The following is a 61457-nucleotide window of genomic DNA, read 5'->3' as shown; positions in this document are numbered from 1 at the left end:
ACTGTGCGTGACTATAATCTTTTTAAACACTATAGGAGTAGGCAACACTAGTTATTTTTAAAATTCCTTTCTATATAATAATTAGTGTAACTTTTTTGGCTTTTAAATTTTAAATTTTCTGGTTTGTGGTAGTTAATATATAGAAAGGGTATGAAAACGGTGACATATTGAGGACAGGGACACATTGTTGACTTGCTATCAACTCACTCAGTTGCTGGACTTGAGGCACAAAATCCAAACTACAGGTACCCCTTAGCTGCAGCCTCAGTTGACAAAACTGCTACTGTGCCTGAAGGCATTCATTCTGGGCTACAACCCACCTGCCACTGCTCCTGTGAGTGAAATATGACTCAAGAATCTGCACTCCCTACATCTGCAGTCACACTCAGCCTGGATTCAGCCCTAGTTGTCACTAGGCCTGCGTGTGTCTTAATGTTACTCACAGCTGGTACAACCCCAAGGGCTTGCACTCTGTACTGCATTCTCCCCACAGCCATAGTCAGCCCAGAGACCACCCAAGCTACAGCTAGGCCTCCCACCACTACCATGAGGAGACTCATGGACCATGCTTCTGCTCAGCAAGACATGCATGTTTCATGTCTGTTGTCATCACTGCTCAGAAAAAAAATGTGTTTTCAGTGCCACCAGTCCCTTTGCTGGAGTGATCAGGTACCCTACCACCACTACTATGTTTACTACACCCATATAAGCCACTGGAGTATCCCCATCCCAGTGGCTCTTAGAGTGAGAAAGGGACTACAACATCACCACCACACTTAACCCAAAACCTTTGATTAAAGCTGAAGAATTGTGGAACAGTGGATTAAGCCACAGCCCAGGTACTGGTATCCATATAGGTTCCAGTTTGAACCCTGGCTGCACCACTTCCCATCCAGTTCCTTGCTAATAGGCTGGGAGAAGCAACAGCAGATGGCCCACGTGTTTGGACCCTTAACACCCATGTGGAAGACCCAGCTGAAGCTCCTGGCTCTTGGTTTCAGCCTAGCATAGTGCTGGCCATTGTGGCCATCTGGGGACTCAACCAGCAGATGGAAGATCTCTCTCCCTCTCTCTCTATAACTCTAAATTTCAAATAAATAGATAAACCTTTAAAAGGGACCAGATACTGGAAGTAAAGAATTCAGTAAGTCAAAAAATATTGCTGATAAACCTCTCCCTTTTGTTTAAGAGATTTACTAAGCTATCACAAAAGAGGTACTCTTGCCTGTATCTTTGCAAACTTGGATTCCTAAGAAGGTACTTGCTTTTTTAAAAAAAGATTTATTTCTTTATTTGAAAGTCACAGTTACGCAGAGAGAGAATTAGAGGCAGAAAGAGAGAGAGGAGAGAGAAAGGTCTTCCATCCGTTGGTTCATTCTCCAACTGACCACTATGGCTGGACCTGCCCTGGTCTGAAGCCAGGAGATAGGAGCTTCTTCCAGGTCTCCTACGCGGGTGTAGGGGCTCAGGGACTTGGGCCATCTTCTGCTGCTTTCCCAGGCCATGGTGAAGAGCTGGATTGAAGATGGGGCAGCCAGGACTTGAACTGGTGCCCATGTGGGATGCCAGCACTGCAGGCGGTGGCTTTACCTGCTGCACCACAGTGCTGGCCTCAAGGGACTTGCTTTCTTAAACAATCTAGGCCTCACCTTGGACTTGCTGAGTAGTGCCACACATATGCAGTTCATGTCAGGATGTCCAGTGTGTTTACTGAGTGAGGTGACACCAGCATGTATTAGCTCCTCTTGGTTTTTCATAATTCCTGAAAAATTAACACCATGTAACTCCAATGATGGCATATTTCTAGAGGCATATATACTTAAGTGCATTGAACCACTCCACCAAATAAACAAGGAAAAGTGTGAAATAGGATGATGTATGGGGGGAATGATCACGTTTAATCAAACATTTGTAATGGGAGGGACAGAGAGCCAGAATTGAGCAGAAACATTGAAGGATCAGATTCCTTCAATTAACTTTGTGAAAAGTTATATAGCAAGCACCACATTTATAATTCTGCAGAATTATTTTAGGAGCTGCTGCCAATAGCATTGTATCTTATAATATAGAGGCAATATATTAAGAAAATATACTCACACATTGTGAGTTTCTACCATTAAAAGCCAGAAGAGAGAAAGAGAGGGAGAGAAGGAAGAAGAAAGGTATCATTCTTAGAGTTGTATCTAGAAATTACATTGAATCTGTTCTCTTTGTTTAATACCACATTAACATGAGGATTATGTTGTAGTGTTATCATGCATTTGCTATGACTCTGAGGTCTAATATGTTAATAAATTCCTTTAAAAATTTTTTTTAAATTGCTGAAAGCCTTAGTAATGATTGATTAGATCAAGCAGAAGAAAGGATACCTGAACTTGAAGACAGATCTTTTGAAATATTACAGACAAAAAAGGAAACAAATAATCATGAAGATAGACTCTGAGACATTTGGGACATCATTACAGAACACATATTTGAGTTTTGGGGATCCCTGAATATGAGGAAAAGGAGAAAAGAATGGAAAGTTTATTCAATGAAATAACAGCTGAAACTATTCCTAATCCTAGAAAACATTACATTCAAGTAAAGAAGGCCCACAAGACCCCAAATGACATGACTAGAAAAGGCCCTTACCACAGAATATTATAATCAAAACATGAAAGTCACAACCCATGGAGAGAATTGTAAAAATATCAAAAGAAAAGGAATAAGAAATTAGCCTCCAATAGACTATCAGCAATTTCTCAGCAGAAACCTTATTGCCCAGAGAGACATCTCTGAAAGAAAGTAACTGCTAACCAAAAATATTATACCCAGCAATGTGTCCTTCAACAATAGAGAAAGACTTTCTAAGACAAGCAAAAACAGGAATTTATCACCACCAGACCAACCTTACAAAGGATGTTTCAGGAAGTCAGGTATAGAAGCAAAAGAAAATTAACAAAAGTCATGAAAACTTATGAAAGTACAAAATCCAGTGGCTGAACAAATGCACAAAATAAAGTTAGAACATAGCCAACTCTTACCAGTACAGTAAACTGCCAAATCAACAAAAGAGAACAAGAGTAAAAATACCACAAAAGGTATTCAAAACAAGCAGAAGAAACTTCACAAATGATAGGAGTGTGTCTTTACTTGTCAATAATAAGCTCAAATGTAAATTAACTAAGTTATCCAATGAAAATACACAGAATAGTTGAATGGACTAAAAAAAAAATCAAGACCCAACAATACACTGCATACAAAAAGCTTACTTCATCAACAAAGACACACACAGCCTGAAAGTGAACGCATGGAAAAAGGATGTTCCATGTAAATGGAAACCAAAGTGAGCAGGAGTAGCTCTATTTTTATCAACAAAATGGACGGTAAGACAAAAAAAGAAGAGAGACCAAGAAGGTCACTATACAATAATAGAGTGATCAATAACAAGAGGAAATAATAATTATAAACACATTCACCTAATCCTGGAGCACCAATTTTACAACACAAATTTAATTAGATCTAAAAGGAGATTCAGGCTTCTATACAAGAATTGTGGGTGAATTCAACACCCCACCTTCTTTAATGGACAGGTCATCCACACAAGAAATCAACAAAAAATACACCATAGAACCTAAAAAACATTCACAGATCATTTCATCCAGTTGCTGCAGATTGTACATTTACTTAGCACATGGAGCATACTCTAGAACAGACATGTATTAGCTTACAAAACAAAGCTCAACAGATTAAAAAAAAATCAAAATCGTAGCATTTTTCTGACCACAATGGAATTAAACTAGAAATCAACAACAAAGAAATATCAGGAATTATACAAATATACATAAACTCCAAAACTTGCAATTGAATGAACAGTGAATCAATATAAAATAAAAAGGAAAATTAAAAATATCCTTGAAATAAATGAAAGCATAAATGATACAACAAAAGCAGCACGAAGAGCTAAGTTTACTGCCTAAATCAAGAAAAAAGGGAGAAAGAAAGATCTCATATAAACAACCTAACAGTACATTATAAGAAACTAAAAAAGCAAGAAGAAAGAAAACCCAAAAGTAGTGAAGCAAAGTAAATGACAATAATCAGAGTATAAATAAATGAAAGATAGACATGAAGAGCAATACAAAGATCTGTGAAATGAAGAGTTCGTTTTTTGAAAAGGTTTTTTTTAAATCAATAAAATTTATGCTAGACAAATCAACATAAAGAAAACCCATTGGAGTAACTAACCAGAGAAAGAGAGAGAGAGAAAGAGAGAGAGAGAGAGAGAGAGAGAGAGAGAGAGAGAGAGAGAGAGGGAGAGGGAGAAGACTCAAAGTAATAAAATCAAAGGTGAAAAAGGGAATGTAACAAGCGATACCACAGAAATAAAAAGAATCACCAGAAATTACTACAAAGCGCTGTATGCCAACAAATTGGAAAACCTAGAATTGGGTAGATTCCTAGAAACAATCTAAAAAAACTGAGTCATGAGGATGTAGAAAAGCCCAGGTCAGGCAGCTTCACCTCTGAATTCTACCAAACACTTAAAGAACTAATTCCAATTCTTCTCAAGCTATTCAAAACAATTGAAAAGGAGGGAATTCTCTCAAACTCCTTCTATTAAGCTCGCATCACCTTAATACCTAAACCTGAGAAAATGCAACAAAGAGAACTATAGCAATATTATAGTATATATATATAGATATATATATCTATAGTATATAGAATATATAACAATATTCCTGATGAACATAGATGCAAAAATTTTCAAAAAATATTAGCTAATCGAATCCAATGCCACATCAGAAAGATTATCCACCCAGACCAAGGGGGATTTATTCCCAGTATGCAGGGATGGTTCAACATTTGCAAATAAATCAATATTGATACATCACATTAATAAACTGAAGAACAAAACCATATGGATATCCCAATAGATGCAGAGAAAGCATTTGATAAAATACATCATTTCACAATGAAAACCTTAAGCAAATTGGGAATAGAAGGAGCATTTGTTAATACAACCAAGGTAATATATGACAAACTCACAGCCAGCATCTTATCGAATGAGGAAAAGCTGCAAACATTCCCTCTAAGATCTGGAACCAGACAAGGATGCCCACTTTCACCATTGCTATTTAATATAGTCCTAGAAGTTTTAGCCAGAGCCATTAGGCAAAAAAAGAAAACAAAGGAATACAAATAGGAAAGTAGGAAATTAAACTATCCCTATTTAAAGATGACATGATCCTATATATAGGGAATCCAAAAGACTCCACTGAGAAACTATTAGAACTCATAAAACTGTTTGGTAAGTGGCAGAATATAAAATCAACACAGAAAAATCAGTAGCTTTGTATAGAAAGACAATGTCATGGCTGAGAAGAGCTTTTAAGATCAATCCCATTCATAATAGCTACAAAAAGAATCAAGTACCTTGGAAAAAATTTAACCAAAGATGTCAAAGACCTCTACATTGAAAATTACAAATTACTAGAGAAAGAAATAGAAGAAGACATTTAAAAATGAAAAAATTTTCCACGTTCATGGATTAGAAGAATCAATATCATCAAAATGTCCATTCTTCTGAAAGCAATTTACAGATTCAATGGAATACCAATCAAAATACCATGACATTCTTCACAGATCTAGAAAAAAAAAATGATGCTTAAATTCATATGGAAACACAAGAGACCCTGAATAGCTAAAGTAATCTTATGCAGCTGGCGCTGCGGCTCAATAGGCTAATCCTCCACCTGAGGCGCCAGCACACCAGGTTCTAGTCCCGGTCGGGGTGCCAGAATCTGAACCAGTTGCCCCTCTTTCATGCCAGCTCTCTGCTGTGGCCCGGGAGTGCAGTGGAGGATGGCCCAAGTACTTGGGCTCTGCATCCCATGGGAGACCAGGATAAGCACCTGTCTCCCACCTTCAGATCAGTGCGGTGCGCCGGTCGCAGCATGCTGGCTGCAGTGGCCATTGGAGGGTGAACCAACTGCAAAAAGGAAGACCTTTCTCTTTGTCTCTCTCTCACTGTCCACTCTGCCTGTCAAAAAAAATTTTTTTTAATTTAAAAACTTAAAAAATAAAAAAAAAATCTTATGCAACAAAAACAAAACTGGAGCCATCACAATACCAGATTTCAAGGCATGCTATTCAAGGCAGTTTCATCAAAACAGCCGGGTACTGGTACAAAAACAAACTTGTAGACCAATGGAACCGAATAGAAACTCCAGAAATCAATCCACACATCTACAACCAACTTATCTTTGATAAAAGAGGTAAAATCAATCCCTGGAACAAGGACTGTCTCTTTAACAAATGCTGTTGGGGAAACTGGATCTCCATGTGCAGAAATATGGAACTAGACCCCTACCATAGGCTTATACAAAATATCACTCAAAATGGATCAAAGACATAAATCTATGACCTAATAGCATCAAATCACTAGAGAACATTAGGTAAACTCTACAAGACAATGGCATAGGCAAAGACTTCCCAGAAGAGACCCCTGAAGCGCAGGCAATCAAAGCCAAAATTGACAAATGGAATTACATCAAGCTGAGAAGCTTCTGTACTGTAAAAGAAACACTTAGCAAAATGAAAAAGCAAGCAACAGAATGGGAGAAGATATTTTCAGACTAAACACTACACAACTGATAAAGAGTTAACATCCAGAATCTATAAAGAGCACAAGAAATTCAACAACAACAAAACAAATAATCCAGTTGAAAAATGGGCAAAGGACTTGAACAAGAGAGAAAATTCAAGTGGCCAACAGACACTTGAGAAAATGCTCAAGATCACTAGTCATCGGAAACAGTATTTTGTTTTGTTTTGTTTTTCTTCATACTATTTTTTGAACTTTTTTTGCTTAGAGTAGGATTAATTGTAAGATCATTAAGTACACTGAAAATAGATCACTGTAAAAATTAAGAGTGGGGGCCGGTGCCGTGGCTCACTAGGCTAATCCTCCATCTTGTGGCCCTGGCACACCGGGTTCTAGTCCTGGTTGGGGCACCGGATTCTGTCTCGGTTGCCCCTCTTCCAGGCCAGCTCTCTGCTATGGCCCAGGAGTGCAGTGGCGGATGGCCCAAGTCCTTGGGCCCTGCACCTGCATGGGAGACCAGCATAAGCACCTGGCTCCTGGCTTCGGATCAGCATGATGCGCCAGCCGCAGCGCGCCAGCCATGGCGGCCATTAGAGGGTGAACCAACAGCAAAAGGAAGACCTTTCTGTCTCTCTCTCACTGTCCACTCTGCCTGTCAAAAATTAAGAGTGGGGATCCAAGGTAGAGGAAGGGTTGGAGTGAGGGTATAAGCTTGAGGGGGTGCCACTATATTACTAAATCTGTATATATGAAATATATAAAACTTGTATAACTTAAATATTAAAAAAAGAAAAAGGGGGCCGGTGCCATGGCTCACTTGGTTAATCCTCCACCTGCAGCGCCAGCATCCCATATGGGCACTGGGATCTATTCCCGGTTACTCCTCTTCCAGTCCAGCTCTCTGCTGTGGCCCAGGAAGGCGGTGGAGGGTGGCCCAAGTGTTTGGGCACCTGCACCCGCGTGGGAGACCAGGATAAAGCACCTGGCTCCTGGCTTCAAGTCGGCATAGCTCTGGCCACAGTGGCCATTTGCGGGGGGGTGAACCAACGGAAGGAAGTCCTTTCTCTCTGTCTCTCTCCCTCACTGTCTATCTGTCAAAAAAAAAAAAAAAGACTCAAATAACTAAATCAGAGGTGAAAAAGGAGACATTACAATTGATATAATAGAAATAAAAAGGGATCTTTGGTGACTACTATGAACAACAATATCCTCAACAAGTTGGAAAACCAAGAAAAAATGGATACATTTCTGTACAAATATAACCTTCCACAATTGAACCATGAAGAAATAGAAAACCTGAACTGATCAATGAGATTGAAGCAGTAAGTCTCTCCCATCAAAGAAAAATCTGAGATCGCGTGATTCACTGTGAATTCTACCAAACTTTTAAGAAAGAATTAATACCAATATTTCTCAAACTATTCCAAAAATATTGAAGGGAAGGGAACTCTTCCAAATTATTCCACAAGGCCAATATTACCCTGATACCAAAAGTGGGCAAGAATACGACAGAAAAAGAAAAGTGTAAATAAATTTCTCTGGTGAACATAGAAGCAAAAAAAAATTCCACAAAATAATACAAGAACATCAAAATAATAATTCATCATAATCAAGTAGGATTTATCTCAGCAATGCAAGGCTGTTCCAATATATGCATTCAATAAACATAGTATGCCATGTCAAAAGATGAAAGACAAAACTCAAAAAATTATCTCAAAAGAGGCTAAAAAGGCATTTGATAGAATTCAGTTTCTATTCATACCAAAAGAAAAACCTGGGCAGAAGCTTCTGGTGCAGTCTCTGAGTATTTTTGGGTAGGACTGGCCCATCTGCTACTGGGACTGAGCTCTCCTCATCCCTCAAGAGCTCTCCCTCCCTGTCTCCCTCTCTTCAGGGAAGCTCCACCTGGGTGGAATTGTGTTTGTTCTGAACAGTATCAACCTCAGATTTTTTTTTCCCCCACAGGAAACCACGAACATGACAGCTCTGTTGATTTTCTGACTTGGGTGCCTGGTAGATGTGATAGATTGAAAATGATTCAAACAGGAGAGAGAGAGACACACACAGAGAGAGAGAGAGAGAGAGAGAGAGAAATAAAATAAAAGTGAAAACCTCAATGAAATCTATATCATCCTAGTTACATGGCTATTATCAAAAAGACAAAAAAAAAAAACAACAAATACTGGTGAGAATTTGGAGAAAAATGGAACTCTCATACACTAGTGATAGCAATGCAAATTAGTACAGTAATTAAGGAGAGCAATGTGGATGTTTCTCAAAAAAATTAAAAACAGATCTGTATATCCAGCTATCCCACTTCTTTGTATATAATCAAAGGAAATGAAATCAGCATATCAAAGAGATAATGCATTCTTATTTTTTTTTATCTTTTATTTAATGAATATAAATTTCCAAAGTATGTCTCATGGGTTACAATGGCTTTCCCCCCCATACCGTCCCTCCCACCCACCACCCTCCCCTTTCCCACTCCCTCTCCCCTTCCATTCACATCAAGATTCATTTTCGATTATCTTAGTATACAGAAGATCAGCTTAGTATACCTTAAGTAAGGATTTCAACAGTTTGTTCCCACACAGAAACATAAAGTGAAAAATAATAGATGATTTTTTTTTAAATGATGATGAAATCAGATCAGACCTATTGTCATGTTTAATCCCAGTGAGAGTCAAGTTGGGAATTGATAGTTTCTTTTTTTTTTTTTTTTTAACAGAAGATCAGTTTAGTGTACATTAAGTAAAGATTTCAATCGTTTGCACCCCCATAGAAAAACAAAGTGAAATATACTGTTTGAGTACTCGTTATAGCATTAAGCCTCAGTGTACAGCACATTAAGGACAGAGATCCTACATGAGGAGTAAGTGCACAGTGACTCCTGTTGTTGACTTTACAAATTGACACTCCTGTTTATGGCATCAGTAATCTCCCTATGCACCAGTCATGAGTTTCCAAGGCTATGGAAGCCCCTTGAGTTCTCCGACTCTTATCTTGTTTAGACAAGGTCATAGTCAAAGTGGAGGTTCTCTCCTCCCTTCAGAGAAAGGCACCTCCCTCTTTGAAGACCTGTTCTTTCCACTGGGATCTCACTCACAGAGATCTTTTTGCCAGAGTGTCTTGGCTTTCCATGCCTGAAATACTCTCATGGGCTTTTCAGCCAGATCCGAATGCCTTTAGGGCTGATTCTGAGGCCAGAGTGCTATTTAGGACATCCGCCATTCTATGAGTCTGCTGAGTATCTCACTTCCCATGTTGGATCACTCTCCCCTTTATTTATTCTATCGGTTAGTGTTAGCAGATACTAGACTTGTTTATGTGCTCCCTTTGACTCTTAGTCCTTTCATTATGATCAATTGTGAACTGAAATTGATCACTTGGACTAGTGAGATGGCATTGGCACATGCCACCTTGATGGGATTGAATTGGAATCCCCTAGTATGTTTCCAACTCTACCAATTGGGGCAAGTCAGCCCGAGCATGCCCCAAATTATACATCTCTTCCCTCTCTTATTCCCACTTTTATGTTTAACAGGGATCACATTTCAGTTAATTTTCAACACTTAAGAATAACTGTGTGATAATTACAGAATTAAACCAGTCATATTAAGTAGAACAGACAAAAAAAAAATACTATGAGGGATAATGTATTAAGTTGTCCATTAGCAGTCAGGGCTATGCTGATCAAGTCACCATTTCTCATAGTGTCCATTTCACTTCAGGAGGTTTCCTTTTTGGTGTTCAGTCAGTTGTCACCGATCAGGGAGAACATATGGTATTTGTCCCTTTGGGACTGGCTTACTTCACTCAGCATGATGTGTTCCAGATTCCTCCATTTTGTTGCAAATGACTGGATTTCGTTGTTTCTTACTGCGGTATAGTATTCTAAAGAATACATATCCCATAATTTCTTTATCCAGTCTACCATTGATGGGCATTTAGGTTGGTTCCAGGTCTTGGCTATTGTGAATTGAGCTGCAATAAACATTAGGGTGCAGACCGCTTTTTTCTTTATCAATTTAAACTCCTTTGGGTAAATTCCAAGGAGTGGGATGGCTGGGTCGAACGGTAGGGTTATCTTCAGGTTTCTGAGGAATCTCCAGACTGATTTCCATAGTGGCTTGACCAGTTTGCATTCCCACCAACAGTGGGTTAGTGTCCCTTTTTCCCCACATCCTCGCCAGCATCTGTTGTTGGTAGATTTCTGTATGTGAGCCATTCTAACCGGGGTGAGGTGAAACCTCATTGTGGTTTTGATTTGCATTTCCCTGATTGCTAGTGACCTTGAACATTTTTTCATGTGCCTGTTGGCCATTTGGATTTCCTCTTTTGAAAAATGTCTATTGAAGTCCTTGGCCCATCTCTTAAGTGGGTTGTTGGTTTTGTTTTTGTGGAGTTTCTTGATCTCTTTGTAGATTCTGGTTATTAACCCTTTATCTGTTGCATAGTTTGCAAATATTTTTTCCCATTCTGTTGGTTGTCTCTTCACTCTCCTGACTGTTTCTTTTGCAGTACAGAAACTTCTCAATTTGATGCAATCCCAATAGTTGATTTTGGCTTTGACTGTCTGTGCCTCCCGGGTCTTTTCCAGAAATTCTTTGCCTGTGCCAATATCTTGAAGGGTTTCTCCAATGTTCTCTAATAATTTAATGGTGTCAGGACGTAGATTTAGGTCTTTAATCCACGTTGAGTGGATTTTTGTGTAAGGTGTAAGGTAGGGGTCTTGCTTCATGCTTCTGCACGTGGAAATCCAGTTTTCCCAGCACCATTTATTGAATAGACTCTCCTTGCTCCAGGAATTAGTTTTAGATCCTTGATCAAATATAAGTTGGCTGTAGATGTTTGGATTGATTTCTGGTGTTTCAATTCTGTTCCATTGGTCTATCCATCTGTTTCTGTACCAGTACCATGCTGTTTTGATTACAACTGCCCTGTAGTATGTCCTGAAATCTGGTATTGTGATGCCTCCGGCTTTGTTTTTGTTGTACAAGATTGCTTTAGCTATTCGAGGTCTCTTGTGCCTCCATATGAATTTCAGCATCATTTTTTCTAGATCTGCGAAGAATGTCTTTGGTATCTTGATTGGGATTGCATTGAATCTATAAATTGCTTTTGGGAGAATGGACATTTTGATGATGTTGATTCTTCCAATCCATGAGCATGGAAGATTTTTCCATTTTTTGGTATCCTCTTCTATTTCTTTCTTTAAGGTTTTGTAATTTTCATCGTAGAGATCTTTAACGTCCTTGGTTAAGTTTATTCCAAGGTATTTGATTGTTTTTGTAGCTATTGTGAATGGGATTGATCTTAGCAGTTCTTTCTCAGTCATGGCATTACTTGTGTATACAAAGGCTGTTGATTTTTGTGCATTGATTTTATATCCTGCCACTTTGCCAAACTCCTCTATGAGTTCCAATAGTCTCTTAGTAGAGTTCTTTGGATCCTCTAAGTACAGAATCATATCGTCTGCAAAGAGGGATAGTTTGACTTCTTCCTTCTTGATTTGTATTCCTTTGATTTCTTTTTCTTGTCTGATGGCTCTGGCTAAAACTTCCAGAACTATGTTAAATAGCAGTGGTGAGAGTGGGCATCCCTGCCTGGTGCCAGATTTCAGTGGAAATGCTTCCAACTTTTCCCCATTCAATAGGATGCTGGCTGTGGGTTTTTTATAAATTGCTTTGATTATATTGAGGAATGTTCCTTCTATACCCAATTTGCTTAGAGTTTTCATCATGAAAGGGTGTTGAATTTTATCAAATGCTTTCTCTGCATCAATTGAGATAATCATATGGTTTTTCTTCTGCAGTCTGTTAATGTGGTGAATCACATTGATTGATTTGCGAATGTTGAACCATCCCTGCATACCAGGGATGAATCCCACTTGGTCTGGGTGGATGATTTTCCTGATGTGTTGTTGTATTCTATTGGCCAGAATTTTATTGAGGATTTTTGCATCTATGTTCATCAGGGATATTGGTCTATAATTTTCTTTCAGTGCTGCATCTTTCTCTGGCTTAGGGATTAAGGTGATGCTGGCTTCATAGAAAGAATTTGGGAGGATTCCCTCTTCTTCGATTGTTCTGAATAGTTTGAGAAGAAATGGGATTAGTTCTTCTTTAAATGTCTGGTAGAATTCAGCAGTGAATCCATCTGGTCCTGGGCTTTTCTTTGTTGGGAGGGCCTTTATTACTGTTTCAATTTCTGTTTCAGTTATGGGTCTATTTAGGTTTTCGATGTCTTCATGGTTCAATTTTGGTAGATTGCATGTGTCCAGGAACCTATCCATTTCTGATAGGTTTTCCTGTTTGCTGGCATACAGGTCCTTGTAGTAATTTCTGATGATTCTTTTTATTTCTGTGGTGTCTGTTGTTACGTTTCCTTTTTCATCTCTGATTTTATTGATTTGGGTCTTTTCTCTTCTTTTTTTAGTTAGTTGGGCCAATGGGGTGTCAATTTTGTTTATTTTTTCAAAAAACCAGCTTCTCGCTTGGCTGATTTTTTGTAATGTTTTTTTGGATTCAATCCTGTTAATTTCTTCTCTGGTTTTAATTATTTCTCTTCTCCTACTAGATTTGGGTTTGGTTTGCTGCAGTTTTTCTAGGTCCTTGAGGTGCGCTGAAAGCTCATTTATTTGGTATCTTTCCAATTTCTTGATATAGGCACCTATTGCTATAAATTTGCCTCTCAATACTGCTTTTGCTGTATCCCATAAGTTTTGATATGTTGTGTTGTTGTCTTCATTTACTTCCAGAAAGTTTTTGATTTCTCTTTTGATTTCTTGAATGACCCAGTGTTCATTCAGGAGCATGTTGTTCAGTCTCCAAGTGTTTGCATACTTTCTGGGGTTTCCTGAGTTGCTAATTTCCAGCTTCATCCCGCTGTGGTCTGAGAAGCTGCATGGTATGATTCTAATTCTTTTAAATTTGCTGAGACTTGCTTTATGGCCTAGTATGTGATCAATCCTAGAGAAGGTTCCATGCGCTGCTGAGAAGAATGTGAAGTCTGTAGATGTAGGGTTGAAAGTTCTGTAGATATCTGTTAGATCCATTTGGGCAATAGTGTCAATTAAATCTGCTGTTTCCTTGTTGATCTTCTGTCCGGATGATCTGTCTATTTCTGAGAGTGGAGTATTGAAGTCCCCCAGTACTATTGTATTGGAATCTAAATCTCCCTTTAAGTCCCTTAACATATCTTTTAAATAGACCGGTGCCCTGTAATTAGGTGCATATACATTTATAATAGTTACATCTTCCTGTTGAATTGAACCCTTAATCATTATATAGTGTCCCTCTTTGTCTCTCTTAACAGTTTTTGTATTAAAGTTTATTTTGTCTGATATTAATATGGCTACACCTGCTTTTTTTTGGTTTCTGTTGGCATGGAATATCTTTTTCCAACCTTTCACTTTCAGTCTGCATGCCTCTTTGTTAGAGAGATGTGTTTCTTGTAGGCAACAAATAGTTGGGTTGTGTTCTGTGAGCCAGTCAGCCAAACTGTGTCTTTTAACTGAAGAATTCAGACCATTAATGTTCAATGTGACAATTGATACGTAGTGACTTTGCCCTGCCATTTTCCCGGAAATATTTTCTAGTATATGCTTTGAGCTTCCCATGCTCTTTTACTGGTAGGTGTTCTTCCTTTCCCTTCTTTCATATTGATGGCCGTGTTTCTGTGTTTCTGAGTGTAGCACATCTTTAAGTATCTTTTGCAGGGCCGGACGAGTGGCCACAAAGTCTTTCAATTTCTGTTTGCTATGAAAGGTCTTTATTTCACCTTCATTCACAAATGAGAGCTTGGCAGGATATAATATTCTGGGCTGGCAATTTTTCTCTCTTAGCACCTGTGCTATGTCTCGCCATTCCCTCCTAGCTTGTAGGGTTTCTGATGAGAAGTCAGCTGTGAGTCTGATTGGAGATCCTCTGAGAGTAATCTGACATTTCTCTCTTGCACATTTTAGGATCTTTTCTTTATGTTTCACTGTGGTAAGTTTAATTACCACGTGTCGTGGTGAGGATCTCTTTTGGTCATGTTTATTGGGGGTTCTATGAGCTTCCTGTACTAGGATATCTCTGTCCTTCTCCAAACCTGGAAAGTTCTCTGCTAGTATCTCACTAAAAAGGCCTTCCAATCCTTTCTCTCTCTCCATGCCTTCAGGAACTCCTAGAACTCGAATGTTGGTTTTTTTAATAGTATCCTGTAGATTCCCAACAATATTTTTCAGGTTTCTAATTTCCTCTTCTTTTCTTTGGTTTGACTGTATGTTTTCCTGTGCTCTATCTTCTAAGTCCGATATTCTCTCTTCTGCTTCACCCATTCTGTTTTTAAGGCTTTCTAATGTGTTTGTCATTTGATCTATTGAGCTCTTCATTTCATTTTGATTTCTCTTCACTATAACACTTTCCTGTTCTACTAGTTTCTGAGTTTCATTTTGACTCTTCCTTAAAATTTCGTTTTCACGAGAGAGATTTTCAATCTTGTCCATTAAGGATTTCTGTAGTTCAAGGATTTGCTTTTGAAAACTTCTAAATGTTCTTATCATAAATTTTTTGAAATCCGTATCTTGCATTTCTTCTATCTCATCATCCTCATACTCTTGGCTTGGGGTGTTTTGCTTATTTGGAGGCATCATAGTGTCATCGTTGATCTTGCTCCCTCTATTTCTGTGTTTGTTACTCGGCATAGTTAATTCTTCTTGCGTCACTGTGCGCTTTTTTTTTTTCTTTTCTTTTTTTTTTATACTGTGTCCGTGTTAAGTGGACTGCCTGCTGTTGGAGGAGCCTTGGAGGCTTGAGATGGGTGCGGCCTGAGAGCTCTGCCTGGTTCTTCCTGGTTAAGGGTGTGCAAAGGTGACACCCTCAGGTTATGCGTGGTAAATCTCTCTCTTTTTATTTATTTATTTATTTTATTTATTCAGGGGGTAAGTAACACTGCAGGGCAGGGCTGTGCAGAATTGATGGTATTTAGCTTCCAGTCTTTGGCTCCTCTGGACTCCCACTGGGTTGCCTAGGCTACTGAATTGTAGTGACTCAGTTCCTTAACTCTCCCCCATTGATATGTAAATCCAAAGAGGAGGCCTGCTCTTTGTCTCTTGGGAATTCTTCAAGCCTTGCAGCCTTGTAACCTTTGCAAGGTTAGGGGGAAGAGAAACCCCGAAGCTTTTTTTTTTCCTTCTTTCCGGTAGTGAGTTTGCTGCACTTTCCGGCCCCCCTCTAGATTCTGACCCCCGTTTCCCCACCAATGTCTCGGGTTATTGAGCTCACCTCCCCTTCCAGCGCCGATGTGTGGACTCGGAGCCCTGAGCGTCCCAAGTCTCCCCGCTGTTTTCTGTGTGGCATGCACTCTCCTTGGAGCACTGTCGCGCAGACCCTGGGGCTTCTGCGGCTGGGTCCCGCGACTTGGCTTCCGCGCGGTGGGCGACCTTGTTCTCCCAGTAGGTCCTCCGATTCACGCCTGCTCCATTCAGAAGGGTTTCCCCTGCAATTTTTGTTTGGTTCTATTTTCTGCGGCTACCGTAACTCCCCTTTTATTAAACTAAATTTTCCCGGACTATCGGTGCGCGCCCTCACTATTCCGCCATCTTGGCTCCGCCCCTCGCATTCTTATATTTATAGTGGCATTATTCACAGTTGGCCAGATATGCTATCAATCTAGGTTTCTATAAATGGTTGAATAGATACATGGTATATGTACACAATAGTATGTTATTCAGCCTTAAAGATTAATGAAACCCTGATATTTGCAGCAAAATATATTTAACTGCAGGATGTTTAGTTAAATGAAATAAGCCATGCTCAGAAAGTCAAAAGTCACATGTTCTTTCCTATATGTGGAAGCCAAAAATCTATCTGAATTAAAATAAAAATTACTAAAGTTTGAGAAGGTTTTGGGGGGTGAATAGATACAATTGGAGACCACTATGCTCAGTGAAATAAGCCAGTCTCAAAAAGACAAATATCATATATTTTCCCTGACTTATGGTAACTAATATGCAGAGTACAAAAGTAATATATATGAATGAAATTAACATTTTGAGATTTGATTTTTTTTTACAGGCAGAGTGGACAGTGAGAGAGAAAGAGAGAGAAAGGTCTATGTGAAGCCAGGAGCCAGGAGCTTCTTCTGGTCTCCCATGCAGGTGCAGGGCCCCAGGACTTGGGCCATCCTCCACTGCACTCCCAGGCCACAGCAGAGAGCTAGACAGGAAGAGGGGCAACCAGGACAGAATCCGGTGCCCTGACCGGGGCTAGAACCTGGTGTGCCGGCGTCGCAGGCATAGGATTAGCCTATTGAGCCACAGCACCGGCCAGAGATTTGATTATTGTTTATAGTCTTTGTCTATACTCCTGAGGAATGATGGTTTTTCTACATCCTACTTGTTGAATTCTTTATTTAGTGGAGGACTTAGCTTATGATTATAAAGTAAATTGGAAGTATACCATTGCAAAAATCAAAAGTAAAATAATAGAGGAAGGAGGAGGAAAGATTGGAGGGAAGGAGGCTTGAGGGGGAAGTATCATTATGTTCTTAAAACTGCATTGTGAAATTTCTTGCCTTTGTTTACATTAAATAAAAAAATTATTTTATCAGCCTTATCTTAGGTATTTATCCTTAATTATGTGAAGGAGAATTTTTATTAGATTATCTTTAAATAAAATTTATTTAGAAGCATTTAATAAGATAAGTTGATTATTTTTTCCTCTGTTGTCTTAGACCATAATTCTCTTTACTTTGGCTATATTGGCATTAACCTAGGATATCTAAATTATATACTGGTCCTGCTTGGTTTATTAAAGTTAGTAAGTATAACATTATAGAGGAAATCAAAATTGCATGATCTTAGACCATTAAAAATTAAAAAGAATGGAAAAGAAAAGTGGATAACAGAGAATGGGACAATTAGTTTCTCAAGGTTAACTGTAATGATGTCATTCTAAAAGAATCTTTCAATTTCTATACAAATATCTGTGCTGTGGGTAGTTTCACTCTGCATTAACCGTCTTTAGACTCTCTATATTCAGAGTACTAAAGTTTTGCCCCCTCTGAAACTCATTGAAATTAGATTGCCATTATGGTGACATTAGAAGATGGGGCCTTTAAGAGGTGGTTAGATCATGAAGAAGGATAATCTGGATTAATTCTGGAGGGATGGGGTTACTAGCTACAAGAGCAGATTGTTACAAAGTAAGGCTGTCCCTCGCTTGTTGTCCTTTCTTCATCTGCTTGCCAGCCCTTCCTAGATTCACCTGATTTTGGATGTCCTAGTCTCCAGAATTGTGAGCCAACATATGCATCTTTCCTCTCTGTAAATTACTCAGTCTTGGGTATTCCACTAAAGCAACAGAAAATGGACTGACACAGAGGTTCACAGGAGAACTCTGCGATTTCTCCTGGATGTAATTTTTCAATTGCTTTCTCTTTTTGCTTTTTAAATTTATTTTAGTTTAATCACCTCCTTGTCTTGAACCAATAATAAGGCATATAGGAAAATTGAAGTATCCTATATCAGTTTAATTGAGAAACATGTATCCAAGGATTATTCCATTGTAGTTTAATAACTATAGTTAAAGACACAAAAGTTCACTCTCACCATGGCACAAAGGCAGTTCTTTTGTAATGCCTTTTCCCTGACACCAAATCATCTAGATCCAGGTGATGTCAGGACTGTTAAGGTAGTTAATAGGGAAAGGCATGGTTTTAGTTCATTTAAGATGCTGTAACAGAACACCTGAGATGGGACAGTTTATAAACAGCAGAAATTTATTTCTCACGGTCCAGAAGGCTGAGTCCAAGATCAAGACCCTGTCAGGTTTAGTGTTTGGTGACATCTGGTATATGCTTCCAAGATCCCACCTTGAATGTTTTGTCTTCCAGAGGCAACAAATGCTGTGTTCTCATTTGGTCAAAAAATACAAAGAGTGAAATTCCTCCATCAATCCACGTCTAATGCCATTCCTGTGTGTGGAAATCTCACAACTCAATCACCTCCTAAAGAAAAAATCTCTTAATACTGTCGCATTAGGGATTAAGAATCATTATGAATTTTGAAGGGATCAAAGACATCAAACCCCTTTGGGACTGGCTTATTTCACTCAGCATGATGTTTTCCAGATTCCTCCATTTTGTTGCAAATGACTGGATTTCGTTGTTTCTTACTGCGGTATAGTATTCTAGAGAGTACATATCCCATAATTTCTTTATCCAGTCTACCGTTGATGGGCATTTAGGTTGGTTCCAGGTCTTGGCTATTGTGAATTGTGCTGCAATAAACATTAGGGTGCAGACCGCTTTTTTGTTTGCCAATTTAATTTCCTTTGGGTAAATTCCAAGGAGTGGGATGGCTGGGTTGAACGGTAGGGTTATATTCAGGTTTCTGAGGAATCTCCAGACTGACTTCCATAGTGACTTGACCAGTTTGCATTCCCACCAACAGTGGGTTAGTGTCCCTTTTTCCCCACATCCTCGCCAGCATCTGTTGTTGGTAGATTTCTGTATGTGAGCCATTCTAACCGGGGTGAGGTGAAACCTCATTGTGGTTTTGATTTGCATTTCCCTGATTGCTAGTGACCTTGAACATTTTTTCATGTGCCTCTTGGCCCTTTGGATTTCCTGTTTTGAAAAATGTCTATTGAGGTCCTTGGCCCATCTCTTAAGTGGGTTGTTTGTTTTGATGGTGTGGAGTTTCTTTTTTTTTTTTTTTATGGTTTCAAAAGAAAACTTTTATTTAATGCATATAATTTTCCAAAGTACGACTTATGGATTACAATGGCTTCCCCCCCATACCATCCCTCCCACCCACAACCCTCCCCTTTCCCACTCCCTCTCCCCTTCCATTCACATCATGATTCATTTTCGATTATCTTAATATACAGAAGATCAGCTTAGTATACATTAAGTATGGATTTCAACAGTTTGCTCCCACACAGAAACATAAAGTGAAAAATAATAGATGATTTTTTTAAATGATGATGAAATCAGAGCAGACCTATTGTCATGTTTAATCCCAGTGAGATCTTGATCTCTTTGTAGATTCTGGTTATTAACCCTTTATCTGTTGCATAGTTTGCAAATATTTTTTCCCATTCTGTCGGTTGTCTCTTCACTCTCCTGACTGTTTCTTTTGCAGTACAGAAACTTCTCAATTTGATGCAATCCCAATAGTTGATTTTGGCTTTGACTGCGTGTGCCTCCTGGGTCTTTTCCAGAAACTCTTTGCCTGTGCCAATATCTTGAAGGGTTTCTCCAATGTTCTCTAATAACTTGATGGTGTCAGGTCATTGATTTAGGTCTTTAATCCATGTTGAGTGGATTTTTGTGTAAGGTGTAAGGTAGGGGTCTTGCTTCATGCTTCTGCACGTGGAAATCCAGTTTTCCCAGCACCATTTATTGAATAGACTGTACTTGCTCCAGGGATTGGTTTTAGATCCTTGATCAAATAAAAGTTGGCTGTAGATGTTTGGAACACATCATGCTGAGTGAAATAAGCCAGTCCCAAAGGGACAAATACCATGTGTTCTCCCTGATCGGTGACAACTGACTGAACACCAAAAAGGAAACCTGTTGAAGTGAAATCGACACTACGAGAAATGGTGACTTGATCAGCATAACCCTGACTGTTAATGAACAACTTAATACATTATCCCTCTTAGTAGTTTTTTTTTGTCTGTTCTACTTAATATGACTGGTTTAATTCTGTAATTAATACACAGTTATTCTTAAGTGTTGAAATTTAACTGAAATGTGATCCCTGTTAAACATAAGAGTAGGAACTGGCCGGCGCCATGGCTCACTAGGCTAATCCTCCACCTAGCGGCGCCGGCACACCGGGTTCTAGTCCCGGTCGGGGCGCCGGATTCTGTCCCGGTTGCCCCCCTTCCAGGCCAGCTCTCTGCTGTGGCCAGGGAGTGCAGTGGAGGATGGCCCAGGTGCTTGGGCCCTGCACCCCATGGGAGACCAAGAAAAGCACCTGGCTCCTGGCTCCTGCCATCGGATCAGCACGGTGCGCCGGCCACAGCGCGCTGGCCGTGGCGGCCATTGGAGGGTGAACCAACGGCAAAAGGAAGACCTTTCTCTCTGTCTCTCTCTCTCACTGTCCACTCTGCCTGTCACAAAAAAAATAATAAATAAATAAAAACATAAGAATAGGAATAAGAGAGGGAAGAGATGTACAATTTGGGACATGCTCAAGCTGACTTGCCCCAAATGGTAGAGTTAGAAACATACCAGGGGACTCCAATTTAATCCCATCAAGGTGGCATGTACCAATGCCATCTCACTAGTCCAAGTGATCAATTTCAGTTCACAATTGATCATAATGAAAGGACTAAGAGTCAAAGGGGGCGCATAAACAAGTCTAGTACCTGCTAATACTAACTGATAGAATAAATAAAGGGGAGAGTGATCCAACATGGGAAGCGAGATACTCAGCAGACTCATAGAATGAGTCTGAATAGGATGTCCTAAACAGCACTCTGGCCTCAGAATCAGCCCTAAAGGCATTCGGATCTGGCTGAAAAGCCCATGAGAGTATTTCAGGCATGGAAAGCCAAGACACTCTGGCAAAAAAAAAAAAAAAAAAAAAAAAAAAAACCTAAATGAAAGATCTCTGTGAGTGAGATCCCTGTGGAAAGAACAGGTCATCAAAGAGGGAGGTACCTTTCTCTGAAGGGAGGAGAGAACCTCCACTTTGACTATGACCTTGTCTAAACAAGATAAGAGTCGGAGAACTCAAGGGGCTTCCATAGCCTTGGAAACTCATGACTGGTGCATAGGGAGATTACTGATGCTATAAACAGGAGTGTCAATTTGTAAAGTCAACAACAGGAGTCACTGTGCACTTACTCCTCATGTAGGATCTCTGTCCTTAATGTGCTGTACATTGAGACTTAATGCTATAATGAGTACTCAAACAGTATATTTCACTTTGTGTTTCTATGGGGGTGCAAACTGTTGAAATCTTTACTTAATGTATACTAAACTGATCTTCTGTAAAAAAAAAAAAAGAAGAAATTAGCAATTCCCAACTTGACTCTCACTGGGATTAAACATGACAATAGGTCTGATCTGATTTCATCATCATTTAAAAAATCATCTATTATTTTTCACTTTATGTTTCTGTGTGGGAGCAAACTGTTGAAATCTTTACTTAATGTATGCTAAACTGATCTTCTGTATATAAAGAGAATCGAAAATGAATCTTGATGTGAATGGAAGGGGAGAGGGAATAGGAAAGGGGAGGGTTGCGGGTGGGAGGGACGTTATGGGGGGGAAGCCATTGTAATCCATAAGTCGTACTTTGGAAATTTATATTCATTAAATAAAAGTTAAAAAAATGCAGAAAAAAAAAGACATCAAACCCCATTAGGCATCTCATAACTATTGATGTTAGGACTGAGTATATTAGCCTTGTTATCTAAGCCAGATCAGTTTCTGTGATGGGATTTAAGTATGATTGGAAGTATTTCTATTTAATATTTAAAGGAGCTGTTGGAGAGTGGCTAATAGTATGACACTATATAACTTTCTGAAGAACAATGAAGGTCCATGAGAAAGGACAGTACTACTTTAGGCCAAGGGAGTTCACAAATCTTTGATAATTTAGTAATAACAGTTCTAATATTCTAAAATTTTGAGAAATATATAGACTCCTAAGTAACATGTGGAATTATATCAAGCTATCTAACATACTCATAATTGTAGTTCCAAAATAGAGAGGAGACATAAAACAAAACAGTAAAATTTGTCAACTTTATTTAAAATATCAAAGTACAGATCTTAGGACCCCAATTATCCCTAATAAAGATAAGACATAATACTAGAAATTTGCTAATTAAATTTATGAAAACAAAAGATAATGGAAAAAATCTTAAAATCAATCAATAGCTACAATGTAGTGAAATAGTATGCTCTGGACTGCCTCTCCCCCCAGCTTCCCAGCACAGACACATTAATTGAACAACACACAAATCAATTGCCCTGTGAGAAATCCAGAGATAAATTGAAATATTCCTGCACACCAGTTGAGGCTGAAACCTATCAAAGCCAGCAGGAAAATGCATAACACTCTCTTGTCATGACCCCTCCCCTGTTACAGTACCATATGACTGGAAGCTCCTAACTCTTGGCTTCTTCCTGGAAGGAGAAGGAGCAGTCTAGGCAACTTGTTCGATAGTCTGACCTTCTAGAGGTGGCCCAAGTGACTAGTATCCGTCTTTCTTGAATCTGAATGTTGAAGGAAAAGGGATCCAGACTAGGGGCTGCTAAGCACAAATGCAGTGGTGTGGAATAATGTGCATGTCCTGGCAATAACACCTTTCCTTGTCTTAATGTACAGTGAGCAAGCAAATCCTCCAGATTCTACTATACCCATGGTAAGGAAAGGGCTTGGAGAGTTCATTCAACATTTTGCCTTTTCATGTGGCCCACCCAATGGACTGGATTTTTTAAATTAATTTATTTTATTTGAAAGGCAGAGTTAGAGAGGCAGAGAGAAAGAGAGAGAGAGAGAGTTCTTCCATCCACCTGTTTGCTCCCCACATGGCCACAACAGCTGGAGCTGGGCTGATCCAAAGCCAGGAGCCAGGAGTTTCTTCCAGATCTCCCACATGGGTGCAGAGGCCCAAGGACTTGGCCACCATTTTTAGTGCTTTCCCAAGCCACAGCAGAAGGCTGGATCAGAAGTGGAGCAGCCAGGACTTGAACCAGCACCCATATGGGATGCCAGCACTATGGGTGGTGCAATTACCCACTATGCCATAGAGCCAGCCCCTGCCCCCCAGGACTGGATATTTTTTTCCCCTGTATCAAAGTGCTGGTGGGTCTAACAAACTCTAGATGTGTGTGGAGTAAGGGAGCTAAGAACAAAGGTGATTGCTGGGACTAGTGTACACTCAGCCACCACAGTCCCTCCACCCTGGACCAGCATGACATAATCAGGAAAACCCAAAGCTCCTGGATTCTCCCTAAAGAAAGAAGACTGAAACTCGAGTCCAAAATTTGGGCATTTGTGGAGGCTGCCTGAGATGCTGGCTTTAGTCTTTCTTGATGGCTGGGTCCTGCTGGCAAAAATAGCAATATAAGACATGGTCAGTGTGCTATTGCTCCAGAGGACCCATATAGTATGACAGATGGACAATAGAGTTAGCAGGAGATTGCAGACTACTGGGGGAAAAGATTGGCAAGTCCTTCTAATTAGGAATTTAGATGCCTAAGTCCAGATAAAATACTTACACAGAAAATATTTGGATGGCCATCAGAAAATCTAGTCAGGGTGATTGGTGAGGGTCTCCTTCTATATGAAGCCAATCCATAAACTATAAGTATGCCCCCTCCTATACTGCTGATTACAAGTGATTCCTTGTCTGTGCACATTTATCCACTCCTGTAGCAACATGCACAGCCTACCCAATACTCCTTGTGTTTGGAGCTGGCTTCACAGAGGTACACAGTTCCACTGGTTCCAATCACAGGGCATGGGCACATGATGCAGAGTGTGACTCATTTTCTGTACAATTTTGTTGGCTTTGTCTGTGTGGTTGTATAAAGGAAAGCCAAGCTTGTCCAGAGCCTCGTTCTGAATGCAGACGATGTAGGAGATGAGGCCCTGGTCTCGGTACTCAGGCACAGTGCCTCCCATCCTCAGCTCTCCAGTGTGGTCCATCAGGGACCAGGACACAGGGCTCCCCTCAGGCCCCAGCAGACAGAAGCTGGGGAAGCTCCGGATACAACGCTCTATGAATCTCTGGCTCTTCTCATTGCCACCAAAATGCCAGAATTTATTTACCAAGGCAGCATGGACAACATCCAGGGATGAACACTTAAACATCTCTTGATTACTGTGGAGAGAAAGAGAAAATGATAGCTTATCATGTCACATATACTGTGAAGGATTCAATTTGTTTTCCCAAAAATTGTTTTAAGAGGAAATGTTAACACAGATCAAAGTCTGGTCTCTGCAGCCAGGTTGTCTGGATTCAAAATCTGATTGACTATGTGATCTTGAGCAGGTAATTCAAGTCTTTTTGTCTCTACTTCCTCTTGCAAAATATGAGAATATTAGCGTCACTTTTGTCAAAAGACAGATATAAATATAAGCCATCGCACTACAAGTATCTAGGAAAATGCCACATGAACAATAATTCCATAATACTCAAGTTCCATTCTTCATATTATGATGAATCATGTAAGATGGGGCAAGTGACATCATGCTCGTTATATAGATGAGAAAAATGGTTAAAAATTAAAATATACAAATGCCCCAAAGTACATGCTAGCAAAAAGAAAAGTCAGAATCACTGTGTCAGAGTGTCCTTGGACCACTGTGTTGAAAAAATGGGAAAGTTGCGCGGCTGAGGGGGCAGTAATGTGGCGTGCAGATGAACTTAGTTAAGGGATGCTAAAGTTTGAAGCCTCCTGCAGTGGGGTAAAGGAGCAACAGGAGACATTTTGGAAAGAGTCCAGGTTGTGGAATTAGGTCTACATTCAAGGCCCAGTTGTGGCCTTAGTCATTCATAGTGATAGAGCCAATTTATCATCAGAGCACGCTTTCCAGCAGCAAAATGAGATAATATCTCTTACCCTATCTATCTCACAAGGTTGACAAGGGAATCCAATGAGATTTAATGTGCTTTACCGTCTAAATAGAAGTCTTCTAGAATTATTAAGAGACTCTAAATATTGAGCTTTCCATATAAATTCTGTCATCAGTTTTCAATTCTACTCAGTCATAGACTAAGCATCAATGGGTGAGAAGAAATTAATCATTTGTTTAAATTTTCTTTACTGGAAAATTTTTTCTCTGTGAAGTTAATTCATTAAATGAATATTTATTAAGCATTTACTATGTGCCAGACACTGTTGTAGATATTGAGGGTCTGTTTGTGAACAATATAGACAGGATCCAGTCTCTGTTGGGTTTGAAATATTGTGAAAAGTATTCAAGCAACAAATACATTATATCAACACACATTATCTGAAAACAGCATGTGAGAAGTGTAATAAAATAAATAAAAATTGGGCTTCATGTTACAGAATTATGGGGAGGGGTGGTTATAGGTAAGATGTTCTGAAAAGAACCATCAAAGGAAATGAAATATGAGAATATTCGGGGTAAAAAGAGAAAAGCATGTGGCAATGGGAGGGAAGGATATTCTATGCATACAAAGAGCAAATGCAATGGTCCAAGACTTGTGGATCTGCGAGAATCAAATGGCACAAAGTGAGCAAGGACAACATGAAGTCCAAGAAGTCCTGAGTGCAGATTTTCTGGAGCTTTCAAGGCCCCAGAGGAGCTTGGATTTTATTCTACGTGAGTGGGAAAACATTTGTGGCTTTTAAGCAGTGATTGGTATAATCCATGTAACACTCTGGAAATTGTCAGAGATTGGGAGACTCCTTTAGTAGTGAAAGAGCCGTGCATAATATATTTTATCAAACTCACATAGCCTGGGCCGGCACCGTGTTTCATTTGATTAATCCTCTGCCTATGGCGCTGGCATCCCATACGGGTGCCGGATTCTGTCCTGGTTGCTCCTCTTCCAGGCCAGCTCTCTGCTGTGGCCCAGGAAGGCAGTGGAGGATGGCCCAAGTGCTTGGGCTCCTGCACCTGCATGGGAGACCAGGAGGAAGCACCTGGCTCCTGGCTTTGGATCAGCATATCTCCGGCTGTAGCGGCCATTTGGAGGGTAATCCAATGGAAGGAAGACCTTTCTTTCTGTCTGTCTCTCTCTCACACTGTCTATTTGTCAAATAAAAAAAATAAAAATAAAAACTCACATAGCCTTGGGTCTGACAGGTTGAGGAGAGAAGTTCATCATCTCCAGCAGCAAAGGGACCAGTTTCTTTGCTGTGTTAGGCATCATATAAAGAAGACATTGTGTTCTCTTGACCTTGACAGACTTAGCAGATGCAAGATTTTGTATTACTTCATCTAGGCTGCACTGTGTACCTAGAAGGGAGTAAATTAAGGAGAGAATCACCCATTTAGTCACTACAAGTGGCCCAATGGATGTAAGCAACATTAGAGTCAGGCTATTTTGCTGCTTCTGTTGCCATCAACTGTTCGATCACGACCAAGCTGCTCCAAGTATATTTTCTCTTTGGCAAAACAAAATTGTACCAGAAATTCTAGCTATATCACTGTGAAATCCAAGAAGTGGAATTTCAAAAAAAGTAGTCAGTCTTGTCTGTGCCCACACTATATGCCTAGATATCAATCTAAGATATCTCTTAATCCTTACATTAATTCTGCTTTGAATTCTTTTATTATTCTCACATTTATATATGAGGAAACTAAATAATATGTAAGTTAAGTCAATTTTATCAGTATTGCAAAGCAAGTTACAAGCAGAGCAAGGATGACAGCCTTTGGAGTCTGTGCCCATAGTCACAGAAGGTGCTGTCTTTGGTGATCTGAGAGGCACTCTATGGCACAACCAGCTGTCATTATTATCCCAGGAACGCATGGACACAGTTGTCTGAAGCTTTGCTTTGACACACAGTTGTCTGAAGGGGATCCTAAATATGTCTTTAAAATATATCATGAATCTTCACCAACAAGAAATTACATTTCTTGAAGTTCTTTATATGAATGTCCACAGTCTGCACTATTTGAATTCTACTCCACTGAAGAGGTGATGTCAGCCGGTACAGAAATGAGCCCCAGGCTGAGAGCTTGGGGTTTGGCAGAAGGAATTAAAGGCCCCCAGGGAATGTGCTTAGGATGAAAAGTGACCAGGCAGATGTAGACAAAGGAAGTCCCAGCAGCCAGAATACATTCCATCTCCTTACTTTGGATCTGCAAATGTTGCTTCCAGTTGATGATATCTGATGTGGCAAGAAATTCTTGACATTTCTTGGGATCCTTAGAATAGATTTGGTAGGTATTGGTATAGTGATCAAAGTCATCAGTCATCTCCTGTTTGAGAAACATGAAATAAATCAAATTGCTTGTAGCAAGTGATTGCAATATCGTTGCTTAGTATTCATTGCACTATTTCTTTATAAAGCTAAATATGGATATTTTTCTGATGTATTAACATTGTCTCTGAATCATGTACATCATGAAATCAAATCAGGGACTCTAGTCAGCTCATTATAAAGAAAAAATTACTGAACCAAACATTTATATGCTGCATTACAATTTCAAATTGTCACTCCATGGATACTTAGGTCGCTTCCATATTTTGGCTATTGTGAATAATGCTGCAATAAATATAGGAGCTCAGACATCTTTACAAAGTGGTGATATTGTTTTCTTCAGGTATATGCCTGGAAGAAGAATCACTGGATCACACGGTAGTTCTATTTTTAATTTCTCTAGAAATCTCCATACTGCTTTCTATATTAGCTACACCAATCCACATTCCCTCTATCATTGTACAAGGGTTCCCTTTTCTCCAAACACTCAGAAACATTTGGTTTTTTATTTATGACTTTTTGATAATAGCATCCTAATGGTCTCATAGACCTCTTTGCCATATTTATATATTCTTTAGAGAAATGTTTATTCTTTGCCCACTTTCAAATAAAGTTATTTGTCTTCTACTATTGAGTTCTTCAACACTTTTTTTTTTTTTTTTGGACAGGCAGAGCTGGACAGTGAGAGAGAGAGACAGAGAGAAAGGCTTTCCTTCCATTGGTTTATCCCCTAAATGGCCGCCAATCCAAAGCCAGGAGCCAGGTGCTTCCTCCTGGTCTCCCATGCGGGTGCAGGGCCCAAGGACTTGGGCCATCCTCCACTGCCTTCCCGGGCCACAGCAGAATACTGGACTGGAAGAGGAGCAACTGGGACAGAATCCAGTTTCCCAGCCGGGACTAGAACCCAGGGTGCCAGCACTGCAGGCGGAGGATTAGCCTAGTGAGCCATGGGGCTGGCCTGAGTTCTTCAACACTCTTTGATATTAACTCTATCAGATAGAGATTTGCAAACATTTTCCTGAATCTATAGGTTTCCATTTCATTTTATTGTTTCCTTGGCTGCATGGAGGACTTTTAGTTCAGTGTAGTTCAGTGTATTTATTTGCACTTTTGTGGCCTGAAATTCTGGTGCTATATCCAAAAATATAATTGCCAAAGCTAGTGTTCAGAGATTGTCCCATTATGATCTATCCTAGGAATATTATATTTGTAGGTCTTACAATGAAGTCTTTTGTCTATTTTGAGTTAAATTTTGCTTGTGGTACAAGGTGAGATTCCAGGTGTATTCTTCTGTATTTGGAAATCCAATTCACCCACCTGTGGGCAGCCACAGGTAGTCACTCCCTTTGATTACACTTAAACATATGAATGGAGACTTCCTGGCACAGACAATTAGGCTAGGGGAGATTCCGGGAAGAGGCAGGAGGAACCTAAACCTTTCACAAGAGATGATACAAATAATCAGTCACACCTGTAACCTGCATTTATCACCTAAGTGTTTTTATTGTAACCTTAAGAGCCGTTTTGATATGTAAATCTTTTGTGCTCCTTCTTGTAAACAACTGGTCATGTTTAAATACTACTGGATTTATTCAATAAACGAGCCTTGATCAGGACTTGTCTTGGCTCCATTCTTTGCGTCCTTGTCCCCGCATTCCCACTCTCTGTTTCAGGAAGACCCAGTTCATTGTGCCGCAGGCCGGCACACCCACCACCATTTATTAAAGAGGCCACCATTTCCCCATTGTTTCCTCTTGGTACCCTTGACAAAAATTAGTTGAGCCTATACACATATGTTTAGATTTATTTCTGGGTTCTCTATTCTGTTTCATTGGTCTAATTGCCAGTTTGTATGCCAGTACCATAGCATTTTGATTACTATATCTTTATTATAATTTTATTTAAAAAATTTTTATTAATATGAAGAGATCAGATTTTATGCCTTCCATAGGTACAGTTCCAAGAAAACAACCACACCTCCCTCACTCCCCTGCTCCCCACAACTGCTTAGCTCTCTTGCCTTTCTTCATCAGTTTTTGCAAAGACATATTTTTAATCCACTCTATAGTCACAGGTTTAATTCACAACCAATCATAAATTTCAACAAGTAAAAAATAGGAAGACCACAGTTTCACATCCAAATAAAGGAAGCACATAAACTCCTTAGACCTGGATGGCTGGGCAATCACTATGATTTCAGAGGATCAGAGCTCCCTGACTGCCTGGGGTAGGTCATTGCCAATTAACTTTGTGCAGTTACTATGCCTGCATAGGTGGGAGTTGTAACCATCGTGGGCTAACCCGACATTGATGATCTTGGAAGAGAGGAGGTGAGATTGTGATTACAACAAGTGTGAACATACCTCCCTGATGCTGACAATGGAAGAGATCAGCCACGCCCAACTTGGATGCCCCCCTGGATTTTTGCCCCACCCTTGAACACTAGGCACACCCAACACATGGCTCTGGATATCCATTGAAAGAGCAGACACTCACTAAGCCAGAGAGCCATAGTTCAAAGATAAAATGCATAGAGGATGGGAGAGGAAGTGGGAGAAGGGATGGCTGCAGTTGGGAGGGAGGTTATGGGGGAAAAGGCCACAACAATGAAAAAGTTGTACTTTGTAAATTTACATGTATTAAAAAATTAATAAAATAAAATAGCTTACTAAGAGCTCTTAAAAAAAAAACCAATAAGTACTTCCACAAGTGCAAAAAATAAATGCAGAAATACAAGAATCAAGAACAGGGAAGACAACGTGATTCCCCAAAAGGAACACACTTCAATATCAGAATGTGAAGACGAAGATATTGATGGAATGCCTGGAAATGAATTCAAAGAATGATCATATAATTACTCAGAAATGCAGAGAAAAAAATTCATGAGATAAAGAAACCCATACACTAATTGGAAGAAAAATTTTGCTGAGACTAAGATATTGAATAGAACTGAAATATTAGAAATGAGGAATTAATATGCCAAATACAAAATACAGTGGAAAGCCTCAACCACAGACTTGGGAAGACAGAAAAAATAAAACCTGAGCTAGAAGACAAATCCTGGGAAATCTCAGTCAGACAAAAAAAAAAAGAAAAAACTTAAAATAGTGGTCATGATTTATGGTATACTATCAAACAACCAAACATATGTGTCATAGCAGTTGCTAAAGGCATGGAAACAGAAAACGGTCTAGAAGGTCTATTCAGAGAAATGGTAGCAGAAAAGTTCCCTACTTTGGAGAAGGAAAAGGAAAAAATCAGAGAAGATCTTCACCCGACATATTATAGCCAACTTTCAACAGTAAAGCATAAAGAAAAGATTCTAATATGTGCACTAGAGAAATAGTTTCTTTTGTTGTTTTGTGGTTGAGGCTTACATAAACTATCACCTCTTTTCCAATAATTCTGCTCTATCTCAATTTCTTACAATTATCTCACAAGAACAATTTCTTAAAACATTAACATAGATGTTTTTCTATGCTTTAACATATTTTCATGCCATGTTGTAATTTATATCCTTATCTTTGTTTTCCTCCAGACTGTGAGCTTCCTGGGGGCAGAGATTATCATTAATGATATGTCTCTGTTTCCCCTGGATTAATACTATTGACAGGGACATTATAGCACACAGAAAAAAAAAAAAAAAAAGATCACAGCATCACCTTTATTATACTTCTAGCAACTTACCTGCTCTTGAGGACAGACAATCACTGTATTAAAATCAGGCCACTTGTCCACCAAGGCCTTTAGATTGAATGGGTTTCCATGATACATGTGGAAGATAGTTCCATAAGCCTATGGAATTTAAAAAAAGTGGGAGGATTAGCACATTATGCAGGGACTATAAAACACCTTGTGTTTGACCAGGCTTACATCTGTGAAATTAGGGCAAATAGCTGATAGATTGTAGAGTCCTCAAATTGTCCTCAGATTCTATTTTATTACATCAAATGGAAATAGGTTTTTGGATCAAACCACGAGAGTATTACACAAATAAAGTTCATAATTCCTATAAATGAAATGAACAAATTAAAAGCATCACATAAGGCCGGCGCCACGGCTCACTAGGCTAATCCTCCGCCTACGGCGCCGGCACACCGGGTTCTAGTCCCGGTCGGGGTGCCGGATTCTGTCCCGGTTGCCCCTCTTCCAGGCCAGCTCTCTGCTGTGGCCTGGGAGTGCAGTGGAGGCTGGCAGCGTGCCAGCCGCAGCGGCCATTGGAGGGTGAACCAACGGCAAAGGAAGAGCTTTCTCTCTCTCTCACTGTCCACTCTGCCTGTAAAAAAAAAAAAAAAATCACATAGTACTCTATAAATATGTACAATTTAATGAATCAGTTGAAAGAAGAAAACAAATGATCCACTCTTACATTGTATAACTTAGTATGTCTTCCCATTACTTCCATTTATTTACATATACACCCAATTCTATAAACAATGAGATTACCTAAAATATGTTATTTAACATCTACCTTTTTTTTTTTTTTGACAGGCAGAGTGGACAGTGAGAGAGAGAGACAGAGAGAAAGGTCTTCTTTTGCCGTTGGTTCACCCTCCAATGGCCGCCGCGGCCAGCGCGCTGCGGCTGGCGCACCGAGCTGATCCGATGGCAGGAGCCAGGAGCCAGGTGCTTTTCCTGGTCTCCCATGGGGTGCAGGGCCCAAGCACTTGGGCCATCCTCCACTGCACTCCCTGGCCACAGCAGAGGGCTGGCCTGGAAGAGGGGCAACCGGGACAGAATCCGGCGCCCCGACCGGGACTAGAACCTGGTGTGCTGGCACCACTAGGAGGAGGATTAGCCTAGTGAGCCGCGGCGCCGGCTAACATCTACCTTTTCTCACACACACTTTGGGCATAGTTCTATGTCTATATAATCATGCTTAATGATTACATAATATTAATTATGTTAACGTATTCTGACTCAATTTTCTACCTTCAATTGTTTGTCATTTCTATTTTGTCTAACATTTAGTTTAGGTTACTTTTTCAAAGAGCATTTTTGGTATACATCTTTGTAGCTATGTGTGGGGAGCAACTGGGAGCAACTCGGACTAGACTAAGTTACTGGAATTAAGACTTATTCTATGCATCTGCTCTCCCACAATATGGCGCTGGGAGAGGAGGAAACAGCTTCTACACAGCTGCCTCCAGTTCAACCAATAAACAGCAGGACCTGCTCCTGATTGGAGGAGAGCAGCGTACTCGGCGTGTGGGTAGCAGAGTTGGGATTGGTGGAAGAGGACTATAAAGGAGGAGAGAGACAACATGCACAAGGAACACCTGAGGAACATCTGAGCAGCCCCCAAGAGAGCCAGCCGGCGGTGTGCCGCTCCCCAGCGGAAGTGGGGAAAGTGGCTAGGGGGAACCGCCCTTCCACGGAGGTGGAAGGGTCAGTAGCCAACCCGGGGAAAACCAGCAGCAAACCCGGGGAGGGCCGAGCAGACAAAAGAACAGCGCAGGGTTTAGTGTCGTTCCTCCACGAAGACGGGGAGCGACATAATGGTGCCGTGACTCGGATATGAAGCCTAGGCAGGGTTTAGTGTCGTTCCCCCGTGAAGAGGGGGAGCGACAGCTATGCCTGTTGTTCCAAATTTTAGATGAAGAATTTTAGAAGAATTCTGGACCAAAGGTCAGTATGTATTTATCCAGATTACCTTCTGGAAAGGTTGTATCAGATCTTGTCTATCTTTTTTTGTTTTGTTTTGTTTTGTTTTGTTTTTTTATCTTTTATTTAATGAATATAAATTTCCAAAGTACGACTCATGGATTACAATGGCTTCCCCCCCCATACCGTCCCTCCCACCCACAACCCTCCCCTTTCCCACTCCCTCTCCCCTTCCATTCACATCAAGATTCATTTTCGATTATCTTAATATGCAGAAGATCAGCTTAGTATACATTAAGTAAGGATTTCAACAGTTTGCTCCCACACAGAAACATAAAGTGAAAAATAATAGATGATTTTTTTTAAATGATGATGAAATCAGATCAGACCTATTGTCATGTTTTTTTTTATCTTTTATTTAATGAATATAAATTTCCAAAGTACGACTCATGGGTTACAATGGCTTCCCCCCCCATACCGTCCCTCCCACCCACAACCCTCCCCTTTCCCACTCCCTCTCCCCTTCCATTCACATCAAGATTCATTTTCAATTATCTTAATATACAGAAGATCAGCTTAGTATACCTTAAGTAAGGATTTCAACAGTTTGCTCCCACACAGAAACATAAAGTGAAAAATAATAGATGATTTTTTTAAATGATGATGAAATCAGATCAGACCTATTGTCATGTTTAATCCCAGTGAGAGTCAAGTTGGGAATTGATAATTTCTTTTTTTTTTTTTTTTTTTTTTTACAGAAGATCAGTTTAGTGTACATTAAGTAAAGATTTCAACCGTTTGCACCCCCATAGAAACACAAAGTGAAATATACTGTTTGAGTACTCGTTATAGCATTAAGCCTCAATGTACAGCACATTAAGCCTCAATGTACAGCACATTAAGGACAGAGATCCTACATGAGGAGTAAGTGCACAGTGACTCCTGTTGTTGACTTTACAAATTGACACTCCTGTCTATGGCATCAGTAATCTCCCTATGCACCAGTCATGAGTTTCCAAGGCTATGGAAGCCCCTTGAGATCTCCGACTCTTATCTTGTTTAGACACGGTCATAGTCAAAGTGGAGGTTCTCTCCTCCCTTCAGAGAAAGACACCTCCCTCTTTGAAGACCTGTTCTTTCCACTGGGAAGATCTTGTCTATCTAAAAACTAGAGAGAACATAGTATTCAAGTTATAAGTCTGATGATGAAAGTCCTTTGTGGGTTGATGAAATATTTATGAAATGTTTGTTAATCTCTTATCAGGCATGTTATTATTTAGGAAGAACAAATTAAACATTAATGTGTAAGTTTAGTTAATTTTGCAACTCTGAAAAAATGTTCACTGTTATAAAACATAATTGATGGAAGGACACAGGAAATGTTTTCTAAGTTATCACACAGCAAAGAACATACTGTATTCAAATGTTAGCATTGCTACTCACTCTTGGTGTGATGCTAGTCAAGTCACATAAAAGCTTTCATTTATCCCTTAGTTGCAAGGTTATAATATACCCACCTTGCATCAAGGCAATGAAAACTAAACGCCATATGACAAAAGTGAGTGCCTGCACAGATGCCAAGTGGATGCTACCATCGCCTTTCCACTCTTCTGTGCAGCTGCTGGGCCTTTTTCTCCCCCAAAATGCTGCATTCTTACCTTTAGGGACTCAGGAAGGCTCTTCCTCAAGGACTTTTCTAGCATCTGCAGCAACTGTGGTTTCTGCAAATGGATCATCTTGGCAGGTACCTTAGGTTAAAGAGAGGATCAAGATATCAAAGAATAAGAGCAACCGGAAGACATTTGGATAGTTCGTTGTTTTAGCCACTAGCCTAGCCTCCATTTCTGGTGGTTCACTGGTTCCCCATTAACTAAATTTCCAAATTTTTCACTACTTCCAACAAAACTTAAGACTGGTTTAAGCGCAAGTGCTTTCCTCTGAAATTATTTTTCATATAATTTTTTAACTTTTTAAAATATTTCTATACTTTTTTATTATTTATTTATGATTCACCTCAAGATGGCCACAAAAGCCAGGACTTGGCCAAGCAGAGCCAGGAACCAAGAGCTTCATCTGTGTCTCCCATTTGCGTGGAAGAGGCCCAAGCACTTGGGCCATCTTCTGCTGCTTTTCCCAGGCCGTTAGCAGGGAGCTGGATCAGATGTAGAGCATTACTATGTGCCATGGATTTGAAACAAAGTAAGAAGGATTAAATGGGAGTAATACATGTAATGTGGTATACCGCAAATGAGAACTCTAAGTCTTTGGCCTAATGCCTAGCTTTAGTAACATTCTATATGTGTCAGTAATTTTTTAACAGTTGCCAGCAGGCCAGTGCCGCGGCTCAATAGGCTAATCCTCTGCCTGCAGTACTGGCACACCAGGTTCTAGTCTCGGTGGTCGGGGCGCCGGATTCTGTCCCGGTTGCCCCTCTTCCAGGCCAGCTCTCTGCTGTGGCCAGGGAGTGCAGTGGAGGATGGCCCAAGTGCTTGGGCCCTGCACCCCATGGGAGACCAGGAGAAGCACCTGGCTCCTGCCTTCTGATCAGCGCCGTGCGCCAGCTGCAGCGGCCATTGGAGGGTGAACCAATGGCAAAGGAAGTTCTTTCTCTCTGTCTCTCTCCCTGTCCACTCTGCCTGTCAAAAACAAAACAAAACAAAACAAAACAAAACAAAACAAAAAAAGCAATTACCGGCATTACAAGCAAAGCATATATTTTATTGTTGCTAGGGCCAAAAACAAAACAAAAACAGAAAATTATTTTCCTGTGAGTCCCCATATTAGGAACCTAACAATGATGCAGTGCAGTATTTCCAAGCTTGAGTATGTGTAATGGAAACCTGAGAATTGAAGAAAATGAGGAAAGTTAAGGAAATGCAGGCTTTTATATGACTTGACCAGATGCACATCAATAGTGAGTAGCAATTGTGATATTTGAATCCTGTATGGCCTTTGATGGCAGGGACCAATCACCGAAGACATCACCTGCTGCCTCCTAAGCAGCAGGAAGCTGGATCTGAGAGCAGAGGTAGGACTCAAACACAGGCACTCTGAAATGGGATACAGGCATCCAAACCAGGGATTTAATCACTACCAAACATCTGTCCCATACATTTTTGAGACTAGTTTTCATTCAGAAGATCCATGTTATTTCTATGTGTCATTCATTTTAATTATTGACTATTGTTACATGGCACAGATATATCAGAGACTGTTTACTCATTGCCAGTTGAATGACACTTGGTTATTTCTAGATTTGGTGATTATGAACAAAATTGCCACCAAAAAATCCACAGACAAATCTTTGCGTGCCTGTATGCTTTTTTTTTTTATTTTATTTTTATTTTTTATTTATTTATTTTTTTTGACAGGCAGAGTGGACAGTGAGAGAGAGAGACAGAGAGAAAGGTCTTCCTTTGCCGTTGGTTCACCCTCCAATGGCCGCCACGGCCGGCGCGCTGTGGCCGGCGCACCGCGCTCATCCGATGGCAGGAGCCAGGAGTCAGGTGCTTTTCCTGGTCTCCCATGGGGTGCAGGGCCCAAGCACCTGGGCCATCCTCCACTGCACTCCCTGGCCACAGCAGAGGGCTGGCCTGGAAGAGGGGCAACCGGGACAGAATCCGGCGCCCCGACCGGGACTAGAACCCAGTGTGCCGCCGCTAGGCGGAGGATTAGCCTAGTGAGCCGCGGCGCCGGCCTGCGTGCCTGTATGCTTTTAATAATATTGAAGCACATTTCCAGAGTCATACGCTAACTCTATGTTTAACTTTATAAGAAACTGTCTGTTCTACATTCTCATTGTATTGTATGAGAGTTCCATTTGCTCCACATTATCTCCAACACAGGTACAGATAATTCTTCTCATGCAGCCATAGTCAAGAATCATTGAGAGAGATCAGGCGAATTCTCCAAAAGTACCTTTCCAATTTGTGTGGCAAGAATATTCATAAAGCTACTTTGCAAAACAAAAGGCTAAGGACAAAGTGTTTTCCATTAGATGCAATTCTCTGAAGAATTCATGGTGCTGAACTGAACTTAACCCAAGGCCTGTGACTCTGGGAAACAAAGAGGTTAGAGAAATCCCTCCAGCCCCTCTCTGAAGTGGCCTACTGCAAGGACCCCACCCTCCTCACATGACTTTGATAGGACTCACACGTGTTCTTTTTTATTTACGACAAGGTCAAAGAATGAGATTCTCCAAATTCCCACTCTTTGTCTCGTAGAGTAGTCCTCTCCTGCCCCTCCCGAAGGCTGAGTCAGCATTAATCTCTGCTCAGTAACCACTACCAGGAAAATTAGAATTTCAGGTAAAAGATTTTTTGGTCTATTATTATCAATATCATCATCCTGTCATCCCACCTCCTCCGCACTGTGTTCTCTCCATCCCTGCTTCTTCACTCTAGAATGGTTAACTCACTGTTCATCCTCATTGACCCATTGGAACAAAGTGCTTGTTAGCCAACCTGCTTAAACTTTAGTTACCTTTTCTCCTCCCCCTTAGGACTCGGGACTTTGGCTCATTTTCATCCTTGGCTAAAACTGGCATGCAGAAAGATTTTCTTTTCTATAAAGAAAAACACTGCATACACTTGCTTACCTCCCCCAATAAAAGAACAGATCTTATCTTCCCAACCTTTCAGATACCTCTCTATTAATCTAAAAGTTGTCCATATTGAAATTCTCCTTCTTCCTGTTACTTTTCTAACTCTTCCAAGACTTCTGAATGAAATTTCTCATGACCTAAGACTGGGTTTCCTTTATTTAAAAATAAACTGATACAGTTTCATTATTAAATTCACTTTTATAGTTAGTGTAGAAACCAAGCATCAATCTTCATTCATTCATCCATCCACTCAATCTTGCATTCAGTAAATCGTGATTGAGAACTTGCTGCAGTGACTTTGTAAGGTGTCACCTTGGTTAGCCTGAACAACATTTCCTGGAATTCTTTTGCCTGCAGGTTTCCTGTTATGGGTGAGCCTCAAGAGTGATTGCTTTGGGAGGTTTGGGGGAGGGGAGAATTGAAATAGCAGCTATGTTTGCAGCTCACCTGTTTCTCTTTTGCCTGGCCACTTGTATTGTTCAAACTCACAATAGAGGAATGTATGAAGACACTCATTCGACCAAGGCCAGAGTCAGCAGGGATGGGCATGGTTTCAATTTATCTCTGTTTGCTCTTTCCCACTTTAATTCCATCTTTCCTTCCCCACCATTTCCCTTGTATATTTTGATCTCCAGAATCAGATAAGAAGAAATAACCTTCTAGAAACTGCTGAAGTAGAATACGTAATTGTATAAGATTGGATTCCTATTACAGCTCTCTTGCTTCTGCATCTCTGTTAGGAACTCCGCTGATGCACTTTCCCTGAACAACTCTCTGAGGAATTGTGAGCTCAGAATAAGCTATCATCAACATATTAATAAAGCAAATTCATAAATCTGATAACTAGTAAATATCACACAGAAAGGACTACATGTTTTATATATATTTGCAAAACGGTGCTGTAGATTTTATGAAATTTCAAAGGAGCCTTTTTGGTATGAGACATTTTCATGTGGTCTAAAATATATCATGGGGTGGATATTTGGTACAGTTGTTAAGATGCCTTGGGACACCACATCCTATGTCAGAATGCCTGGATACAAGTTGAGCTCTGCTTCCAATTTTAGCTTCCTGCTATATCTCATACCCTCAGAGAGAGCAAACAATGGCCTGTGTACTTGAGTCCCTGCCACCCACAAGAGAGAAACAGATTGGCTTCCAGACTCCCAGCTTTGGCCTAGTCCAGCCCTGTTGCAGGCAGGGAGTGAACCAATAGATACATTTCTCTCTCTCTCTCCTCCTTCTTCTTCTCCCTCTCTCTCTCCCTCCTTCCTTTCCTCCCTCCACATTTCTTTGCCTTTCCAAATGGAATGCTGACATCTCAGGAGGAGGCTTGACCTACTATGCTACAATGCCAGTCCCAATAAAATAAATTTTTCTGGGGGCAATGTCTGTGATGTCCACTTCCTCATATGGGCACCTTATAGGCATGTCCTGGCTACTCCACTTCCAATCCAGCTCCCTGCTAATAGCCTAGGAAAAGCAGAGGAAGTTGGCTCAAGGGTTTGAGCTCTGGATGAAGCTCCTGGCTCCTAGTTTTGACCTGGCCCAGCACTAGCCATTGTAGCCATCTAGGGAGTGTACCAGTGCATGGAAAATTCTCTCTCTCTCTCTCTCTCTCTCTCTCTCTCTCTCTCTCCTCCCTCTCTCTCTCTCTTTCTCCCTTTCCTTCTCTCTGTAACCGTGACTTTCAAAATAAATATTTTAAAAAGATTGCATTTTTTACTCATTTTATCAAATTGGAATTATCAGAAGAATTGGTGGACTAAATACAGTGGCAAGGGTTCTGCCTGAGCTCTATGAGATTTCACAAGAGGGAGGTGTTACTTCTATGTGGAGGCTTACAGGTTCCTAAAGAAAGCTGGAATAGAACTGGTCATGGAAGAGACAATGGTGTTAAGGGATAGAAGACCTGCCACACCCCTGGTGGTGAACACTGTCTGACTCTTTGTATTAGAAACTGTGGAGAAAAGTCTTATTGCTAGACTTGATGCGACAGAAACTTCAGATTTGAAATATTCTGTCTACATCAGGAGCAAGTCACTATTGTCCAAACTGAATTACCTCTCTTCTACTTCCTGCTTCCCTAAGTGTTTCCTGATCATATGCTGATGATTGTTTAAATGATACCTGGCCTGTCTTCAGTGTCCGTGAGCTTGGCTGATCAATATTGAGGCACCAACTTCAGCAGAGTCTCTAGTCACTTTGGCTTCCCAATTCTCTAGTCACTGTGTTCAGAGCCTTCTGCTCTTTAGTTTGACCATTTCCAACACTGATAGTTTAGAATGATCATTAGATTCTGTGCTTGGAGAATTTGTGCTGAAATTTGTTTTTATTGGCTTGTTATCAAAAATCCCACTAGACTTTTTGATCTTGTTGTTTCAACGTGTTGAGGAATGCTTGGTCTAATAACTGCTTTGAGTTTTCCATGTGTTTACCCTAGATCGGGCTTGTTTTGTTTCATTTTGTTTTGTTTTTGTCATCAGTCTCCAGGTAACACTATGCCTTTCACGTGACCCTTATTTTCCTTTATGGTTTAAGAGGCGAAAAGTGTCCATCATAACTACTGAGGCAGCTGTGTTGTATCCTGATGGTAGCCGCAAGGGGCAGCATCTTTACTTGTGGAGATTCACTTGGTTTCTGTAAATTGCTTTCTTTAAAAATCATCAGAGGGGCCTGCTCTATGGCATAGCAGGTAAAGCTGCCACCTGCAGTGTAGGCATCCCATGTGGGCACTCGTTCGAGACCCAGCTGCTCCTCTTCTGATCCAGTTCTCTGCCATGGTCTGAGAAAGCTGTGGAAGATGGTCCAAGTGCTTGGACCCCTGCACCCACGTGGAAGAACTAGAAGAAGTTCCTGACTCTTGGTTTTGGATTGGCCCAGCTCCAGCCATTGCAGCCATCTGGGGAATGAACTAGCAGATGGAAGATTTCCCTCTGCCTCTGCCTCTCTATAACTCTGCCTTTAAAATAAAAAAAAATAATCTTTTTAAAAAATCATCAGAGTCTGGTATATTAGTCTCAACTGTTCCTCTTCCACGGAACACCCCTTCAGCACAGCATCTGCTGTAACACCTTTGGCTTTTCTTTATTTTAGGTACACTCTACTGATACACTATCTTCAAAATTCAGTTTTGATTGTTTTGTCGAAGTTCTACTGGAATGTCAGTTTTTCCCCATCTGTTCCCTCTATTGTCCCTCAATCCAAGATAATAAGGCATTCTTGCTTTCCTGCACTCCCCTAGAATTATGTACATACTTCAATCACATAATTTGCTACAGTAGATTACACTTTGCCCTCTGTGCAGGTCCGCTAGTTATGTATCCATTTATTCCCACACTGTGTCACATTTAAAAACTCAATAAATGTCTGTTTAATGCTTGCATGCATGAGGTCTTTGAATAGAAATAAAGATTTATTTAGTCATGTCACTCAAACACAAAAAAGGTTTATGCATTCACACACGTCAGCTATGGTCTGAATGGTGGTGTCCCCCAAAATTCATATGTTGAAATCATAATCCCCGAGGTGATAATACCAAGCCTTTTGGGATCAGATCATGAGGGCCTTTTTTTAAATAAATAATTATTTTATTTATTTGAAAGACAGAGTTATAAAGAGAAGTAGAGCCAGAGAAAGAGAGGTCTTCCATTCTGCTGGTTCACTCCCCAAATGACCACAATGGCCAGAGCTGAGCTGATCCAAAGCCAGGAGCCAGGATCTCTCTCTGGGTCTCCCATGAGGGTGTAGGGGCCCAAGGACTTGGGCCATCTTCTACTGCTTTCCCAGGCCATAGCAGAGAGCTGGATCGGAAGTGGAGTAGCCGGGACTCAAACCGGTGCCCAAATGGGATGCTGGCGTTGCAGGCTGCGACTTTAACCCACTACGCCACTGCACCAGCCCCCTATGCGGGCCTTTTCCACAGGTGAGGACACAGCAGGAAATAACCATCTCTAATTAGGAGATGGGTCCTCACCAGACAACGACTCTGCCAATGTCTTCATTGGACTTCTTAGCCCCCAAGAACTGTCAGAAATAAATTTCTGTTTTTGATAAGCCACCCAGTGTGCGGGGTTTTGTTATAGCACACTGGATGAATGAAAACAAAATACCTACTGAAAGTCAGCTATATAGTGCATATGGGAATTTGTATCAGATACTTCTTTGAAAAAAATCTCCAGACCACACTAGAAGCACCTGTGCTAAGTCTCGGAAGCCTCAAGACGTAGCAGTGTAACATAGCTGACGGCTATTTTAAAATTTTGGCTAGAAGTGTCTCAGGAGATTCCACAAAAATGAAAAGCAAAGTTGAGTTTGCTGCCAGATTACTAGGGATGATGTACTATTACTAAATTGCCAAGTATATTTGGGACAACGTTCTACATATATATACTCACATCCTAAACATCCAAATATGATGTTTGGTCAATGTAGCTACCTAAAAACTGAGGAGACTCAGGAAACTGGCACACTCGAGCAGGTTGCCAGCATGGACAAGGGGCAAAGTCCTACAAACGGCACTTTGAAATCTTTGGCACAACCAAGCCAGTCCTTGAAATTTATTCAAAGAAAAAAATCTAATGAATAACAATGCCCTATGAAAATTTTGTGACAATACACATGGAACTTGATGACATTGTGTTAAGTGAAAATCCAGGCACAGGAAGATAACATTGCATGATCTCACTCATATGTGATCTCACTAGAGTTGATCCCATAGAACCTGAGTGAGGAATAGTGGTTACCAGAGACTGGGTAGAACAGGGGAAAATGAAAGAATGGAGAAAAGTTGGCTAATGAGTACTACAGCTTCAATGTAAATGGAGAAGGTCTGGTGTCTCATTGCTCATTAGGATGACTATAGATAACAATAATTCTTGTTTTAAAAAATCTAAAACAAAAGATTTTGAGTGTTTTCACCACAAAGAAATGATAAATGTTGGAGGGGATAAATATGCTTCCCCTGATTCAAACATTGCACATTGTACTCATATGCAAAGTATCACATGATAAATCATAAATCTGTATAATTTCATGCAAATTTAAAACTAAAAATAAGATTAAAACATTGTATAAAGAAATATTAATTCATAGGAGAGTACTGAGCATAATCTCATTGTCTCCCTATAAAGATAACTTACATAAATGATGACAAACACCATTTTATTATTCTAACCCATAACATGAGTCAAAGTAATAGCAAAGGTTGTACATAAGTTTAAATTAGATATATAGTCTTTAGTGTGCACTTCTATGAGAGTAGTTAAAAAACTCATGCAAAATTGAATGGGCATTGTGGCTTGGAGGGTTACCCTGCTGCTTGGGGGTCCTGGCTGCTCTGCTTCCTATTCAGTTCCTTGCTCATGCACCTAGGAGTCTGCATATGATGTCTCAAATACTTGAGTCCCTGCCACCCATGTTGGAGACCTGATTCTTGTCCTCTGGCTTCAGCCTGGAGGAGCCCTGGATGTTGAGGCCATGTGAGGAATGAAAAGTAGATGGGGTCTTTCTCTCTCTTTCTGTTACTCTTTTTCAAGAAATACATTTTAATAAATAAATAAACCTTAAAAGCCAGTAGTTCTGAGTTTTTTTAAAAAGTTATCTATATATCTATTTGAAATGCAAAGTTAGAGTTTATTTCAGTGTGTAAATATGTTGAGAATTATGTAGTTTTTTAATAATACATATCTTCTGTGAAGTTTTGAAGAACTCAATGTATGTGTATAGATGATATAGATAAAATTCTAGAAACAAGAATTATAGTATCATTACAGAAAAGATTTCTTAAATCAATCTGTTTCTTATTTAAATTAACAATTAATCTCCTGTATATTCTATCCCCTGTACTAGAACCTACCCACTCCATATGTGACTTTCAGTGAGGCACTAAACTTTCTTGGACACCAGTTATCCAATGAAAGCCTACTACTGTAGAATGTGACCAGAGGATTACAGGAGATAATGTTTGCATAGAACGTGCACACATTGTGCCAAACAAGTGTCACTCAACCAGCACACTCCTTTTCAGGATGACATTTCTGTCACCCATCTACCAATAGTCAGCTCCCAAGCCTCTCCATATTTATTTATCTTTCCTGAACAAAATTCACTTTGTCTAGTCAAGAATATCTCACAGGGGCCAGCGCTGTGGCGCAGTGGGTTAAAGCCCAGACTGCAGTGACAGCATCCCATATGGGTGCCAGTTGGAGTCCCGGCTGCTCCACTTCTGATCCAGCTCTCTGCTATGACCTAGGAAAGCAGTGGAAGATGGCCCAAGTCCTTGGGCTCCTGCACCCACATGGGAGACCCAGAAGAAGCTCCTGGCTCCTGGCTTCAGATCAGCTCAGCTCTGGCCATTGAGGTCATTTGGGGAGTGAACCAGTGGAATGGAAGACCTCTCTCTTTCTGACTCTACCTCTCTCTGTAACAATGTCTTTCAATGAAATAAAATAATCCTTTAAAAAAAAAAAAAACAGAATATCTCACAGATCTAGCATACTATTCTGTATACAGTAGGTACCTGATAAAAGTATACAGTAGGTGCCTGATAAAGAAGAGTTTCCCTTTACTCAGCATAATTCTTAGCAAATGTGAACTCAATAATTCTTATCCACATCCTAAAGGAACATTTTGATTCATTCCACTTCAATGGAGGAAGCAAAAGGAGATAAGAGGTCCCAGAATATCAGTTCTCCTCTGGTCTCACCTGCAAAGCTGTCTTCTCATTCAGTCTCTGCACAGGTCCCTAGGAAAACACAGGAGGAGGCAGCGAACTTCTGCAGAAAATGAACTACGTCAGTAGGTACAGTGATCTTGAAGGGTGTACTTTGATCCGTGCTCTCCAGAAATCGCTGAGCTTAATAGAACACACGCACTAAGCTGCGCAGCCTTTGGACAGCAGGGGGCGCGCTCAGGCCTCTCCCCTCATCCCCTCTTCAGGGCGGTGGTTCCATCACGTTGACTGACGGGTCTGCAGTAGGCAGTCTCAGGCTATTTTTCCAACAAATTGAACCTCTCTGCTCTTAGTGGCCCTACCCTTACTCAGCAACTCTGATCTTGGAAACCAGCTGGCAAAGAACTGGGGGAAGGATTGGTCTTTGTAAGTAACACCCTTTTTATCCTCTCTTTTACCAAGTAACTGTAGCAAATAATAATAATTAATTAATTAATTAATTTTTTAAGAAGCCGTTAAGTTTTAAATTTGATGTTTAACCAGAGTGCTCTTCTTAATCATCATAAACAAAAACCTAGTTAGAGACAAAGGATTTTGGATCCTACCTTTTTAGAATACACTCAGCTCTTTCTCTCCATCTCCTGCTCTCTCTCCCTCTCTCTGTCTCTTTTCTCTCCATCTTTCTCTGGGGATCTCTCTCTTACGCTCTGCATCTCCTCTTTTCTTTCTTTGCCCCTTCCCTCCATTCTGTCGGGTTTCCCCCAATAAACCCTTTCCCTCACAACAACAGCAACAAAAAGTACTCAGTGGATTCCAACCAGGTTGCAAAGAAAATACAGTAATTTTTAAAACAACCAGAACAAAAACACATTACAGGGGCAGGAGTTCCACCTAATGGTTAAGTGGCCAGTGGAGACATTCGCATCCCATATCTGAATGCCTCAGTTTGATGCCCACTCCCAGCTCCCAATTCCAGCTTCCTACTAATTCAGACCCTATGAGGCAACAGTGATAGCTCAAGAAACTGAATTCCTGCCACCCACATTGGAAACCTGATTTGCATCCCCAGGTCCAGGCATGGCCCAACCTTGAACCAGCATATAGCAGTAAATTCTTTCTCTATGCTCACTGACCCAACCACCACCTTTCTTTTTTTTTTTCTTTTCTTTTCTTTCTTTCTTTCTTTCTTTCTTCTTTTTTTTTTTTTTTTTTTTTTTTTTTTTTTTTTGACAGGCAGAGTGGACAGTGAGAGAGAGAGACAGAGAGAACGGTCTTCCTTTTCCTTTGGTTCACCCCCAATGGCCACTGCAGCCAGCATGCTGCAGCCAGCACACCGCGTTGATCCGAAGCCAGGAGCCAGGTACTTCTCCTGGTCTCCGATGCGGGTGCAAGGCCCAAGCACTTGGGCCATCCTCCACTGCCTTCCTGGGCCACAGCAGAGAGCTGGACTGGAAGAGGAGCAACCGGGACCACCACCTTCAGCTCCCATCTCTCAAATAAATAAATTAATTTTGTCAAATATGCTTATGTAAGGGAAACAATAATACAAATAATGATTGATTTTCAGAATATTTATAATAAAGCTTTTCATTTCAAAATGGAAAAAATTGTAAACATTTGCAGATAAATAAGCACACTTGCCCTTCAATAAAAGAATTTTTGGAACTATACTTTTCTTCTATTTCTTGAAAACAACTGACCATTTCATTTAAGTATAATAACTATATTGTAAAATTATAGTTTAATATAGAAGTAATTTGTTTAATAGTAATACAGAGGGACAAGCAGAATTATATAGTTGCTAGATTCTTCTTTTTTATTTGACAAGTAGAGTAATAGACAGTGAGAGAGAGAGACAGAGAGAATGGTCTTCCTTCCGTTGGTTCACCCCCAAAAATGGCTGCTATGGACTGTGGGGCTCCATGGGATGCGCAGCCATGGAGCCCCCACGTCAAGGTCGGTCTGATAGCTGTTGCTGTGTCTTTATCACAAGGCGAATGTTGCTAGTTTCAGTTAGGGCAATGCTTTCCCACAGCCGGGACTTTCCAGAGGAGTTGAGAATGTTGTAAACAACAAGATGGCGCCAAGGACCGCGCGGTGAGCCTGCCTGCTGCGTGACACCTCATCTGATTGGCCCGAGAACGCGTGCACACTGCGTGAACAGACAGCGGATTGGAGTGTTCCGTGCATGGACTTGAGCCCGCTTGCAATTGGCCAGATTTTGTATATAAGCTATGTGCTGAGGAAGGAGGGGGCTTTCCTGTCCACTCTCCTCCTTTCATTCTTTCTCTGTCCCTGTTATTTTCCCATTAAAAGTCTGCTGAAGACCAATAAGCTGCGAACAGTGTCGTTCCTTTGCGGGCAAGGGAGCGGCAATGGACGGAGCTTCTTCCTGGTCTCCCATGTGGATGCAGGGGCCCAAGCACTCGGGTCATCCTCCACTGCCTTCTAGGATCACATCAGAGAGCTGGACTGGAAGAGGAGCAACCGGGACTAGGACCGGCACCCATATGAGATGCCGGCACCACAGGCAGAGGATTAACCAAGTGAGCCACAGCACCAGCCCCTGTTGCTAGATTCTTAAATGTTGTTTAACATTAATTCAAGGTAAAATATTATGTTAAGAATATGTATTGTAATAATTAGAGTAACCATTATATACAGAAATGAATATCTTTTAAAAATTTTTTTACCTTTTTATTATTATTCATTATTATAGGAAGAAAGAGACATAGATTTTTCCATTAGTTCACTTCCAAATGCCTAAAACTGTCATTGCCAGGCCTGGCTAAAAGCAAGAATTAGGAACTCAATCCATGTCTCCCCCATGGGTGGCAGGGATCCAAGTATTTGGACAATCAAGTGGTGCACATTAGCAGGAAGCTGGATTCAAAAGCAGAGCCAACCAGATACCAGGCACTCTGATATAAGATGCAGGGATCCCAAACCATCTTTTTTTATTTATTTATTTTTTTGACAGGTAGAGTGGACAGTGAGAGAGAGAGACAGAGAGAAAGGTCTTCCTTTGCCATTGGTTCACCCTCCAATGGCCGCCACGGCTGGCGCGCTGCGGCCGGAGCACAGCGCTGATCCGATGGCAGGAGCCAGGTACTTATCCTGGTCTCCCATGGGGTGCAGGGCCCAAGCACTTGGGCCATCCTCCAGTGCACTCCCTGGCCACAGCAGAGAGTTGGCCTGGAAGAGGGGCAACCGGGACAGAATCCGGCGCCCTGACCGGGACTAGAACCCGGTGTGCCGGCGCCGCAAGGCAGAGGATTAGCCTAGTGAGCCTCGGTGCCGGCCCCCAAACCATCTTAACCACTTGTACCAAGCACTCACCTCTGTTTTATATCAAGTGTCAAAACAAACTTGCAAGGAAGGCGTTTGGCACGAAGGTTAGGATGCCTCTTGGGATGCCTGTATCCCATATCAGAATGCCTGGATTCAAAACCTGGCTCTCTCCCCAGTTCCAGCTTCCTGCTAATGCACACCCTGGAAAACAGCAAGTGATAGCTCAAGTAGTTAGGCTCTCACTACCCACATAGGACACCTAGATTAAAACTCTTGGCGGCTGGCTCAGCCAAAAAATCAAAGGTGGGGAGAAATGGAGAGCAACTGAGTTCTTTAATTATATATCTTATCTCTTTCTTAGTTTTTCTTATTAGAATTTATGTCAAATTGTAATAATTTCAAAACAGCTTGGTATAAACAAAATATGTTTTCATAACCCTCATGGTAACCAAAAGCAAATATCTAAAATAACCTTGCTAAAAATTTTAAGAAAGAAATTAAAGCACATTACTAGAGAAAAAAATCACTTACGCACAAAGGAAAATTGAGAGAGAAAAAAAAATAAAGAACACAATAAAACTAGAGGGGCTGGTGCTGTGGTGCAGCAGGTTGGGGCCCTGGTCTGAGGTGCCGTCATCACATATGGGTGCTGGTTCTAGTCCCAGCTGCTCCTCTTCTGATCCAGCTCCCTACTATGGCCTGGGAAAGCAGTGGAGGATGGCCCAAGTGCTTGGGCTCCTATGCTCATGTGGGAGGCCCAGAGGAAGCTCCTGGCTCCTGGCTTCTGACTTTGGATGGGTGCAGCTCCGGCCATTGCGGCCATCTGGGGAGTGAACCAGTGGATGGAAGACCTCTCTCTCTGTCTGTACCTCTCTCTGTAATTCTGTCTTTCAAATAAATAAAATAAATCTTTAAAAAAAAAAACTAGAAAACAAGTATTAATATGACAGTAGTAAGACATTATCTTTCAAATATTGCCTTAATATTAAATGAATAAAATATTCCAATTAAAAAATTAGAATAAATGAATGGATAAAAAACAAGAGTCAAGAATATGCAGCTGACAAGAAACTCATCTCTGAGGATTACGTTTACTGAAAGAGGAAGAATAAAATCGAGAGTTCAAGCAAATGTAACCCAAAAGAAAGCTGGTATAGCCATGACTCTATAGGATAAATTAGATTTAAAATCAGAAACCGTAATGAGAGACAAAGAAGGTCATTGTAGGATGATAAATGGTTCACTCCAGCAAGAGGAAATAACAATTCTAAACATATGTAGCCGAGGCTGGTGCTGTGGCATAGCAGGCTAAACCTCCGCCTGTGGCTCTGGTATCCCATATGGGCACAGTTCATGTCCCAGCTGCTCCACTTCTGATCCAGCTCTCTGCTAATGTCCTGGGAAAGCAGCAGAAGATGGCCCAAGAGTTTGGGCTCCGGTATCCACATGGCTCCTAGCTATGGATAGGGCCAGCTCCAGCTGTTGTGGCCATTTGGGGAGTGAACCAGTGGATGGAAAACCTTTGTCTCTGTCTCTCCCTCTGTCTGTAATTTTACCTCTCAAATAAATAAATAAATAAATATAAAAAATATCTAATGTTGGAGTTTCCAAATATGTGAAGCATATTTTAATAGCTTAAGGGAGAGACGCACTCCCATACATTAATAGTAGGGGACTTAACTTAATAGAAGAGGACTTCACTTATATAAATGGACAAACAATACAGACAGAAAATCAATAAAGAAACAGCAGTAATTGGAAGTGATAAAAATCTATAGAATGCTACATCCAACTGTTGCAAAATGCATATTCTTCTCAATAACACATGGAATGTTCTCCAGGGGAAATCACATCACAGTTCACAAAACAAGTCTCAAAACATTTTTTAAATAGAAATCATGTATTGTATCTTTTCTCAATGCTATGCAGTAAGGCTGAAAAACAATAGTAAGAAAGACTTTGGAAACTGCATAAATGCATAGAATTTAAACTACTTACTCCTGAACAACCAATAGGTTGTAGAATAAATTTAAAAAATGTTTTAAAATGTCTGGAAATAAATGAAAATGGAAACACACCATACAAAAACCGATGGAATATAGCTATACCAGTACTAATAGGAAGTGTATAGAAATCATTGAATACATCAAAATAGCAGTAATACATCTATTAGACAATGTATCACAGCACTCAAGGAATTTAAAAAAAGTAGATGTATGGCTGGCGCCGCGGCTCAGTAGGCTAATCCTCCGCTTAGCGGCGCCGGCACACAGGGTTCTAGTCCCGGTCGGGGCGCCGGATTCTGTCCCGGTTGCCCCTCTTCCAGGCCAGCCCTCTGCTGTGGCCAGGGAGTGCAGTGGAGGATGGCCCAGGTGCTTGGGCCCTGCACCCCATGGGAGACCAGGAAAAGCACCTGGCTCCTGGCTCCTGCCATCGGATCAGCGCGGTGCGCCGGCCGCAGCGCGCCGGCCGCGGCGGCCATTGGAGGGTGAACCAACGGCAAAGGAAGACCTTTCTCTCTGTCTCTCTCTCTCACTGTCCACTCTGCCTGTCAAAAAATAAAAAAAAAAAAATTAAAAAAAAAATAAAAAAAAATAAAAAAGTAGATGTAAAACCAGAAATTAACATAAGGAAATAATAAAACTCAGAGCATAAATAAATGACATAGACAATGAACATACAAAGAAATAAAATGAGGAGTTGACTCTGTAAATTGACAAAACCTTATATAGACTAAGAAAAAAGATTCAAATAAATGATATCATAAATGAAAAGGGAAATGCAAAACTTACATCAAAAATCACACAAAGGGTTGTTAGAGGTTAACATGGGTAAATACACAGCAACAAACTTGAAAACCTAGACAATGAACAAATCCCTGGACATATATATCTTACCAAAATTGAAATGTGAAGGAATAGAATACATAAACAGATAAATAATGAGTAGTGAGATAATAACTACAAATCTCCCATCAAAGAGAAGCCTAGAAGCAGATGACTTTACTGCTGAATTATGAGACATTTAAAGAATAAGTATTAAAGAGGTGGCTGGCGCTGTGGTGCAGTGGGTTAAAGCCCTGGTCTGAAGTTCTCGCATCCCATATGGGCGCCGGTTCTAGTCCCAGCTGCTCCTCTTCCAATCCAGCTGTCTGCTATGCCCTGGGATAGCAGTAGAAGATGGCCCAAGTCCTTAGGCCCCTGCACCCATGTGGGAGACCCAGTAGAAGCTCCTGACTCCTGGCTTCGGATCGGCACAGCTCCGGCCGTTGCAGCCATCTGGGGAGTGAACCAGTGGATGGAAGACCTCTCTCTCTGTCTCTACTTCTCTCTGTAACTCTTTCTTTCAAATAAATAAAATAAATCTTTAAAAAAATAAAAAATAACATGATGTTATGTAGAGAAAACCCTCATAAGACTGCACCAAGACCCACAATGACTGCACCAACAATTAGAAATAAATGAATTTGGTGAAGTTTCAGGATACAGTGTCAATGTATAAATACAGGAGCACTGTTATACACCAATAGTCAATTATCTGAAAAAGAAATCAAGAGCGGGCCAGCGCCGCGGCTCACTAGGCTAATCCTCTGCCTTGCGGCGCTGGCACACAGGGTTCTAGTCCCGGTCAGGGCGCCGGATTCTGTCCCGGTTGCCCCTCTTCCAGGTCAGCTCTCTGCTGTGGCTCGGGAGTGCAGTGGAGGATGGCCCAAGTACTTGGGCCCTGCACCCCATGGGAGACCAGGACAAGCACCTGGCTCCTGCCATCGGATCAGCGCGGTGCGCCGGCCGCAGCGTGCCAGCAGCGGTGGCCATTGGAGGGTGAACCAATGGCAAAGGAAGACCTTTCTCTCTGTCTCTCTCTCTCTCTCTCACTGTCCACTCTGCCTGTCAAGAAAGAAAGAAAGAAAGAAAGAAAGAAAGAAAGAAATCAAGAAAACAATCCCATTTCCAATAATTACAGAAAAATAAAACATTTCAAAATAAATTTAACTGAAGAGATGAAATATTTCTAAAATGTAGCTAGAAAACATTGATTAAAGAAAGTGAAGAGGACATAATGAATTGGAAAGACATTCTGTGTTCATGGATTGAAAGACTCAACATCACTAAAATGTCAATGCTATCTGAAGCAATTTGAAGATTCAACTCAATCCCTATCTAAAATCAATAACATTTTTCACAGAACTAGAAAAAATAGTAGACAACCCTTTGTAGAACCACAAACCAAAGTAATCTTGAGCAAAGAGAACAGAACAAGAACATCACACTACTTGGCCTTAAAATATATTACAAAGCTACCAAATTAACATGGCAAAACATTGGCATAAAAATAGGCACATAGACCAATGGAACAGAATAGAACCCTAGAAGGAAACCAATGAATTGTAGCCAACTGGTCATAGATAAAATTAGCGGCTACAATATCCAAGAATTCAAAACGTGGGCTGTGGCAATCACTTCAATCACAGAGCAGTGAGAAACTGTTATTAGATAATAAGAAAAACAGAATTGTCTAACCATAACCCTCTCCAACAGAAAATGCACAGCAGAAAATTTCCTCTAGACTCATAGTTTTTTAAACTGGAAAAAGTGAGACTAATGGTAGGCAGCAGACTTCCCCATAATTCCAGAATTTTTTTTTTTTTCAGGAAGAGTTCCTGTCTGAGTTCACAGGGGACATGATGGGTGCCTATAGGTTTAAATGCCCTGAAGTGAGCCTGAGAAAAATTCTGGTGTGGAACTAATATTGGCCAGCGTGAAAATTCTGGTTACTCTACAAAAGGGACACCAAATTAGAGACTTTCCAGCCTTATCATATTACAAGAGGTACCTTTCATGAGTTCTGTGATGTGAGTCCCTAATCTGCCTTCCCACATGGTCTGGGTTCCATCCTGGAATCTGCCCCCACCCCTAGGTTAATCTGGGTGAGCCTATCCGCCAAACCCAGAATCCTTGTGAGACTTGTTAAAAACTTGGGCTTTGGGCACCATCTAGTGCCAAACAGGTAGCAGTGACCTGAGAACTCAAGTCAATTTACATAGGACATTTGGACAGACACAACTTAGAAAAATCAGCATAAACTAGTGAACCAGCAGATAGAAGACGTCACTTAATGTAATGTCCTCTAGGTTCATCTATGTTGTCTCAAATGACAAAATTTTCTTCTTTTTAAAACTATGTAGTAGTCCATTGTACTTATGTATGCATATGTGTGTACATAAATATATATTTTCTTTATTCATCTATTGATGAACACTTAAATTGATTCCTTATCTAGGCTATTGTAAATACTGCTGCAATGGACACAGGAGTACAGGTTTCTCTTCAACATACTGTTTACATTTTTTTTGATTATATAGTTGTGCACTGCATAAAATGTTTGGTTCAGTCATGGTCCACATATATAACATTGGGGGGGATAAAATTTTAATATGGCTGAAAAAATCCCATTGCCAAGCAACATAATGGGCTCATAACATTTTTCAAATGAGGTATTTCTTACTTACACCTCCAAACATTTTTTTAAAAAGATTTATTTATTTATTTGAAAGTCAGAGTTACACAGAGAGAGAAGGAGAGGCAGAGAGAAAGATCTTCCATCTGGTGGTTCACTCCCCAATTGGCCGCAATGGCCGGAGCTGTGCTGATCCGAAGCCAGGAGCCAGGAGCTTCTTCCGGGTCTTCCCACTTGGGTGCAGGGGCCCAAGGACTTGGGCATCTTCTACTGCTTTCCCAGGCCATATCAGAGAGTTGGATTGAAAGTGGAGCAGCCGGGAATGCTGGCACTTCAGGCAGCAGCTTTACCAGCTACACCACAGCACAATCCCCGGCATCGTAACATTGTAATGCAACATGTTACTCATGTCTCTGCTGATGTTGATATAAACAAGTCTGTGCTAACATTCAGAGAAATACATAGCACATACAATAATAAACAGTGCATAATATATAATAATAAATTGCTATGATACTACCTTATGGACTTACTGTACTTTAATTTTTAGCATTATTATAAAATGTACTCCTTCTATGTGTAAAGAAGTATACTGTGAATGAGCGTGTTGTGTTACAGCAGTAGCAGTCTCATACATCTGTATCTGTAGAGTCTCTTGACGGTATCATGAGGCTACATAAAGTCATTGACCGATACCAGTTAGGTTTGTGAAAGTATGATGTAAGAAATTCACACAAAGATGACATCATCCAATGACACATTTCTCTAGCTGCATCTCCATCATCAAGTAACACAAAACTGTATAATCGGAAGTGTTACTTCTGAATCAAGTAGCAGCTTTATTCTTAATGTTTTGAGGAAACTGAAAACTGGTTTCCATCATGGCCGCATTAATTTGCATTCCCACAAACAATGTACAAGGGTTACTATTTCTCCATATGCTCACCAACGTTTGTTATGGTTCACCTTTTTCATAATTTCCCTTCTAATTAGTGTGAAGTGATATCTAATTATGGTTTTGTTTTGCATTTCTTTGATGATTAGTGATGCGGAGCATTTTTTTTAAAGATTTTATTTATTTATTTGAACGGCAGAGTTACAGAGAGTCAGAGGCAGAGAGAGAGAGAGGAGGGAGAGAGAGAAGAGAGAGAGAGAGAGAGGTCTTCCATCCACTGGTTCACTCCCCAGATGGCCGCAATGGCTGGAGCTGGGCTGATCCAAAGCCAGGAGCCAGGACCTTCTTCCAGGTCTCCCATGCAGGTGCAGGGTGGCCAAGGACTTGGGCCATCTTCTGCTACTTTCCCTGGCCATAGCAGAGAGCAGATCAGAAGTGGAGCAGTCAGGACATAAACTGGTGCCCATAAGGGATGTTGGCACTGCAGGCAGCAGCTTTAGCTGGCCTCATGCTGAGCTTTTTTTTTTTTTTTTACAGGCAGAGTGAACAGTGAGAGAGAGAGATAGAGAGAAAGGTCTTCCTTTTGCCGTTGGTTCACCCTCCAATGGCCGCCACGGCTGGCGCGCTGCAGCCGGTGCACCGCACTGATCCGAAGGCAGGAGCCAGGAACTTATCCTGGTCTCCCATGGGGTGCAGGGCCCAAGCACTTGGGTCATCCTCCACTGCACTCCCTAGCCACAGCAGAGAGCTGGCCTGGAAGGGGGGCAACCGGGACTAGAACCCAGTGTGCCGGCGCCGCTAGGTGGAGGATTAACCTATTGAGCTGCGGAGCCGGCCATGCTGAGCATTTTTAAATAACTTTTAGCCATGTGTTTTCATTGCTGAATGTCTATTCAGTTCAGTTTTCTATTTTAAAATAGGTTATTTATTTTCTTGTCATTGAGTTGTTTGAGGTGATTGTAAAATTTGAGTATTGGCCACTGCCACGGCTCACTAGGCTAATCCTCCACCTGCGGCACTGGCACCTTGGGGTTCTACTCCCCCTCCCCGTCGGGACACCGGATTCTGTCCAGGTTGCTCCTCTTCCAGTCCAGCTCTCTGCTGTGGTCTGGGAGTGCAGTGGAGGATGGCCCAGGTCCTTGGGCCCTGCACCCACATGGGTGTCCAGGAGGAAGCACCTGGCTCCTGGCTTCGGATCGACACAGCGCGCCAGCCGCAATGCGCCAGCCGTAGCGGCCGTTTTGGGGGTGAACCAACGGAAAAGGAAGACCTTTCTCTCTGTCTCTCTCTCTCTCACTGTCTAACTCTGCCTGTCAAAAAAAATTTGAATATTAATTCATTATCAGATATATCATTTGCAAATATTTTCTCCCACTCGGTAGGTTATCACTTCATTCTGTGAATTGCTTCTTTTGATTTGTAGTTGCTCTTTAGTTTTGTGTATACAATTATAATTTTTCCACTAAAAATAATGTTATTTTTAAAAGTAGAAGAACTATGATCCTCCCAGCTTCCTGACTTTTGCTTAGTGTACTCAGGCACAGAGACACAGATATCTGTGGTCTGTGCTTTTCTCTGCCTGCCACAAACAGGCATTTCAACCCACCAAAGACTTCTGTACATCTGTAGTCTCCTGTAATTCAAGATGTGAGATCTTCAAGTGCCAGTTGACAAAAGTCCTCAGGTTAGGCTGATGCAACTACCTTGCTGAAATTTCTCACCATCTGCTAGATCTTTTTCTGCCTTAGATGATGAAACCCCGTGTGTGTGTGAGAGAGCGAGAGAGCGAGAGAGCAAGAAAGAAAGAAAGAAAGAAAGAAAGAAAGAAAGAAAGAAATTCCTTAAGCTTGTCTTTCCAGAGAAAGGAAGACAAAGATAAAGAATGGTTTTAGTCAACTTCCCATTTTCAGGTCTACCTTCTTCCTAGAGTTGATCTATATTCCTGTCTTTGGTAGTCTATATCATATTTTTTCAATTTATCCTAACTTCAAATTTTTGCTTTTGCTCAAAGTAGCTCAAGCTGATTATTGTTACTTGAGACTAAATATTCTTAACTAACCAACTTTGTAAATTTTTAGCAACAAGTGATTGTTTCTGGAGTCTGGTCATGTTCTTCTCTTAATAAGTGTTAGAGTTCAAAGGAAAAAGGCAACACAAAGCAATTTCTGTGTTTCTCTTATTTTGTCTTCCATAGAGGAGCAACGTTTGAGTCATCTAGTTTGAGCTTCATAGGGAATTGTGGATACTAAAAAAATTGCACAGAAGCATACATACCTGTGAAGAAATTCTATGTCTGGGTTCAACATTTTGTGTTGATGTTCCCTTAAGAGAAGTCATCTAGCCAACATAAGTCTAATAAAAAGCCTGGGGAATTGGGGCAAGTACCAGAGATTTGTGCAATGGTTTCTAGAGTTAATTTTATACTAGTCAGAATTCATTAGCTAAAAATAGATGATCTTACTGAGTTGATTTCCTGGGAATAATCCTAGAAGTAGAGAGATTTCAGTAAAGGATCACAAACTGCATCATAGTCAAACAATAGGATACTGCTGTTCAGAGTTTGATGTCACTGTAATTCCAGATCCAAATGAAAAGTAAGCACTTTTAATCTTGCAAGATGCACAGTAGTGAGCATTTTATTTGGGCTCTTTCCTTTCTGCAAAATAAAATAATAATATTATTCTTACCAATTATAGGTAAGACAACTGAGGTACACTTCAGCTTACTTGCTAATTTTTATTAGGGCTTTATCATCTATCATTAGTTATATAGCAGAGGTTAACAGTACAACATTACAAACCATGTGAACTGAACTTAGTTCCGAGATTGTCCACTTACTAGTTGGGTGGTCTTGTATCAAGGGTTGTAAATGTTCTTTGTTGTTTTCTTTTCTCCTATATTAACCATTCCTACCTTTCAGAGTGGTTGTGAGTATTAAATAAATTAAAGTATGAGAAGCTCTTAGAATGCTGTGTGAAACTTATGAAGTATTTTCTAGATGCAAGTTATTGTTATTATGGGGTTATTTCTCACTCACTTTATTGTGTTTCTGTGACCCTTTCAATCCCATCTTAAACCAAAGATACTATTTAAGTTATAGAGCCAAGGTGTGCCATAACTTCCAGAGTAACCAATCACAAGAACCAAGTCCTGGCATATAAATTAGGATATGAGAAATGGAGTCCAGAGAAGAGCCAAGAGCCTAATTTTCTGTCTATGTTCAGGCAGGGTGCCTGGGAGCTCTCCCTGTTAAGAAAATGATCATAGAGTAATAGGATTGTTTAATGCAGTGGTACACTCTCATAGGCTGATTATATCATCCTTTATCAGCTTACATGGGCACTATCTGTAAGAAAAAAGGGTATTTTGAAGATGAAATGTTAGCTCCCTTTTACCTAAAATTTTTTAAACTTTTATTTAGTAAATATAATTTCCAAAGTACAGTTTATGGATTACAATGGCTTTTCCCCCCCAAAACTACCCTCCCACCCACACCCCTCCCATCTCCCACTCCCTCTCCCATTCCATTCACATCAAGATTCATTTTCAATTATCTTTATATACAGAAGATCAATTTAGTATATATCAAGTAAAGATTTCATCAGTTTGCACCCACACAGAACATAAAGTGTAAAATACTGTTTGAGTACTAGTTATACCTTTAATTCACATTGGACAACACATTAAGGACAGAGATCCTACATGAGGAGTAAGTACACAGTGACTCCTGTTGTTGACTTAACAATTTGACACTCTTGTTTATGGCGTCAGAAATCTCCCTAGGCTCTAGTCATGAGTTTCCAAGGCTATGGAAGCCTCTTGAGTTCGCTGACTTCGATCTTATTTTGACAAGGTCATAGTCAAAGTGGAAGTTCTCTCCTCCCTTCAGAGAAAGGTACCTCCTTCTTTGATGGCCATTCTTTCTACTGGGATCTCACTCGCAGAGATCTTTCATTTAGTTTTTTTTTTTTTCTTGCCAGAATGTCTTGGCTTTCCATGCCTAAAATACTCTCAAGGGCTCTTCAGCCAGATCTGCATGCCTTAAGGGCTGATTCTGAGGCCAGAGTGCTGTTTAGGACATCTGCCATTCTATGAGTCTGTTTGTATCCCACTTCCCACGTTGGATCGTTCTCTCCCTTTTTTATTCTATCAGTTAGTATTCGCAGACACTAGTCTTGTTTGTGTGATCCCTTTGACTCTTAGACCTATCAGTGTGATCAATTGTGAACTGAAATTTAACAATATACCATACATGGTAACTTGTCTTCCCAAACACTTACATGAATGTTCTTTGATTAGCAATTGCTTTAAGATTTATTTGTTTGTTTGAAAGGCAGAGTTACAGGCAGAGAGGCAGAGATGGAGAGAAAAGAGGGGGAGAGAGAGAGATAATGAATTCCATCTGTGGGATCATTCCTCAAATTGCTGCAACAGGCGGGGCTGGGCTACACTGAAGCCAGGAGCCTAGAACTACATCCAGGTCTCCCATGTGGTACAGGGGCCCAAACACCTTGGCCATATTTAACTATTTTCCCAGAATCATTAGCAGGGAGCTTGATCAGAAGTGAAGCAGCCAGGACTTGAACCAGTGCCCATATGGGATGCCAGAGTCACAGGTGGTGGCTTAATCCATGTGCCACAATGGTAGCCCTGGTTAGCAATTTTTATATAGTTTCTTGATCATAAGTCATGTTTGATAGGATTTTAGATAATTAAATTTTCAAGTTAGGATAAATCTCTCTTCCAAGAGTTTAGATCTGAAATTTAGAAATACTATTCTAGGGCTGAGAACATTTAAATTCTGAAAGTGTGAGTTAAGTTTGCTCATGGATAAACCTACACTTGATATTCATATGTAGTAGTCTAAATAATGACCCCCCCCCAAGACATCCAGATTCAAATCTCTAGATGTTTTGAATGTTGTGTTATATGACAAAAATGACTTTACAAATGTGATCAAGAGATGAGGAGGATATCCTGGTATCATTTAGGTGGTGAACCCTAAAGTATAATCCTAAGTAATTCTATAAGAGGAAGGCAGGGGGGTATTTGAATATAGAAGAGAAAAAAGTGGCATAATTATTACAGAAACAGATAGAATGTGCAGCACAAGTCAGGTCTTTGTGAAACAAAGTAGTACATGAACACAACACTCATGGACTTTTGGACTTCCTTTCAGCCTTCTGTGCATTAATATGTGACTGCATATATTGTGTGTATTGACCTCTCACATGATATTTGAAGGCATTATATAAAGTCATGGAGCTTGGTAAGATCACCAGAAAAAAAATATAGTCAGAAATGAGGACCAAGAATTGAGCACTGAAGTGACCCAACATTAAGATATTTGGGAGAATAGAGGGGTCCACTGAGAAGGAGTATTCAGTAAGTTCAGAGGGAAACTGATGGTGTATTGTCTTGGAAGAAAAATGAATAAAATACATTAAAAATGATCAATATGTCAAAGGCTTCAGAAAGATCAAGTAAGATGAGGAGCAAGAATTGACCATTGTCTTTAATAACATAGAAATCACTGATGACCTTAGCAAGGGAGTTTCAGTAGAATGGTGCCAGCAAAACCCCATTAGACACTAGAAGAGGATTGGATATAATGAATATAGAATTGAATCGGTGAATTTTTATGCAAAGGGGACAAAAGTGGGGGGGGTAACTGGAATAAGAAGCTGTGAACAAGAGAATGTTTTATTTCTGTATAAAAGAAAAAGTAGCATCATATCTACACTGACTAGAAAATTTGATACAGACAAAAGTGTGAGACTTGCTAAAATCATATCCCTCAGAAGACAAAAAGGAATGTGATGTAGTACTAAAATGCAGAAATTGGCTTTGGATAAGTTAATGGATTGTTCATCAATAGTAACAGGACAGAGGTAGATCTTGTGGACTGAAGATGTGATAAATAGAAAGTCATCACAAGGCAGTCTAAGGAATTTCTATTTAAAATTTTCTCAATTAAATCAGAAGTAATACCATCTATAGAGAGTCAATATGGAAAAGAAGTATGGGTTTGAGGAGAAAGGGGATGGTGGCATCATTGTCTAAGTCAGTAGGAGAACAAATAGACTGAGGAAAGATAATAGGATTTCCTGGCAGTCACAAGAGCCCACCAGTGGTACAGTCACAAACCTGAACTAAGATCAGTCAACATGAATATGTGGATTTTTATTAAAAAATTCTATTATTATTTATTTGGAAGACAGAGAGATGGAGATAGGGTTGGGTATCGCCCCAAATTCCCATAGCAGCCTGAACTGAGCCAGGCCAAAGCCAGTGTCCTGGGATTCCATCTGGGTCTCCCACATGGGTGGAAGGTATCCAAGTATTGGGACACCTTCTACCAGTTCCCCAAGCACATTAGCAGAAAGCGAGATCAAAACCAGAGTAGCTGAGGCTTGAATCATTTCATCTGGCACTCCAATATGGAAAGCAGGTGTACCAAATGGTGGCTTAACCCACTCTACCATAACTCCCATACCAATGTGTGCTTTTTTTGGTTACAGGCAACAGTACAGGTGAAAGCCCTGCGCAACAGTATAGGTGTAGTGTAGGTGGAGAATTGAACTTAACCAAGTTTGTGATTGTTCCATGCAAGATGACAATAATGTGAAATAGATTCAAGAGGGTTGAATGTAGATGAAATGACTTCAATGGTTCTCAACATTTACTCTTATGAAAAAGAGAGTATAGGATATGAGTTGGTTGATAGAGGAAGAAAAAGCCATGATTGGAGGTCCTGGTGGGGCCGCTGTAAAACTAGAGTCAAATTTCCGAAGATGAGCTGAAAAACAGATGATTGACAGAGCACTGAAAAGATTATGGAATAACTATTAAAGAGGAAGACCATAGGTTTTGGATTCATTCATATGTGGTTTCAAAAATCTGACTCTGGGCCGGCATTGTGGCTTCTTGGATTAGGCTGCACCTGCAATACCAGCATCTTGTGTGGGCACCAGTTTGAGTCCCAACTACTCTGCTTCCAATCCAGCTCCCTGATAATGCACCTGGGAAAGCAGCAGAAGATGGCCCAAGTCCTGTGTCCTTGAATCCACGTGAGAGACCTGATGAAGCTCCTGGCTTTACTCTGGCCCAGCCCCAGCTGTTGCAGCCATTTGGGGAGTGAACCAGTAGATAGATTTCTCTTTCTCTTTCTTTCTCTCTCTTTCTCTTTCAAGCAAAACTTTTTTTTTTATTATTTGATAGGTAGAGTTACAGACAGTGAAAGAGAGAGACAGAGAGGAAGGTCTTCCTTCCGTTGGTTCACCCCCCTGAAATGGCTGCCATGGCTGGCGCTGCGCCTATCCAAAGCCAGGAGCCAGGTGCTTCTTCCTGGTCTCCCATGAGGGTGCAGGGGCCCAATTATTTAGGCCACCCTCCACTGCCCTCCTGGGCCACAGCAGAG

General features: G+C 40.6%; 1 protein-coding gene across 2 annotated transcripts; it reads right to left on the bottom strand.

Moving 5' to 3' along the window:
* Positions 1-22331: 22331 nt before the first annotated feature.
* On the bottom strand, positions 22332-44597 carry LOC100353150 (glycine N-phenylacetyltransferase). 2 transcript variants are annotated; one of them, XM_002709174.5, is made up of 6 exons: positions 44428-44597; positions 34777-34866; positions 31202-31309; positions 27386-27512; positions 26372-26543; positions 22332-24432 (listed from the first exon to the last, which is right to left on the bottom strand). In XM_002709174.5, exons 2-6 carry the CDS (start codon positions 34852-34854, stop codon positions 24030-24032), a joined length of 888 nt encoding a protein of 295 aa, XP_002709220.2. In that variant the 5' UTR covers positions 34855-34866; positions 44428-44597; the 3' UTR covers positions 22332-24029. The 2 variants fall into 2 exon arrangements, with proteins under 2 accessions (XP_002709220.2, XP_008269860.2); XM_008271638.4 differs by lacking the exon at positions 34777-34866 and having other exon boundaries at positions 23899-24432; positions 44428-44511.
* Between the last annotated feature and the right edge of the window lie 16860 nt (positions 44598-61457).

The sequence above is a fragment of the Oryctolagus cuniculus genome, chromosome 1, assembly GCF_964237555.1.
Source record: "Oryctolagus cuniculus chromosome 1, mOryCun1.1, whole genome shotgun sequence".
Lineage (NCBI taxonomy): Eukaryota > Metazoa > Chordata > Mammalia > Lagomorpha > Leporidae > Oryctolagus > Oryctolagus cuniculus.
Note: the sequence above shows the minus strand (reverse complement) of the source record. Positions and strands in the feature narration are given on the sequence as shown.

What these genes read in the sequence shown, in the direction of transcription:
- LOC100353150 (XM_002709174.5), bottom strand. Translation starts at nt 34,854, where the DNA reads ATGATCCATTTGCAGAAACCACAGTTGCTGCAGATGCTAGAAAAGTCC. An exon ending in GCCTTCCTGAGTCCCTAAAG is followed by an intron (nt 31,310 to 34,776) that starts GTAAGAATGCAG and finishes TAAATTCCATAG; the next exon opens with GCTTATGGAACTATCTTCCA. An exon ending in TTGTCTGTCCTCAAGAGCAG is followed by an intron (nt 27,513 to 31,201) that starts GTAAGTTGCTAG and finishes TTTCTCAAACAG; the next exon opens with GAGATGACTGATGACTTTGA.